The 72089-nt window shown below is 36.7% G+C and overlaps 4 protein-coding genes across 5 annotated transcripts; 1 reads left to right on the forward strand and 3 right to left on the reverse strand.

Moving 5' to 3' along the window:
• The first annotated feature begins 12520 nt into the window (after positions 1-12520).
• On the forward strand, positions 12521-16208 carry LOC111994588 (uncharacterized). Its single transcript, XM_024026477.2, has 5 exons — positions 12521-13010; positions 13682-13777; positions 13872-13920; positions 14853-14965; positions 15868-16208. The coding sequence occupies exons 1-4, from the start codon at positions 12675-12677 to the stop codon at positions 14939-14941; spliced, it is 570 nt and encodes a 189-aa protein (XP_023882245.1). The 5' UTR covers positions 12521-12674; the 3' UTR covers positions 14942-14965; positions 15868-16208.
• A 258-nt stretch (positions 16209-16466) lies between these two features.
• Positions 16467-25456, reverse strand: LOC111994519 (ASI1-immunoprecipitated protein 2). Its single transcript, XM_024026406.2, has 6 exons — positions 25096-25456; positions 19512-19597; positions 17769-19031; positions 17470-17688; positions 17270-17394; positions 16467-17153 (listed from the first exon to the last, which is right to left on the reverse strand). The coding sequence occupies exons 1-6, from the start codon at positions 25096-25098 to the stop codon at positions 16951-16953; spliced, it is 1899 nt and encodes a 632-aa protein (XP_023882174.2). The 5' UTR covers positions 25099-25456; the 3' UTR covers positions 16467-16950.
• A 21115-nt stretch (positions 25457-46571) lies between these two features.
• LOC111994576 (L-type lectin-domain containing receptor kinase S.6) lies at positions 46572-49105 on the reverse strand. The gene has a single exon (XM_024026469.2). It carries the CDS (start codon positions 48817-48819, stop codon positions 46759-46761), a length of 2061 nt encoding a protein of 686 aa, XP_023882237.1. The 5' UTR covers positions 48820-49105; the 3' UTR covers positions 46572-46758.
• Positions 49106-51676: 2571 nt separating this feature from the next.
• On the reverse strand, positions 51677-54342 carry LOC111994517 (protein MITOFERRINLIKE 1, chloroplastic). 2 transcript variants are annotated; one of them, XM_065776102.1, is made up of 2 exons: positions 53018-54342; positions 51677-52158 (listed from the first exon to the last, which is right to left on the reverse strand). In XM_065776102.1, exon 1 carries the CDS (start codon positions 54251-54253, stop codon positions 53150-53152), a length of 1104 nt encoding a protein of 367 aa, XP_065632174.1. In that variant the 5' UTR covers positions 54254-54342; the 3' UTR covers positions 51677-52158; positions 53018-53149. The 2 variants fall into 2 exon arrangements, with proteins under 2 accessions (XP_065632174.1, XP_023882173.1); XM_024026405.2 differs by having other exon boundaries at positions 51677-52166.
• Positions 54343-72089: the final 17747 nt, after the last annotated feature.

Consider the following 72089-nt stretch of genomic DNA (forward strand, 5'->3'; position numbering starts at 1 on the left):
TAAGTTAATTTGCTACAATATTGAAAGAGATTTAGGCTATTTTATGTTTCCCAACTTACATGAAGAGGCAAATAACAACATTCAAAATCAAGCTAAAAAGATAAAACGCAGTTGAAGTTAACCTTAAAAGAACTTAAGGCAGTTTAGCCGCAAGGGGCGAGGGCCAAAATAAACATACAAAAAAAATGCTAATTAAAATAAATAAATAAAATTGTTGAAATAACATCCATGTCATTGCAATAATTGATGCAAGCTGTTGTAATAAATTTTGAGGTAATAGTTTTCTGCAACAAAAATTTTTGTTGCAATAAACATCAAATATTTTAATGAAATTTTGATACAATAATATATATGTTGTTGCAATAAATTATTTACACCTTTAAATATCTTGTAATAATAACAATTACTCCACAAATCTTATTGCAGTAGATTGTAAATAATTGACAAAATATTTCAAAATGGTTAATCCCCTATAGTTCATGTAAGTGACGACTATAGTCAATGTTAACACGGCTAGGATTCTTGATAAATCACTACTTACGCCAAATTCAAATAATCAAGAAATAGAGCAAGGGTAGACGTGTTATCAATAACTCCATTTAGCCATTTCATCCAACCTTGTCGAAACCCCCAATAAGGACCCAATGCAGTTCAAACCCAAATCACATAACCACAATTCGCAGGAAATATAGTATTCATCTTAGCAATTATTAATGCTTCAAGAACACACTCCATATAAATTGGAAAACCAAGAAGTCAAGAAAGGCTAAAAGAGGACCAACAATTTTTTTGACCCAAATAAACACCCCCAAAACGTCATAGAATATGAGGAACACAAAAGATAAAACTAAAATTTTCTTAATACTGCTCCAACTGACACATATTCATAGGAAAATTGTTGCAATAACTTAAAATGAAGATATTGTAGTAATAAATGAATACCAATTATTTTTACATTTTCTTATAATGAAAATCTTAAAGTAATATCCTATTACAATAAAGATATCATTACATTAACTTAATAACAATTATTTTGCAAACTATTACTATGAAAAATAAGAAGCAATGAACAATTACAACAAAAATACCATTGCAATAATTTGACCCAAATTTTTTTTGTTACTTTTATGAAATATATTGCAATAAGTATCATGAAGCAATGACCTATTGTCATGAGCTTGCAATATAATTGATAAAAAATAGTTGCATTAGATTACAAAATAAGTAGGCTTTATTTTGAAATTATTTTTAAATTTAATTGCCTCATATACAAGTTTAGAACAACTGTAGGTTTCCACACCAACATCCAAATTCATGTTACACCACCTGAACTCATGCAATTTGCATGATTGAAGTTCGATGATCGAACTATTAAAAAAATAAAAAGTTTATTACAACGAATTTTTTTTTACAATAAATTCAAAATTATTGCAATAAAAACTTATTCCAATGAAAATATTCCATTGCAAACTATTGCAAGAAAGTTAATGGCAATAGATTATTGTAACAAAAAGCAACACTAGGAGAAAATTGCATGAGTTTGTAATAAATTTTTTTGTTGTTGCAATAAGTGTTTATTATAATAGTTTTAAATTTATTGCAAAAACTATTTATTGTGGAGGGAACATGATGATGCATGCAAATATTGAGGAGCACAACAAATAGGCAAACATCTGGTGCAATGGCAGACTCTACTGATGTGTCAGTTGATGAAGTACCTCTACCTAGGGTAGATAAATTTAAGAAAGTTTTATTTCTACCACTTTTCCTGATTATTTGAAGACGAAATTTCTAAATTTAGGTGATGGTTTACCAAGAAACTTAGCTCTATTAGATTTGACCGTTGTTCTTACTTTATCAATACACTTCAAATATTTTAATGAAATTTCGATACAATAATATATATATGTTGTTACAATTAATTATTTACTGCTTTAAATATCTTGTAATAATAAACTATTACTCCACAAATCTTATTGCAATAGATTATAAATAATTGACAAAATATTTCACAATGGTTAATTACTTATAGTTCATGTAAATGATGACTATAGTCAATGCTAATACGACTAGGATTCTCGATAAACCACTACTTATACCAAATTCAAATAATCAAGGAATAGAGCAAGGGTAGATGCGTTATCAATAACTCCATTTAGCCATTTCATTCAACCTTGTTGAAACCCCCAATAAGGACCCAATGCAGTTGAAACCCAAATCACATAACCACCATTCTCAGGGAATATAGTATTCATCTTAGTAATTATTAATGCTTCAAGAACACTTCATATGAATGGGAAGACTAAGAAGTTAAGAAGGGCTAAAAGAGGACCAACAATGTATTTGACCCAAATAAATACCCCCAAAACATCATAGAATATGAGAAACACAAAAGATAGAACTAAAATTTTCTTAATACTGCTCCAACTGACACACGTTCATAGGAAAATTGTTGCAATAACTTAAAATGAAGAAATTGCAGTAATAAATGAATACCAAATATTTTCAAATTTTATTATAATAAAAATCTTAAAGTAATATCCAATTGCAATGAAAATATCATTACAATAACTTAATAACAATTATTTTGCAAACTATTACCATGAAAAATAAGAAGCAATAAACAATTACAACAAAAATACCATTGCAATAATTTGACCCAAATTTTTTTTGTTAATTTTTTGAAATATTTTGAAATAAGTATCATGAAGCAATAACCTATTGTCATAAGATTGCAATATAATTGACAAAAAATAGTTGCATTATATTACAAAATAAGTAGGCTTTATTTTGAAATTATTTTTCAATTTAATTGCTTCATATACAAGTTTACAACAACTGTAGATCTCCACACTAACATCCAAATTCATGTTACACCACTTAAACTCATGCAATTTGCATGATTGAAGTTCGATCATCAAACTATTAAAAGAAAAAAAAAAGTTTACTACAACGAATTTTTTTATTACAATAAATTCAAAATTGTTGCAATAAAAACTTATTGCAATGAAAATATTCCGTTGCAAACTTTTGGCAATAGATTATTGTAACAAAAAGCAACACCAAGAGGAAATTGCATGAGTTTGTAATAAATTTTTTTGTTGTTGCAATAAGTGTTTTTATTATAATAGTTTTGAGTTTATTGCAAAAGCTATTTATTGTGGTGGGAACATGATGATACATGCAAATATTGAGGAGCACAACAAATAGGCAAACATCTGGTGTAATGGGAGACTCTGCTAGTGTGTCAGTTGATGAAGTACCTCTTCCTAGGGTAGATAAATTTAAGAAAGTTTCATTTCTACCACTTTTCTTTATTATTTGAAGTCGATATTCCTAACTTTAGGTGACGGTTTACCAAAAAACTTAGTCCTATTAGATTTGACTGTTGTTCTTACTTTATCAATACACTTCAAATATTTTAATGAAATTTTGATACAATAATATATAAATGTGGTAGCAATTAATTATTTACTGCTTTAAATATTTTGTAATAATAAGCTATTACTCCACAAATCTTATTGCAATAGATTATAAATAATTGACAAAACATTTCACAATGGTTAATTCCTTATAGTTCATGTAAATGATGACTATAGTCAATGCTAATACGACTAGGATTCTCGATAAACCACTACTTATGCCAAATTCAATTAATCAAGAAATAGAGCAAGGGTAGATGCGCTATCAGTAACTCCATTTAGCCATTTCATCCAACCTTGTTGAAACCCCCAATAAGGACCCAATGCAGTAGAAACCCAAACCACATAACCACCATTCTCAGGGAATATAGTATTCATCTTGGCAATTATTAATGCTTCAAGAACACTTCATATGAATGGGAAGACTAAGAAGTTAAGAAGGGCTAAAAGAGGACCAACAATGTATTTGACCCAAATAAACATCCCCAAAACGTCATAGAATATGACGAACACAAAAGATAGAACTAAAATTTTCTTAATACTGCTCCAACTGACACATGTTCATAGGAAAATCGTTGCAATAACTTAAAATGAAGAAATTGATTAAAATGAATACCAATTATTTTTAAATTTTATTATAATGAAAATCTTAAAGTAATATCCTATTGCAATGAAAATATCATTACAATAACTTAATAACAATTATTTTGCAAACTATTACCACAAAAAATAAGAAGCAATAAAAAATTATAACAAAAATACCATTGCAATAATTTGACCTAAATTTTTTTTGTTAATTTTTCTGAAATATTTTGCAATAAGTATCACGAAGCAATGACCTATTGTCATGAGATTGCAATATATTTGACAAAAAATAGTTGCATTTTATTATAAAATAAGTAGGCTTTATTTTGAAATTATTTTTCAATTTAATTGCTTCATATACAAGTTTAGAAAAACTGTAGATCTCCACGCTAACATCCAAATTCATGTTACACCACTTAAACTCATGCAATTTGCATGATTGAAGTTCGATCATCGAACTATTAAAAGAAAAAAAAACTTTATTACAACGAATTTTTTTATTATAATAAATTCAAAATTATTGCAACAAAAACTTATTGCAATGAAAATATTCCGTTGCAAATTATTGCAATAAAGTGAATGGCAATAGATTATTGTAACCAAAAGCAACACTAAGAGGAAATTGCATGGGTTTGTAATAAATTTTTTTGTTGTTGCAATAAGTGTTTTTATTATAATAGTTTTGACTTTATTGCAAAAGCTATTTATTGTGGTGGGAACATGATGATGCATGCAAATATTGAGGAGTACAACAAATGGGCAAACATCTGGTGCAATGGAAGACTCTGCTGGTGTGTCAGTTGATGAAGTACCTCTTCCTAGGGTAGATAAATTTAAGAAAGTTTCATTTCTACCACTTTTCTTTATTGTTTGAAGTCGATATTCCTAACTTTCGGTGACGGTTTACTAAGAAACTTAGTCCTATTAGATTTGACTGTTGTTCTTACTTTATCAATACACTTTAAATATTTTAATGAAATTTTGATACAATAATATATAAATGTTGTTGCAATTAATTATTTACTGCTTTAAATATCTTGTAATAATAAGCTATTACTCCACAAATCTTATTGCAATAGATTATAAATAATTGACAAAACATTTCACAATGGTTAATTCCTTATAGTTCATGTAAATGATGACTATAGTCAATGCTAATACGACTAGGATTCTCGATAAACCACTACTTATGCCAAATTCAAATAATCAAGGAATAGAGCAGGGTAGATGCGTTATCAATAACTCCATTTAGCCATTTCATCCAACCTTGTTGAAACCCCCAATAAGGACCCAATGCAGTAAACCCAAATCACATAACCACCATTCTCAGGGAATATAGTATTCATCTTAGCAATTATTAATGCTTCAAGAACACTTCATATGAATGGGAAGACTAAGAAGTTAAGAAGGGCTAAAAGAGGACCAACAATGTATTTGACCCAAATAAACACCCCCAAAACGTCATAAAATATGAAAACACAAAAGATAGAACTAAAATTTTCTTAATACTGCTCCAACTGACACATGTTCATAGGAAAATTGTTGCAATAACTTAAAATGAAGAAATTGCAGTAATAAATGAATACCAATTATTTTAAATTTTATTATAATAAAAATCTTAAAGTAATATCCTATTGCAATGAAAATATCATTACAATAACTTAATAACAATTATTTTGCAAACCATTACCATGAAAAATAAGAAGCAATAAACAATTACAACAAAAATACCATTGCAATAATTTGCCCAAATTTTTTTTGTAATTTTTTGAAATATTTTGAATAAGTATCATGAAGCAATGACCTATTGTCATGAGATTGCAATATAATTGACAAAAAATAGTTGCATTATATTACAAAATAAGTAGGCTTTATTTTGAAATTATTTTTCAATTTAATTGCTTCATATACAAGTTTAGAACAACTGTAGATCTCCACACTAACATCCAAATTCATGTTACACCACTTAAACTCATGCAATTTGCATGATTGAAGTTCGATCATCGAACTATTAAAAGAAAAAAAAAGTTTACTACAACGAATTTTTTTATTACAATAAATTCAAAATGTTGCAATAAAAACTTATTGCAATGAAAATATTCCGTTGCAAATTTGCAATAAAGTTAATGGCAATAGATTATTGTAACCAAAAGCAACACAAGAGGAAATTGCATGAGTTTGTAATAAATTTTTTTGTTGTTGCAATAAGTGTTTTTATTATAATAGTTTTGAGTTTATTGCAAAAGCTATTTATTGTGGTGGAACATGATGATGCATGAAATATTGAGAGCACAACAAATAGGCAAACATCTGGTGCAATGGGAGACTCTGCTGTGTGTCAGTTGATGAAGTTCCTCTTCCTAGGGTAGATAAATTTAAGAAAGTTTCATTTCTACCACTTTTCTTATTATTTGAAGTTATATTCCTAACTTTTGGTGGCGTTTACCAAGAAACTTAGTCTATTAAATTTGACTGTTGTTCTTACTTTATCAATACACTTCAAATATTTTAATGAAATTTTGATACAATAATATATAAATGTTGTTGCAATTAATTATTTACTCTTTAAATATTTTGTAATAATAAGCTATTACTCCACAAATCTTATTGCAATAGATTATAAATAATTGACAAAATATTTCACAATGGTTAATTCCTTATATTCATGTAAATGATGACTATAGTCAATGCTAATACGACTAGGATTCTCGATAAACACTACTTATGCCAAATTCAAATAATCAAGGAATAGAGCAAGGGTAGATGCGTTATCAATAACTCCATTTAGCCATTTCATCCAACCTTGTTGAAACCCCCAATAGGACCCAATGCAGTTGAAACCCAAATCACATAACCACCATTCTCAGGGAATATAGTATTCATCTTAGCAATTATTAATGCTTCAAGAACACTTCATATAATGGGAAGACTAAGAAGTTAAGAAGGCTAAAAGAGGACCAACAATGTATTTGACCCAAATAAACACCCCCAAAACGTCATAGATATGATGGAACACAAAAGATAGAACTAAATTTTCTTAATACTGCTCCAACTGACACATATTTCATGGAAAATTGTTGCAATAACTTAAATGAAGAAATTGCAGTAATAAATGAATACCAATTATTTTTAAATTTTATTATAATGAAAATCTTAAAGTAATATCCTATTGCAATGAAAATATCATTACAATATTAATACAATTATTTTGCAAACTATTACATGAAAAATAAGAAGCAATAAACATTACAACAAAAATACCATTGCAATAATTTGACCCAAATTTTTTTGTTATTTTTTGAAATATTTGCAATAAGTATCATGAAGAATGACCTATTGTCATGAGATTCAATATAATTGACAAAAAATAGTTGCATTATATTACAAAATAAGTAGGCTTTATTTTGAAATTATTTTTCATTTAATTCTTCATATACAAGTTTAGAACAACTGTAGATCTCCACATAACATCCAAATTCATGTTACACCACTTAAACTCATGCAATTTGCATGATTGAAGTTCGATCATCGAACTATTAAAAGAAAAAAAAAGTTTATTACAAGAATTTTTTTATTACAATAAATTCAAAATTATTGCAATAAAAACTTATTGCAATGAAAATATTCCGTTGCAAATATTGCAATAAAGTTAATGGCAATAGATTATTGTAACAAAAGCAACACTAAGAGGAAATTGCATGAGTTTGTAATAAATTTTTTTGTTGTTGCAATAAGTGTTTTTATTATAATAGTTTTGAGTTTATTTTAAAAGCTATTTATTGTGGTGGGAACATGATGATGCTGCAAATATTGAGGAGCACAACAAATAGGCAAACATCTGGTGCAATGGGAGACTCTGCTGGTGTGTCAGTTGATGAAGTACCTCTTCCTAGGTAGATAAATTTAAGAAAGTTTCATTTCTACCACTTTTCTTGATTATTTGAAGTCGATATTCCTAACTTTAGGTGAGGTTTACCAAGAAACTTAGTCCTATTAGATTTGACTGTTGTTCTTACTTTATCAATACACTTAAATATTTTAATGAAATTTTGATACAATAATATATAAATGTTGTTGCAATTAATTATTTACTGCTTTAAATATCTTTTAATAATAAGCTATTACTCCACAATCTTATTGCAATAGATTATAAATAATTGACAAAATATTTCACAATGGTTAATTCCTTATAGTTCATGTAAATGATGACTATAGTCAATGCTAATACACTAGGATTCTCGATAAACCACTACTTATGCCAAATTCAAATAATCAAGGAATAGAGCAAGGGTAGATGCGTTATCAATAACTCCATTTAGCCATTCATCCAACCTTGTTGAAACCCCCATAAGGACCCAATGCAGTTGAAACCCAAATCACATAACCACCATTTTCAGGGAATATAGTATTCATCTTAGCAATTATTAATGCTTCAAGAAACTTCATATGATGGGAAGACTAAGAAGTAAGAAGGGCTAAAAGAGGACCAAAATGTATTTGACCCAAATAAACACCCCCAAAACGTCATAGAATATGAGGAACACAAAAGATAGAACTAAAATTTTCTTAATACTGCTCCAACTGACATTATTCATAGGAAAATTGTTACAATAAATTAAAATGAAGAAATTGCAGTAATAAATGAATACCAATTATTTTTAAATTTTATTATAATGAAAATCTTAAAGTAATATCCTATTGCAATGAAAATATCATTAAATAACTTAATAACATTATTTTGCAAATATTACTATGAAAAATAAGAAGCATAAACAATTACAACAAAAATACCATTGCATAATTTGACCCAAATTTTTTTGTTACTTTTTTTAAAATATATTGCAATAAGTATCATGAAGCAATGACCTATTGTCATGAGATTGCAATATAATTGACAAAAAATAGTTGCATTAGATTTAAATATGTAGGCTTTATTTTGAAATTATTTTTCAATTTAATTGCTTCATATACAAGTTTAGAACAATTGTAGTCTCCACACCAACATCCAAATTCATGTTACACCACCTAAACTCATGCAATTTGCATGATTAAAGTTCGATCATCAACTATTAAAAGGAAAAAAAAGTTTATTACATCGAATTTTTTATTACCATAAATTCAAAATTATTGCAATAAAAACTTATTGCAATGAAAATATTCCGTTGCAAACTGTTTGCAACACTAAGAGGAAATTGCATGAGTTTGTAATAAATTTTTTTGTTGTTGCAATAAGTGTTTATTATAATAGTTTTGAGTTTATTGCAAAAGCTATTTATTGTGGTGAGAACATGATGGTGCATGCAAATATTGAGGAGCACAACAAATAGCAAACATCTGGTGCAGTGGGAGACTCTAGCTGGTGTGTCAGTTGATGAAGTACTCTTCCTAGGGTAGATAAATTTTAGAAAGTTTCATTTCTACCATTTTTCTTGATTATTTGAAGTTGATTTCTTACTTTAGGTGAGGTTTACCAAGAAACTTAGCCTATTAGATTTGACTGTTATTCTTTCTTTATCAATACACTCCAAATATTTTAATAAATTTTGATACAATATATATATATATAATGTTGTTGCAATTAATTATTACTGCTTTAAATATCTTGTAATAATAAGCTATTACTCCAAAATCTTATTCAATAGATTATAAATAATTGACAAAATATTTCACTATGGTTAATCCTTATAGTTCATGTAATGATGACTATAGTTAATGCTAAACGACTAGGATTCTCGATAAACCACTACATATGCCAATTCAAATAATCAAAAATAGAAAAGGGTAGATGCGTTATGAATAACTCTATTTAGCCATTTCATCCAACCTTGTTGAAACCCCAATAAGGACCCAATACAGTTGAAACCCAAATCACATAGCCACCATTCTCAGGGAATATAGTATTCATCTTAGCAATTATTAATGCTTCAAGAACACTCCATATGAATGGGAAGACCAAGAAGTTAAAAAGGGCTAAAAGAGAACCAGCAATGTACTCAACCCAAATGAGCACCCCAAAACATCATAGAATATAAGGAACACAAAAGACAGAGCTAAAATTTTCTTAATGCTACTCCAATTGACACATATTCATAGGAAAATTGTTGCCATAACTTAAAATGAAGAAATTGCAAAAATAAATGAATACCAATTATTTTTACATTTTATTACAATGAAAATATTAAAGTAATAGCCTATTACACTGAAGATATCATTACAATAACTTAATAACAATTATTTTGCAAACTATTACTATGAAAAATAAGAAGCAACAAACAATTTCAACAAAAATATCATTGCAATAATTTAACCCAAATTTTTTTGTTACTTTTTTTGAAATATATTGCAATAAGTATCATGAAGCAATGACCTATTGTCATGAGATTGCAATATAATTGAAAAAAATAGTTGCATTAGATATGTCTGTGTTTCTGGGTCATCATATCTTTATGTTCTTTATTTTCCGCACTTTACATTGATATGATATGTCTGTGTTAACCTAGAATTGCATAATTTGACTAAGTAATTACTAATTAATTAGGTTAATCTAATTGTGTTTTAAGGGGTCTAAAAATGTACAAAATTATTTTCAGTTTTTTTAGGCCCAAATAAAATGGATTAAATTTTGATAAATGGATGTGTTTTTAGCCAATTTCTCTTTCTTTAATCACATTCTTTTTATGTTAATACTTACAAATAATTTCTTTAATTTCATTAAGACAATGAGTTGGGTGTTTACGATTGAAGTCTCCATATTTGGTTGTGAGAATAAAGTGGTCGAAAAAGTGTTTGGGAGGTTGTGTAGATTTGCGCAATTTTAGAATATAAAAGTATTTTATGCTTTAAATTATTATTTATAGATTTCAAAATCATTTAATCAGTTTAAAAAATAAATCTAATTTTAATGGTAAATATTATAATATGTTATTGTCTTATAGTGTTATATAATTTTTTAAAATAAAATATGAATTAAGAAAATAAATTTTCAAAGTATTCAAAACTATTGTGGCCAAACATAAATATTATACAACAAAATAAGTATTATATGATGGTCTTAATATACATTAAAATGATTTCAAGTGAAATTGTAAAGTAGTTCACACATTGCGCGGGACATCATCTAGTTTGATACAATAAAGGATTTTTAATAAGCTATGGTCACACCTAGTCCATCAAGCACCATCACAAAGAAATTTTTGCAACAAGTTATTGCAAAGAAATTTTCATTACAATAAATTATGTTTATTATTATTTTTCCATTAATCTATTTAATAATATAAACACTATATTTAGGATTTTCATGTAGTCTTTGTTTGTTTTGACTTTAATGTTTGTTTTGATCACATGTCAGTGAGACAATGGTCTCATGAGATTAGTGTAGGAGATACTATCTCTCATTTTGCAACTATAATTTAATATTAGAAAGGGCAAAATGGTCACTTCTTACACAAAGGCACAAAGGTAATTTTAACTACTAATTCATTAATCACAAATTAGTGAACTGCTATCTTTAGCAAGTGGGGTTTTAAGGGTTAAGATTTGTGTGTTTTTAGGTCGGCTTCCTTAGTAAGGCCCATCTAGATATAATCCAATAATAAAAGTGAATGCCTACTACATGGTTGGGCAATGCTGGATTCCTAACACTTTTCCAATAACATACCTTAATTCTAGATTTAGAACAAACTAATTCCTTTGCAAAGGAGATTCAAGTGGTTTTGTAGATCTATAACCATGCAACAATTCCTTTCTTGGCCTTGGCCCGCAAGTTCATCTAAAAGGACTGATGACATACTATTAGGCTCATGTCTAGGATGGGTCCACACATAACAACCCGATCTCGCTTCATAACTATTCATTATTGGAAACCCTTATTAAAATCGATAGAGGTCAAGCCACTAACAATTTTTTGATGAATTTGCAAATTTTAAAATATAATTTAGTAATACGATGAGAATTGAAGAAAATTTTTTTTATTTGAGAGAGAGATACAGATAATAGAGAAAAAATAACTTAAATAATGTAAAAATTAAAAACCCAAATTGTTTTTACAAGGAATAAAATATTTTAAAGCCAATCCATGGACCCAAACCGACCTATGTGAAAAACCCACTGAATAATAGACTCTAGCTTAGAGCATTTGTATTCGCATTCGCATCCGCAACTTCCACCCTATTCTATTTTACTATCTCAAAAAACTATTTTATTAATTATACCATACCATTTTACAATACAACCAACATCCCAACTTTTATTTTCCTATTATACTCATTAAAATAATATATATTACTTACAAAAATAATATAATATATTCGAATACAACTCTCTCTCCTTTCTTCTCCCCTATCTCTCTTCCACTTTATCAATTAAAATATATTATAGTTTTTACTAAAATGCTACAGTGCCATCCTACCATTGTAAAAATATTTGCAATTGTAATATTTTACAAGTTCGCTACTGGGCTCTTTTTTTACTTTTATACTAAATTTTCTCTAGGTATACCATTTATACAATTGCCAATGCGAATGCACTTAGCATTTTTCCAATTTGAAAATAAAAATTACCCGCTCAAACTCACACTCACAGAGTCACACTCACTCTTCATTCACTGAATTCCAAACATACAAACTCTGCTCCAAAATTTTGAAGAGAGAGAGAGAGAGAGAGAGAGATATGAAGAAGAAAGTGAACCTCAAGTCCTCACTTCTGGAAACGCCAACAGAAATGGTGGATTTTCCTTCTTCTTCTCCAAACGAGTCTCCAAAATCGCCATTGTTCACCATCATCAACGACAACAAGAAGAAGAGTACGGTCTCCACCTCAAAGAACAAGAAAACTGACAAGCCGCAGCCTACTATTGCCGCTGTGAAAAACCTAGGCACCATCTCCGATCTCAAAGACCTCGTCTCTTCGCGCCTCGACCATCTCAAGCGCCACATCGAACACTCTCACTCTGAGATCATCAAGGATCTCCAGGCTTCCCACTCTCGCCTCCACAAGCGCTTCAAGGTCCGAATCAATTCTTTCTTCTCTTCTTTTCTTTCGCTTTCTCATCTGCCAAACAGATTCCTGTATATATATTAAAAAAAAAAAAATGAAGAAAAAAAGTATTGGATATTCGATGATTTTTTATTTTTATACTTACCTGTTTTTCTCACCTATTGATTGTCGATTTGTTCTGTTCAAAATAATCTCATACGAAACTTGACTTTGTTTGCCGAAATTCTATTTCAAATCCTCTAGTTATGCTAATCAAATCCCTAATTCCTTTGGCATGAGAGAGACAGAGAGAGATTTGAATTAGAAGATTCCATTAGAGTTTCTCAAAGATTCAACAACTACTTTAGAAGATAGTGCTAATAGCCTAGACAGGCTTCAGTAACTTCAATATTGTTCTTCAATTTTTGCTTATAGCAAACGAATCATCTCAAATTATGAGTGATTCAAAAAATTTTTTAGTGTAATTATGGTTTGACTAAGGTTTAGTCCTTTGAAATTTGTATTGTTCGATTCGTATCTTATGCTTTTACCGTTTCTCAAGCTTCCACAGGTTTTCATGAACCGCTTTCACTAATAGTTGAAAGAGTATTTCTATTCTCCTTTATGTAAACTGCTGTATTTGCAAGGTTTTTCTTGGTTAATTATTTAGCTCTGTTTTCTTCATTTTTCTAATTTGATAGATTCAGACTCAAGCATGCCAACAAGCGATGGATGAAGCAGAGAAGGAATACAAGAAAATGTCTGAACGGGTTAGTGAAAGTCGGGAAGCAATGCAGGTAAACGTTTCATTTGTCACAAACACAAGTTGAGTTTTTCTCGTGTGCTTTAGTAATTCCACTAAGTGTGTAAGCTAATGATAGTATTTTTCAGGCTTCATATGCAGAATTCAAGGCAGATGCACAAGCCAGCGCATCTCGTGGTATGTTTCTATATCTCGGTTTTACAACAATGCTACAAACATAAGAAATTTCACAACATGTGGGATGGTAGATTGTGATTAGTGTAATATCAACTTTCACATGAATCACATGGGATCGCCACTGGCATCACTCTTATTATATCACAACCTATCAACTCAGTAGTTGAGAAAAAAGTTATGTATCTAGATTTATTGCTACTTTGAAGGAAAAGAACTTGTGAATTGCATATGCCTTATTGTCGTTAATGACATCTGCATATTGCTTTGTGATGCTTTACGAGTTACAAATAATAGTGGTCATGGCTGATGCACTTGAGCAGAGAAACTGCAGAACAGTTTATGACCCATTTACATCCTATTTATGATTAGCGTATTCCAAACTTGGAGGTTGGATCTGACGATCATACATCCTTATGAGAATTAGGACCCTAGTGAAATGGAGATGAGTGTATTTCATGGATAGATTGTATTTCTTCTATATAACAATTATAGAGTGTAACATCAATTAGAATTTTAAATAACATGTCATTATATACACTTTTATATATGTAATATTTAATCCGGAACTATGCATGAGGATATGCAAGTTTGCACATGTTCGTGTACTTTGTGTTAACTGCAAATAGAACTCTTTTTTATAGACTCTAGATGGACTTTTGGATACATCATCCTATATCATTACCAATTACCATGTATTTTTGGATGAGATTGAAGACATGCATTATTCTTCTTGTTCAAACTGACAGTAATGAGAAAATTACTACAAGACAGCATTACTGTATGACTTTAGGTATGTTAAAAAGTCATAAATACGAAGCATAATGATAATGTGAATGCTAACTTGGGCTACCATTTGAATTTGTGTCAGCAGTTTATAAACCATTATCTGATTCCTTTTGGATGCATTCTTTGTTTTGATTTGAATTTTTCAGCATGCAAAACATCAATCACTGAGCTTTCAGAATCCTGTGAGAAAGCAATTAATAATCTTCAAAGTCGTTTTGGGATTTCATCAGCTTAGCCATCTGGTAACAAGACATTTCAGGTGAGTACTTTATGCTAGGCGTCTTTCATTATTGGTGTGTACCAGTCATGCAGTACAGTTATCCAAGAAATCAGGCCTTTTATTAACTCTTTCCCCTGTAGGTTATCTGTTTAAAAAAGTATTAACTACAGTAAACCTATGTTTAAGGTTTAACCAGATAATACATCTTGGTTGTTGAATATTAGCTCTGATACCATGTTGAATATTAGCTCTGATACCATGTTAAATGGAGAATATTATCAAACGCAATGTGTTATACCATGTTGTGTATGCTAGAGTGGATGCGGAAGAGGAAGCATAGAATAGGAACATCAAGAACACGAGGGTTACGTGGTTCAGCCTTTACGGCCTACATCCACGGAGGAATCCCTTAAGGGCTACATCTTTATTGTGTAGGAGTGTAGTACAATAACCTCGTGTTACAATGAACCCTAACATGAGTATATATAGGCGACTAAACCCTAGACTACTAGTACAAGTAGGACTGGGCTTGGGCCTATTACATTGGGCTAATATATGTCTAATATATATCTCTAACATTGGTGCTATTCTATCTTGGTTTAGAAGGTTTGGCTGACGGTACTATTCACTGGAAAAGAAGTTCCAAAAATGAACAATGAGATTCTTTGTCCCTCTTATGAATTTTGGACTGTTACAACAATAATGGAGAATTTCTGGGCCCAAAAAAGGGAGAGAATTATTCTCAGCAGATTCTGTTCATTTGTATTCACGACACTTTAATGAATTACTTTATTCAGGACATATTTTCCTCTTACTTTGTGTGGGAATTGAATTTTCCATTGGATATTAAAATTTAATGGAACTTTTGTTGCAAGCAACTCTCTTACCTGTCTATCAAGGAATCAAATTTTGATAATTTACTGTTGAATTCTGTTTTCCAGGAATTGATATTTGAGAGAATGAGTCTGGATTCTAGAGGATCTACAGTCTATTACAATTAGCGAACGAGGTGAAATGGAGACATCTGCTATAGAACTGCTGCTGATTTTTACTTCATAAGGACAAATGCGTTTCTTTCTTAGGACTAAAAATGCTATTTTTACCATTAAAAAAGACTTTCTGAACTGTATCTGATACATATTGAGCCCCATTGTCCATTGAATAGTGAATATCTTGGGCTCAGATTTCTAAAGAGAAAAAATTTCAGTTCAATCGTCTTTAGTTGACTGTAATAATACAACTAACTCTTGGGGGTGATAACACTAGTCCTTTTAAATGATCATATGTAATGACTTGTATATTCACAATTCATCATAGACATGAGTAGAGGGAGAGAGAGAAACTTAAAAGTTAACTGAAAGTTTATTCAAGGTTCCTACCTAATTTGGATTTTTTTATTAAAAAAAAAAATCTATTATTCTGAATTATTCACGAAAATTTATCTAAATTTCATCTCCCCAGTTAAATAGTTTTGGAGAATTAACCATTTAAAACAAGAAGATAATTATTGCTCCTTTCTTATTTATTGTAAAGCCAAGTCTAGAGTAAAATTATGAGTGTTACATTCATGAGTAACTTCCATACCAAGTTTGGCACATTTAATAATATTCGCTTAAGTATTAATTACACTACATTGACCATCAACTACAGATAATTTGCTACAGCAAACGCATATAGAGATGAAAGCCAATTCCCAATAACCTATTTTAGCTAACATGTAAAAACAAACAATTGTTGCTCTCTTGCCTTGAATGAATTGACCCTTGTGGATAGTTGCTAATTCGGAATTCTTCTATTTATATTTAGAGCTACTTCAACACCCCCCCCCCCCCCCCCCCCCCCCCCCCCACTCTCTCTCTCTCTCTCTCTCTCTCTCTCTCTTCGTGTCTGAAAGTTGCTGCCCAAAGAATTAGGACACTCCATGGATTTATCTCTAGTATGCAAGTTCAAATTTCTACACCATATCATGGCCCCGTTGCAGAGAGAGAGAGAAACAAAAACTATACAGATTCTAATGAACGAAATCAAAACACTGAAGCACAAAAAGAATACAGTGAATCAGAACCATGGCTATCACTGTTACTTAAAAGACTGGTAGAACTCGGCCGCCTATCCCAGGTTAAGGCATTTGTACGGCTTTTCTCCACTTCAGGGACAAATGTATTTGTTACATGTGACACTTGCTTTCTCCTAAACACCCCCCACAAATAAAACTTCGCCTGAAATGCTGCAAATAAAATAATTCAAGAAATAGTTTAACTTTCTGCAGAAAAAAAAGATAAATTGATGTTAAATAAAAGGATCGAGATAGCTTTTTAAGCATATAAAGACAAGTGGGCTCACTCCTATATTGCGCAGGAAGTACGGTGGAAGTGAAAACCAAAAGTTCTGCATTTTGCACCATGGATCTCATGGCAAGGTCTTGGCTAATCATGCTATCCACCAGGCTCCCAAAAGCTTTTCTATCACTGTAACAATGTAACATTAACATTTAGAAGAACCCAAAGTGAGAGGAAGTCAGGAAACATTATTGAAACCGTCACCTTTCATTCTTTGGAAAGAAATAAAGAGCAATACTCTGGTCGGATGGGCCCTGCTTCTCAAAACCTTTTGGCCACACATCTGACCTACGAAACAGTTCGGCATATAGCAACTCCGGCATTAGTTTTGCCTCCTCGCACACTTTATAGCATGCCAAGCAAGACAAATGGGCTACAAGTCCAACAGCTCCAGAACTTCTGTTGCGGATACATAAACTTCCCCTGTCAAAAGGATAAAGTAATGCACAAGTTTAAATGCTGCATCAGATGAGCAACTTTAAATTCATGGGGGGAAGGAGTACCTCCAGATAGGATCAATGATAGGCTGTGCAGTAACGTAACATTTTTGTTCTAAGGTATTGGAAGGTTCACTGGTAGCTATTTGAGAGGTTTTAACATATTCAACCTCTTTAACAAACTTGGTCTCATCTTTCAGATCCACAATGAATTTGTGTCCAGGCTTCTGACCTTCTTCACAGTTCTCAAGCATCTGATTGCAGCGAAGAGAAGGGTTAACAGATACAGCCTCTTCAACCAAGTTGGTCCCATCTTTCAGATGTAGTTGCAACTCTTGTCCAACCTTCTGACCTTCTTCACAATTCTCAAGCATCTCAGTGCATCGAAGAGAAGGGTTAACAGATACAACCTCTTCAACCAAGGTGGTCTCATCTTTCAGCTGAAGTCCCAACTCTTGTCCAACCTTCTGATCTTCACAACTCTCAAGCTTCTCGTTGCATCGAAGAGAAGGATTAACAGATATGGCCTCTTCGACCAAGATGCTCTCATCTTTCAGATGCAGTCCCAACTCTTGTCCAACCTTCTGACCTTCTTCACAATTCTCAAGCTTCTCACTGCATCGAAGAGAAGGGTTAACAGATACTACCTCTTCAAGCAAGTTGGTCCCATCTTTCAAATGCAGCCCCAACTCTTCTCCAACCTTCTGACCTTCTTCACAATTCTTAAGCATCTCATTGCATTGAAGAGAAGGGTGACAAGATAGGGCCTCTTCAACCAAGTTGGTCCCATCTTTCAGATGCAGTCCCAACTCTTGTCCAACCTTCTGACCTTCACAATTCTCAAGTGTATCATTGCATCGAAGAGCAACAGATACAGCCTCTTCAACCAAGTTGGGCCCATCTTTCAGATGCAGTCCCAGTTCGACTTCATAATTGTAATTGGCACCATCTGTCACTATCACTTGCAACTCCTGTCCAAGCTTCTTGTCTATTTCAAAGATATCACCAGAATGCATCTTATTGAGTTGAAGGGAAGAGCTTCTTTTACAAATTTGTTTACCCATTTTAGCCACAGAGCCAGTGATGTCCTTTCTCTTCTTCTTATTCTTTGTCTTTTTAACCTTTTTCTTCAATCTTTCGAGATTCTTCTGTAATCTTATTCTAGATTGGGTTGCTTGCACATTTTTCAAATTTACGGAATGACTTATTCCAGATGGGAGAGCATTGGTATTGATGACAGTAGACAGCTTTCGAATCTTTGGTTCACAATCCGCACAAAACCAAATAACATATTCATCAAAAGTTGCAGGCAGCACATCCAAGCAATAGCTGAGGAAAAAAAAAGAAGAGAGAGACAAGAGTCACAACAGCCCATTTTGAGTAGAAAAATTACAACCATAATATGAAATAATTTGTTCCTTTTAACATAAAAATTTCACGCAAATAAACTTTTCAAAGAATTTGAAACAAGTCAAACAAACAGCATCAGCCATTTTGTCTGATAGTCTAAGCGCTCATTTGGTAACACATTTCCAGACTAGACTTTTTAAAGTACAGTTTTTTTTTTTTTTTTGAGAAACGAGTACAGCTTTTTTAAACTTCACTTTTTTTGGGTACAACTTTTTCAAACAATCCCTTTTTCAAAACTGAAAAATAAGCTATACCAAACAGGCACTAAATATGCTAGTATACTGCCATACTCTTTTATTTTATTTTTTTGAACATTTGTATCTAGGCGTACTAATGAACACATACACATGGCCAAAAATGCAAACCAACACACACAGACACACTGCAAATAAATCATACCGATGTTGAGCATAAATCGAACATCTGTCACAGTAGATCAATGCCACAGAGAAGCCTCTGTCACCACACTTTTGACAAATAGTCACCTGCAACAACAAAAATACACAGCAATTGGAGCATGCTTATCATATATCTATGAAATAATCATTATACATCTATGGATAAGTAACAAATTTTAAATATGTACATATACATTCCAATGCCCCAACCCCACACCAATGACTGCATCATTACAACCTGAATTTATTCCCTTGTGAAATATAAGCAAACCTAAAATCAAGTTCCTTGCCAAAGGAACATCCTAATATTTAGATCAAGAGATAAGATCCCCTTCCATTTAAAAGTCCTTCAATTCCCCCCAATTTCTAGTCAGATATGAGAAATGTGGCATTTATTTGATTTTGTGTGATTACGAGGGGATTTTTTTAAGACCATTGGATTTTTAAATGCCATGTTTCATTGTCCGACCTAGATTACATCAAGGAGTCCTTGGCAACCCTCATGAGGGATCAAGGAGTACAAAGACCAGAGGTACTTGCTGCTTCCCAAGAGGAATATGCACTTGGTTTCCCAAAACCGATTTAGGTAGACTTTCCAAGATTCAAAGGCAAAGACCCCTCATGTTAGATCTACAGAGCAAATCAATTTTTCAAGTTTGACAACACTTCAAACCATCAATAGGTCCAAATAGCTTCCTTCCACATGGAAGAGATTCACTAAAATTGGTATCAAGATGGGGAGGAGTGCAGATTATTTGCAACTTGGGAAGCTTTCATTAGAGCCTCACACTTTTGTTTTGGAACAACAGCCTATGACGACCCAGTGGAGGCACTTGCACAATTAAAGCAAACCTTGACATTGCCACATTAGAAAGCTCAATTCAAAGCTCTCTCCAACAGCATCAAGGGTCTTTCAAGGAGACACAAGCTAAGTTACTTCTAACTAGCTTGCAAGATGAAATTTGACTTCTGGTAAGGATGTTGAACCCCCATTCATCTCAATGCCGCATTTGGTCTCAAAAAATTCAAGAGAAGTACATGTTGGGCATCAAGAAAAGATTTAGAGCCACACATGAAATCAGAAGGCCTTCCATTCTTGGAGAACCTACCAAGAATGGCATCAAGGTGGACCCGAAAACAAAGATGCCCTTGCAAAGAATCTCTCAAGTGCAAATGGAGGAGATACAATGGAAGGGGCTATGCTATAATTGTGACAACAAATGGCATGTCGAGCATGAAGGTAAAACACGCAAACTCTTCTTGATGGATGTTCAATCCACTTTAAAGAAGAAAGATGAGAGTTTTATGGAGGAAGTTACGAAGAGAGTGGTTGCCCCTCAAGAAGAGCAAAGTGAGAAATTATTGGAGATTTCTCTATACGCTTTAATCAGAAATTCAAGTCTACACCAGAAATTTTTGGAGTGAGTAGTCTAAACTCCAAGGAACCCAATTGGCCATGTCAAACACCTACAACCCGCATATGAATGGCCAAAGAAAAATCGTGAATAAAAGTCTTATGCATTAACTATGACCTTATGCTTGTGAAAGACCAAAAAAATGGTTGGAGTGGCTGCCCTTAGCCGCATATTGGTACAACACCTATTACCACACCACCACAAAGATGACACCATTCAAAGCATTGTATAAGGTTCCACCCCCAAGGCTCATGGACTATATTTTGGGCACTAAAAGGGTAAAAGCAGTGGAGGATCATTTGAAAACTCAAAATCAAATCTTCACTACCTTAAAGCATAATCTCACAGTAGCTCAAAAGAAGATGAAGTCCCAAGCCAACAAGGAGCGAACTGAGAATGAATTTGAATAAGGGGATTCAGACCTTTGAAGTTGCAATCGTACATCCGAAAATCTATGGGCCTTTGCAACCATTTGAAGTTATCTGCTTGGTTCTTTGGACCTTTCAAAATCATCCAAAGGATTGGGAAAGGGGCTTACATATTGGAACTGCCTCAAGATTCTCATATTCATCCTACACCAAAGTACGCAAGCGCAAGCTTGGGAAAAACATTGCCCCCTTACCCATCTTACCTCCTATTGATCAAGATGGTGAGTTTTCCCCGAAACCCAAGAGAGATTTGCAACAAAGGAGTAAGAAGTTGCGGAATCGATCTATCACCAAAGTATGTGTCAAGTGGCAAGGCCTCCAAAAAGAAGCTACTTGGGAAGTTCTCCACCAGATGCAGCAAAGGTTCCCACACCTCATGGGCATGGTGTTCTAAAGGAAAGGGAATTGTGCCAAAACAAGTTGGTGGGGACACCCTAGAGTGCAACTGCCGATTGACAATTCCCTTTGCATCATAAGTGTCAAAATCAGCAGTGGCTTGCTCAATGGGGCCCATTTTTCCAGGGAAACTTCATCCAGCCAGCATGCACATGTCAGCACCTTGAGTGGTCAAGTTAGAGCTCAGATTAAAGCTAATTCAAGTGTTAAATTTAATTGAGCACATTTGTAAAAGTTAATTAGAGAGTTAATTCTAGCACATACATGAATTAGCGGATAATCCTACTTTGTAAAACTCAGTTTGTGTGCTCTCTTTTTTATATAGGTAGTCTATGGGCTCATTTAACACATGTTAAAATATAATTACACATCTTTAGCACATGCTAGAAATGCCCAACCAATCGCAATTGAGTTTGGCAATGTATATAAGCTCCCATGTAAGATTTAGTGAAGCATTTTGTGCTCTCTTTTTCTCTCTCTCCCAAATTCAATGTTTTCTCTTTTCTTGGAGGTTGGACTCCCTCAAACAGTCCCTAATCAGCTCTCTCATTTCCCATCCATCCCAAGCACATAAAAATCTCCACCATTATCAGATCCACTTATACCTGAAACCCTAGATTGAAACCCTATCAACCCTAACTCACAAACTCATAACACTTATCCTAATTTAACCTAGACTTAAATAGACTTTTGATCCTTTCAATCTGATGGTGTCTGTTAAGGTGGGACAAAAAGGTTGTTAAAAATGTTGAAGAGGTAGTAGCTGAGTATTCTATTTCTTGCAAATTTTTAAACACAAAAGATGACTTTGAATGGCCTTACTGAGGAGTTAATAAATGCAACTAAAAGGTAGCTCTAGGAGGAGCAAACATGAATTTATAGTTGGTGGAGCATACCCTAGTGCAATAGGGAGAGTATTAACATTTTCCGTTTACCAAGTGAAAGGAAGGGGGGACCAAAAACAACATAAAGTTTAAGATTTTTCTGCATTTATATTAAAACAAGCTATGTTGGATTTGCTTTTGAAAGGAGGTGCTTTTACTTGATTGAATAATCACAATTCGCCTTCAATGTCCCAGTTAGATAAATTTTTGGTCTCACATGATTGTGGGGTACATGTCAAAGTGATTTTTGGTGGTTTTGAGTGTGGCTCTGAGTTTTTCATAAGACATGAGGGATTTGAGGACACTCAATTTGATGTGATCAGATATCTCTAGGGCAGAACAAGACAGTTTCTTTAAGGGTTACAATATGCTAGATTTGTTGGAGCTTGGCTGTAGTGTCCCAAGCTGCAGGTTAGGCCAGTTGAGGACCATTTCCCCTTGTATGCATGGGAAAAGTGGATGGAAGCAAATGAGAGATAATTCTGCTTAGAGTGGCCTGCCTATTACGGGCGAGTGGGAGGATGTTGGCATTTGGGCTTTGGACAAGCTCATGTGGGCAACCAATTAAGGAGAAACCCTAGTCCTAGGGTTTTAGGTTGCGGTATTCAAGAGTACTATTCTGGAAAAACACCAACACACTAACAACAAGACAGTGAGGCACACATCTATTCACTAAATGAGAAAACAAAAAAAAAAAAAAAAAAACCCTAGTCGTCATCCTCTCTCTCATCCTTAGGCTCTCTCTTGCCCTCAGGTTCTATCACCAAACCCTAGGACTTGGCATGGGACTATAGACAAACTGCATTATAGTTTCTGCATATCAACAAGCAAAGGCGGCACATGGAGATCATTGCAGGGTCTTGAAGCAGACTTGGGAAGCAGCTTGGTTATTGAATTCCACTGTACAAGGTCCTTTTAGGTTTTTTTTTTTTTTTTTTTTTGGTGAAACCGAAAGGTTTGCACTAAACCCATGTGTTTTTTTTTTTATCAATGAGAACATGAGTTTGATGTTTACTGTACAAGGTCCTTTTAGGTTTTTTTTTTTTTTTTTTTTTGGTGAAACCGAAAGGTTTGCACTAAACCCATGTGTTTTTTTTTTTATCAATGAGAACATGAGTTTGATGTTTTCCTTCAATGAAAAATTTCAAGCAAACAAAGACATAACAAGTGTCCGTATGGGAACATTTTATCTAGTTTTTTGCTGAAAGTGTGGTAAAGTATACTTAATACTTCAGAAAAATGAGAAAAAGTGAAGTTATAAAAAACTGTACATAAAAATTAAAAGTAAATAAATAAATAAAAAATTATAATCTCAAGCCAAATGGACACCAAGTCTGAAATTTAGAGAGAACAAAAAAATCAAAATCCATATTTTATAGATGCACCAGCAAAAGTTGCATTGATTGTAGGGGTTATTACACAAAGTAACGATGGAAGAACAATGTCTATACAAAAGACAAATAGAAAACAGATAACTTGGAGGCAAAATATCGTTTTTCTTAGACAATATTTGCCCCCACACTATTGTTACTAAAGGGTTATCGAAAACTTGTTCTTAGGATACAACCAAATTGTTGGGTTCTACCGATAGCAATTCTAATGACCACAAGATTTCTTGTGTTTCTTTGTAACTTACTATTTTGAGAAGATGATTTTTTTTTTAAAAAAATAAACATAAACATCTATTTATACCCATAGGGTTATATTTCACCAAAAGGCACGTATGAAAAGTTAAAATGTTTCATAAAACCATTTACAATACTTGAAACCTTTTCAAACAATCAGAATAGTTACCGAAAATTCTACGAAAAATTCAGTTTTAAGAGTATCAATCGATTGAGAGTTCCTTTTGATCGACTGAACAGGAATCTAGCATCGATACTCCAGAACAATTTTACTCATCAATTCGATCGATCGAGGAAAGACTTCGACTGATCAAAAATACTGAATTTTGAATTTCGCTCAAAAAATTCCAAAACTTGAATTTTCATTTTATAAACTTTATGAAACAATATTCTCCAAACTCAAATATCATTATTAGTTTATTACAACCTATATATACAACATTAATGAATTCATAGAGACTAGTGACAATAACGATGCAGCAAAAGTTCTCTAATTGACATGCCTATGTTGAAGCTCAGCCACAAAGCCCCAAATATAAAAACACAAAATAAAGAAGGTTTGCAGGTAAAGTAAGTTTCTTATGCAATACTGAGAACAAGTACAGAAAATGCTTAAGGAGAAAAAAAAAATATTTGCTTTGAGAATGGCACATGTTTTCTGCTGCACATACAACACATGTAAAGGCATAGAATTTGAAACTGCCAAACATAACAAACTATCAATGTTAATTATTTCTAATAAACCCATTACAAAACAAAAAGAAAGAAAGGGAAAAATCAAATCAGAAGTTAAAAAAAAAAATTAAAAAAAAAAAAAGCACTAACTAAGTAACTAACCATAGTGGAGAGAATGAGAAGGGACCACCATAAAACCCGGGAATATTCTCGCGAAAGTGACAAAAGCTAAGCAGCAGCGACAGAGCGATGGGAAGAGAGATTTTTAAGGTTGCGGAAATAGATGCTACACCATATGTCGAAATATCTCAGAGGACAGAGCAGAAACCCTAAGAGAGAGAAATAAAGAAAATTACTAGAGAGAGAGAGAGAGAGAGATATGGGAGTTGAGGCGCGTTGGGTGCCGAATCCATAGGGGCCGGGGATGGTTGAAAATGGATAGTGATGGATCTGAGTTGGACTACTGTTCGAGTATTTTACGGGAGCGTGGAGGCGCGTAAGGACTGAGCGTGGGATTTTATTCATGTCATTGCCGCCAAACTACAGGGTTTGATTAACTTCTTTTTATGGAGAGAATGAGAAGGGACCACCATAAAACCCGGGAATATTCTCGCGAAAGTGACAAAAGCTAAGCAGCAGCGACAGAGCGATGGGAAGAGAGATTTTTAAGGTTGCGGAAATAGATGCTACACCATATGTCGAAATATCTCAGAGGACAGAGCAGAAACCCTAAGAGAGAGAAATAAAGAAAATTACTAGAGAGAGAGAGAGAGAGAGATATGGGAGTTGAGGCGCGTTGGGTGCCGAATCCATAGGGGCCGGGGATGGTTGAAAATGGATAGTGATGGATCTGAGTTGGACTACTGTTCGAGTATTTTACGGGAGCGTGGAGGCGCGTAAGGACTGAGCGTGGGATTTTATTCATGTCATTGCCGCCAAACTACAGGGTTTGATTAACTTCTTTTTATTTTTTTTAAGTGAAGTATATATGTAAGTTTTTTGTTTTTGTTTTTTTCAAAACTTAAAAAACTTCCCAAGAGTTTGTTTGTTTGTTTATCTGGTTGGTTTCACAGAAAACATATTTTGTAAATTGACTTCTTCGTTTTTTTTTTTAAGAATTGCTTGAATAATTGGTGGCCTGTTTGATAAGGTAGTTCAAACAACAATTTTTTGTGTTTAAATACTAAAAACTATGAGTTCTAATAAAACAATGCGCTGGGTAAGTGATTAAATATTTGAATTACGTTTTTTATTTTAGGATATTTGACTATTGATTTTAGAGAACTCCTACCAGTTTTTAGTTTTAAAATAATATTACAAGAGCACGTTTGTAAATATTTAAAAAAGTGTAAGACCCACTTAATAAGACCTAACATAACTAGATCCCTCTCTCTAAAAAGTACACACCTCACCTTTTTCTTTCTTTTTCTCCCTTCTCTTTCATGTTCCTTCTCTCTTCATTTTCATATTTCTTCATCTCTCCTCACCTCCATTAATTGTACATATCAAAAAGTTACCACTATTAAAAAAAAAAAAAAAAACATACTATACCAAATGCACAATTATATTTTCTCACATTTTAAAATATGTAGCTTGAATCATAGTACCAAACAGATTTTTTGCATTATAAGTACTTTAAAGTTTAAAGTTAAATATTTATTGTCACAACAATTTTTAAATTACAATTTTTACATCATTTTGAAGAAACAATACTTGAAAGCTACTACCAAATGGGCCCTTGACATCACTAGTTGACATTTTGCTTAAAATTTTTTTATTTTTTTGAAAACATACTAAAGTATACTTTTATAATAAAAAAGTAAAATTTTAAAATAATTGTCCGTAAAAAATAAAAGTTGAACTTATAATGTCAAACTGACGCTAATGTTACTATTGACTTGCATGCATTGTCAAAAGGTAAGGAACAACCACCGACATACAAGCCAAAATTGGATTTCTCTTTGTAGCTGAAATGGATGATCCCATTGGCAATAAATGTTTGCCATTATCTTTGAGCAAGGAAGTTTCATGTGCTGAAACTATTTCCAATTCGATTGAACCTCTAGTTATAAATAGAGGTGGAAGAGAGATAGATGTGCGCAACTATCCAGTTTGATTTGGCTTTTAAGGAGAAAAAAACATAGGTGCATTTTCATAATTTTTTGCGTTTGGTAAGGATTTTGGATGCAGCTTTTTTTTACCCGAAAATGTGAAAAATCACAATTTCGCATTGGACTCTCAAAGGAACAATGCAAAAAACGCAGCAAAAACCCAATGGCTACCGTTAGAAATTTTATCTCATATACCCTTACATTTTTTTCCCAAAACCCAATTTTACCCTTCTTCCCTAATAACACAACACAACCCATTCTCAGAACACAACCCATTCTTAGAAAATTAGCGTTGCTAGTGACCAAACTCACCTTGCTGGATTCGCCACACCTCATGCTTTGTCAGAATTGTCTCAATCTCACTGCCTTTAGAGCATCTCCAGCAGATTAGCCAAATTTTTGTACTGTTTGGCTAATGAACAGTAACATTTAGCTTTTGCCTACTCACTTTTTCAAATACACTTCCAACAAATTCTCTATCACATTCTCTATCTCATTTAGATATTATTTTTTCATTCATTATTTATTATTTTTTTAACAATTACACATCTTCCAACATTTTTTTATACACCACATCATTATTATAATAGAAAATATATATTTGAAGAATGAACAGTAGCCCATCAGACTTGATGGGCTACTGTTCATTAGCCAAAAAAAAAAATTGCATTTGCCGAAGCTGTTGGAGCACGTTGGAGCATCTACAGTGTACGTTATTCTCCAAAATTTAGCTAACAGAGCCGGATGCCCAAGCCACTGGAGATGCTCTTAACCTAGTTGGACTGGTCTTGCACCTCAACCTCGTTGGATTCACCTTAATCTCGCCACCTCACGCCTCCCAAACTCATCAATCTCGCTACCTAGCACCTCGTTGGACACACCAATGGCATCTTTGCCTCTCTCGCACTTGAATGCTCTCCTTTGACGGAGAGAGAAATCTCAAAAGTTCTCACTTCTCACTCCAAATGGAGAAAGCTGATTATTTTTTGTTTACTAATTATAACACAAACACACACTAATTGCAGTGGGTCCAAATATGATTCAATTGTCTTTTCTACAATAAATTTGTTAATCGAAAGAAGCTTTGCTGAAGCTAGATACCGCAAGAGTTTAGGGTGAGCATCCTCGAGAGAAGATGCTCGAAAGGGTCAAAGAGTACTTGAAAGGGTTCCTCGGAAGAGTATATACATGAGATGGTTCCTTGGAAGAGTAATGGAACACCTGAGACAGTTCCTCGGGAGAGTAAAGGAGCACCCAGGATGGTTACTCGAGAGTGTCCATGAGAGGGTTCCTCGAAAGTGTCCCTAAGAGGGTTCCTTGGAAGAGCAGTGAAGTACCTGAGGTGGTTCCTCAGGAGAGTAGTGGAGTACTTGAGATGGTTCCTTAAGATTGTCCATGAGACAGTTCCTCGAAAAAGTAATGGAGCACCTGAGATGGTTCCTCAAGAGGGCTTATTGGAAGAGTGTGGAGCAACTGAAAGGGTTCCTCAAGAATGCTTATGAGGGTTCCTCGGGAAAGTAACAGAGCACCTGAAATGGTTTCTCAGGTAAGTGTGGAGGTGTCCTGAGAGGATTCCCCAAAAGTGTCCTTGAGATGGTAAGATCCTTTGGAGAATCAAAGAGAGAAAGAGAGGGAGAGAGAGTGATGGGTGAATAGAGAAAAGTGTGGTTGTAGATGCTCAAGAAAATATGTGGTGATGGGTGAATAGAGAATGTGTGGTTGCATTCATTTTTTGAAAAATAGGACCCCCCACACTAGTATTTATAAAATATACATGATAATCTTTTATAATAAGAAGAAAAAAAAAGGGGAACACAAATTATTTCATAACTTTTTGTTACAATTGTGATCAGGGGTGGAGGGAAGGGATCTTGGATTTTCAAAAATCTTCCCTCCCTCTTGTATTTTTGGTAAAAAAAAAAAAAAGTTGGGACATAAATTTCATTAATGGCCCCATAGATTTTTATCAAAAAAACATGTAATGCTTTTTTTTTTTTTTGAGAGAGAGTTTCAACTTATGGTGTCCACTCCTGATGACAGCTCTTTATCATTAGATCAAGACATCAATTAGTTTTTGGTGTAGGCGGGGATTGAACCCCAGATCTCTTATACAACTATTAGAGACTTTACCAGTTGAGCTAACTAGAACCCACACATGTAATGCTTTTATATTGTTGGCTAATGCATTTTTCATTCCCTCTAATTACTCTTATGTCATACATAGGTCATTAAATTAAAGTGTATATGTTAAATCAAAATTAAACATTTCATGTATAAGCAATAATATGTGTGTGTGTGTGTTATTCTTTGGATTTAATTATATATATAGCTTGGCACCCCTAAAAAAAAAAATTCTAGCTCCACCACTAACTGTGATGCAACAAAGTGTGAGAGACAAAAAAAAAAAAAAAAAATAGTGGGACTATGTGTGTTAAGGTCTAAAAGAAATCATAACACCAAACCTAAAAATAGCACAATGGGCCAACTCCATAGGAAGTAATATTAAAGTGGTTAAGCTTACCACAAGGGAAAAGGATGGTAAGCCCAAAAGATCTAAAGCCCTGAACTCATGAGAAGATAGGCCTTAGAAACAGGCGAAAGAAAGAAAGGAAATAGGCCTAGCCTGCCAAAACCAGAAAATCAAAAGAAATCCAGTAAAAGGAATTGGCCTGGGATACCCAAAGGCTGCTAGGGGCTCAGGATCCTCGGGGCGTGCAACACAGCTGGGAAGGAGATTGAGACAGTTCAAAAAGAGCACCTAGAAACACAAAAAAATGAAGGACAAATACATCCTTCTTAAGCACCCAGCGATGCAGCAAGGAATCAGAAGGCTTGGAGTAGCCATCATGAACAAGGGGTGGTACCTCGGGGAACCCAGAATGAAGAACTATAAAGGGAAATAGCTGAGAAAACCTTCAACCCAGCAGGAATGGATTCCGCTCACTTTGGAAAAATGACAAGAAGAAGGTAGCCAAAAAACTGAATCTGAAAAGGTAAGGTATAAAAGTCTTGAAGGAAGAGAGATTAAGAAGTCAGTCCTCTAAGAACACCTCGGAATAGAAAGTCAGCGAGAAGCTTTTAGGGAAACAGCGCAAAAAGAAGGAAGCTATGAGAAGCAAGGAAAGTACCAGCCATCAAAATGGCTGGCACAGCCTGGGGCCTGGGCTCTAGGGCCCAAGGAAATAGGGGAGGGGAATCAGCGGTACCCCGAAACCCTAGAGTAACACTATAAAATGGAAAAGCAGCCAACATTGAAGAGACGATCAGCAATAGTAAATCACAACAGAATCATTGAGAAAACTCTATAAAATAACTCAGAGAAAATAGGGAAATATCGCCCGATATCCCAAAAATTAGTCACTGTAGAACATATTTGGATTCAAAGGGATTCGAACTTTGCAAGTCTTATAAGCCTAGATAGCCATCTAAGTCTGTAATTTTTGAACTTATTTGGACATTGTAACACGTCTTAATGAGCATATTGTAACCCATAATTAAGAAAAATAATGAAATATTTTACACGGGTCTGAGGATCCTTAACAGTTATTTGCGTGTTTCTTATTTACGTTGTTTTCCTTTGCTGTTTTCCTTACTGTTCAATACATATATTCTTGCTTGCGAGTATGTACGTATTGTACGATTCTTGCTCTGTGCACCACTTGGTTTGTAAACAGCCCATTTAGCTGCGATGAACCAAGCCCAGTCCCTTCAAACTACAACAAAAGGCCCTCCCGGGGGCCCTCGCTTCAGCTTGGACCTAGACACTGTCAAAAAGGGACCTTCACAATGTGTAAGTGATAAATAACCGGTTAGAATCGTAGTAAAAAAGTTGTGAAATAATTTATGATCTTAGAACCACTCTTATAATAATGTATACTATTCATTAATAGTAATAAAAAAAAAAACCAATTATTGAAATAAGAATTATCATTATTAGTATAAAAAATGATTATCCTTATGATTAATTTTTTTAATAAAATTATTATTATTGATAAGAAGGTGAAACCATCTTATATATATGTTTTGTCCTTTATAGTAATTTACACCTCAATTTCATAAGTTTTAGCTAAACATTCAGTCTTTTCAAAAAACATTTTTTAACGGCTTTTATCAAATATTTAAATTTATAAAATAATAAATAAATAAATAAAAATCCAATTTTATATCATACTTTTTAAAATCACAACTTTTTCAAAATGAATAATATCAAAAAAAAAAAAAAAAAAAAAATTGAACCAAACTATTTTTTTTTTTTTTTTAATTGTAATATTATATTTTTGAAAATGAGAAATCATATTCAATAGTTTTCTATTTTATAACTGTGTGAAATCGTATACTGTATATATGTTAGTAATATGAAATAATTGTTATAATCCTTTAGTTAGGTAGTTAGCTAGCTGGTTAAAATTAGGATTAGGATGAGTTAGTTAGGGGTTGTTTGGATTTCTTGATTTCCATCCCCCATCACCCATAACCCAAAACCAGCGGACCCCACATGCCACTGCTTGTTTGGACGTCCTGACTCAATGATATACCCATCGCTCAATTCTTTGGATTTTGAGTGATGAGAGCGAATTTGGAAACAAGTTTTTGGAGTTTCTGAAAATAGAGACATGAGTAATGATGGCATTTTGTGTAATTTTTAGCAAGCATTGGGGCCCACGGTCAGACTATGTCACCTTAGTTTTCAGATTCCATGTGCCAACACTGTGCTACCAATGGCTCTAATGACCCAATTAAACAAAACACCTACCACAATTATCAGTGGTAGGTCAGACAGTGGGGCTCGCGTTTTGGGGTTTTTGTAATTGAAAACCATGATTGGGTTAAAGGTGCCAAACTAGGGTAGGTGATTTTTGGGATATTTTGAGTGATGAGAAATGAGTGATGGGGTGATGAGTGAGGAGTGATGATATTTGAGTTATGAGCGAGGAGTTATAGATTTTTGGGATCCAAACAACCCCTTAGGATTTGAGCACATCTAGCTCATTTAACACATATCTTAATTCATAGAGCACATGTTGAATTAACTAGTCAATTATCTTGAGCCATATGGGCCAATGACATTAGAGCTAGTCTCCTATAAATACATGATTGTAATTCAACATTAGATATCAATTGAAGAATAAACCAATTTCTTAGTGCATCAGTGCATCTCTCTCTCTCTCTCTCTCTCTCTCTCTCTCTCTATATATATGGAGGGTGACTACATCGAATTAAGTCAATTTCCTTACAATTCCATCAATCTCCCTACAATTCATACCCAACCCTATTAGGAACCTCTAGGTTCTTAACAATATATATTTAATTCATTAGAAAAAAAAATCTTTAATTCATTTGTTTTAACTTATCTTCAAACAAATTTCATTGAAGTACCAATATATTAATTATGAACAACATAATAATCTTATATATAATAAAATGCATAGAAAACCCCACAAAAAGAAAGGATATCTTAGAAAAATGTGACTAAAATATGATATTTTAGGATTCTATTCTAGTATCATCACCAAACACTATGAATAAGAATCAAGATTACATTACAACTTCTTACATTCATTGTAATATTGATTCCAATTACATTGTAATAACCATTATAGCATACCAAATGTGTTGATGCCATAGTTCTATTCACCACTACCACCAAACTTCAATTACCAGCAACCTAATAATCCAACACCACCACTTAACCCATATTCACCCCCATAGAACACAAACAAACTTAGATCCATTAACACCGCTCAAACCCAAATCTCAGTATTGTTTATACAGTAAGCTATAAAGGAATGCCCAAATATATAGATTGTACATTTGACCTATGGAGACCTTTGATTAGACTAGGGACGAAACTAGGTGAAGACTAAGGGTAAGTTTGGTTACAAACTTGGTTGTAGTAAATAGTTACAACTCCATTTAATATCTTTTTATTGGATATGAATTTTGTCAAATACACAATTGGATTAAATTTTCAATTATATCTTGCATAATTGCAAAATTTTTAAAAGATCAAAAATCAATAATTATATCATCAATAAAATGTTAAAATTTCAAGTATTTGTAGTCTAAAATTTTACATAAAAAATAAGTTTATGGATCGAATAGTAAATAACATTCGAATGGTATGAAATTTGACATGTGTTTTGAAATATAAAAAACGTGTAATTTAACGATTAGATTTTCAATATATGTAATTATGTTAATTTTTTTAGTGAGAGTTGTAACCAAACTTTGTCCTAATGAAAATATGTTTTGATTGTGCTTGGCCACTATTTATTTATACATAGAGCGATGTTAGGATATTTAGTAACTATTACAAATTGATGGGTCACCACTCATCAATTTCAAAAAAGTAATTAAAATATTTATTTATTATGTATTGAAATGGTGTTTGTAGGGACGGGGTTTGAACACTTCTTCTATTAGATGAGTGAACACAGGCCCACTAGCCCAATACGAAAAATTTATAGAGAACAGGTTTAAGAATTAGGCCTTAATGAGGGTTACAACAACTAGACATGGTTATGAGTGGATTGAATAACAAGGATGTGGACTAAAGTGTGAAATTATGTCCTCGGTCCTCATCTGAGGAGCTTGTTGTTCTTATTATTTTTTTAATGCTTGGTTACAAAGGTTTCAAAAATGATACAAATTGCTACAGTATTCTTTGTTTCTAATTCCCAATCCCTTTTTCCTGGAGGATTTGTTACATTATATATCCCTTTTCAGTTGATCTTGGCACTTCATTTGTTGATCATGTAGGTCACTACTCGAGTGCTTGTCCCATCAGCCGCCTTTCCAAACCTTCTGTGAGTTGCAGCAACTAAGGCAGTACTGTTCATGAGTCATTTCCTTATTAATGCGGCTAGAACGTTAGTTGTGGGCATTTAATGCGGAGGTGACAGTTTCTCCTTGAACTGCTCCTCCACTATGCTCCCATGGCTGACCCATTGTACTTGTCCTTTTTCTTGGGATGCTCTGGAGGCTGCCTTTGATGGCGTACCGCTTTTCCCTTCTGTGATCTTAGTTGGCCGAGAACAGGATTGTCCTCAGCGATGTTTCTTGGCAATTTGGACTTTCTTCGTTCGTCCACGGAAATTTTTTCCTCCTCGGCATAGGCCTTAGGCTTAATATAAAATGGACCGGGGTTGCCAAATTCGTTGACCCCACAATAGCCCCTTAAAGTCCTGCTGTCCAGCTCCTCGAACGGAGATGAGGATTTTGATGTCCTTAGGCCTTTGTCATGACTTGTCAAGTCTTGTCTTCCGTTAGTGCCAGAGTCTTTTCACCTGTCCAAGGCACGTTCCTAGTGCTTCGGTATACGGAGCGCGCTTTCATTAAATTTTAGCGGCTCTGTGCTCCCCATGTTCAACAGTGTGATGGTAATCTAACGGTGGAGATTTCTTTAACTTTATGGGCGGGAAAACCCGCACGGTTATTTTTAATTGGAGGTATAAATGCCCATTTGAACCGATTTTCGTCTTTACTTTTACACTCAAGAGTTTTTGTGCACATATCCTGAGTTCGGTCAAATCTCCAACTAAACTCACGTCCCTTTTCAGCATAAAAGCCTATCCGAGGAGTTTTTCCTCATTTCTGTAAGTTTTCTTCTCTCTCTAACTCATGTTTTCTCTCTTCTAGGTTTCTTTTCCTCTTATTCCTCTCTTTCTTTCGTCCTTCCTTGAGTCTTTTAGCCGTTCCTAGGGATGGGTAAGTTTAAAAAGCTAGTTGAGTCTGACTAGGCAATGGAGAAATTCATCGCCGATTATAGGATACCCAGTAATGTAGGTTTGAGATACTGTGAAGAAGGGGAGTGGCATTTTAAGAGGCAAGAGGGTAAAGTAGTGATTCCCATAATCGCCTTTATAGAAGGTGGTATGAGAATCCTTATGGAGCTGGTGATGAGGGACTACCTTAGGCATTTTTTATTAGCTCCCACCCAGTGCACCACCAACGTGTTTAAGATCCTAGGTTGTGTGGACACCTTAAACGAGAAAATGGGGTTGAGGTTAACCCATCACGATGTAAACTAGTGCTACAACCTCTAACACCTAAAGGGTAAACCTTATTATATGAAGACGAGGGATGATAAGGTTCGGCTTATTCAGTGCCTCCCCGAGTCCAGCAAGGGGTTAAATAAGGACTTTCTCATCGTGTCCGGGGAGTGGCATGACGGCCTTCATTGTCCGACAAAGGAGGGGTACCAGGTGGGGTATTTAGAATAGGAGAGGGTTGATCTTTTGTGTTATCACAATTTGCATTGTTTGGTTGCTAATATGAATATGCTTTCTTTTTTGCAGATCCACACGCCTTTGAACGACACCGTCACTTGGTCAACCGGGAAGATTTGGAAACCATCCTTAAGGTGAAGGTCTTTGTGAACGAAGCAGACAACCAAATCAGAGCCGCTCACAAGATCCTCGCGTACGATCCCATCCAGAAACCATTCTCAGCTCTGAAGTACGTGATCATAGCCAAAGATCCTCGGTTTCATAGAATCACTGTAGCAGAACACGGGTTCTTGCTTCGCGAAGGATCTCCTATCTCAGAAGGTGTTTCATTGGCAGGCCCTTCTTCATCCCATTAGGCTACAAAGGCCGAGGGAGGAAGAGTAGAAAGCGAAGAAGAGGTCATTGATTTGGGTTCGTTCGAGGATGAATTTGGTGTATTCGACCAAGTTAATCTATTTGAGGATCCCTCTAGTGATTTGGGCGACCTTAGTTTGATTGAAGCGGATCTCTCATCAGTAGGGACTTCTTTTTAGGCTGAGATAGGTTTTCAAAGAAAACCTCAAACCAACTTGTCAACCTAATTGAGGGCTAACCGGGGAAGGACGTGCCGGGGAAGCCACAATCCAAGCTTCCTCCTCCTCTACCCAAGCTTCAGCCTGTTCAGACCAGGTCATCTTCCACCCAATCAAGGCCACCATCTCCACAGTCCAAACTTCCTTCTCCTCCTCAGCCGACTCTACTTCCTCAGCCCTAGCCCGCTGATCCAAAAAGGAAGATGGCTTCCAAAGGCAAAGAGCCAATGGATGGGGAGAGATCTCGCTCCTCTCAGGAGGAAGATGAAGCCCGACGAGCTTCAAAGCAACTAAAAATGGGGCACCAGGGCCAAGAAAAAGAAGTCACCACACAGTCCGAGCCTCAGGCCTGGCTCTCTAGCCCAATGATCCATGGGGAACTTTTGATGGACAACACCTCCCTTAGGAACTTCTGAGGGGGTGAAGGCACTTATGTGGCCGATACGCTGGAGAGGTCCCTACTACTCCCCGCCGATATGGCCAAGTTGGGGGATTTAAGGAGGTAGGAGATCTTCCTTAACCTCAAAAGGTACTTGGGCATGGTAAGACTTCTAACACTTGTGACTCCATTGATTTTTGTTCTTTGGTTTCCAACTTATCGTGTGCTTGTTTCAATTGGCAGGCTATACAAGCCACTTATAGGTTGGAAGAGGCAGCCAACAACTAGAGCAGGGCCTTGAAGCTCGAGTGTGACAAGCGCCTGAATGCTGTGTGGACCCTTAAAAACTCTGAGGGTGATCTCTTGAAAGCAAGGGAGGATCTGAAGAGATGACAAGGGCCAGAGATAGCCCTGAATCAGGCCTAGCTAGCGCTTAAAAACAAGCCGAGGACCAGATAAGGCGCCTACTCAAATTAAGGGTCAGCTAAAGATTACTAAGAAGCAAATCACTGATCTACAGAAGAAGTTGGCCAAGGTAGACGGGGCCAAGAATGTCATGGAGTGGGCTAGGGATGAAGCCTTAAGGGCTAAGGAAGAGGCAGAGTTCGCTAAGACAGAGGCTAAGAGCTCTAAAGAGAAAGCTGAGGAGGAGGCTTTTGCCTTGGGAATGGCTGAGACCCAGGCCACTCTCAAGGCTCAAGTACCTGGGGTATACAGGCTTTATTGTTCCCAGGTTTGGAATGAAGCCCTTAAACAAGCTGGAGTTGGGGCGTCGTTAGATCTGTGGAAGGTGAAGAATGTATACTACTCTCCTGCCATCCAGGAAACTGCCATCTCTAGCTCCGAGATTGAGGTTGCTCCTGAGGAGGCTGAGACTGCTTGACCTAAATCTGCTCTGGTTATAACCGCTCCTGATGAGCTAGCCAAGGAGAGAGAGCTTTCTAGGGCGACAAAAACAAATGAAGGCCTGAACCCTGAAGCACCCTGAGAGACTGTAGAGTCTATAGCTGATGCTCAGGCCTTTCATGCTGAGGAGTCATCTCTCCCAGTTGAGCCCTTTCAGACTGTTCCCCCAAGTTAGGGCTCCAAGGATCCTGAGCCCGTTTCTACTCAGCTCTCCAAGGAAGGAATCAAGATAAAGCTGAAGAAATAGGCCATCTTGGCTAGCTTCTGTTTTAGGTTTGCCCCTTCCTTTTTTTTTTTCTTTTTCTTTTTTTGGAACATTGGAATTATTGTAATGAGACTGTTAGATTGAATGTATGAAATTCCTTTTTTACATTATGTGTTTATTGTTATTATTATTATTTTTATTACTTTTTTTTTAATAATGATTTCTCTTACTTATATCGCTCATGCCTTGATTGTTAACCAAACAGTATCAACAGCTTGAGCTGCATTCCATTTTGAATCAACAGCGAAAAGTACTAAGTCTAGAATATTAATTTCCACTTAAGTTACAAATGGTGGATGAGCAATCTCTTCACTGCAACTTACCCTTATCAAATGGTCTATATAAAAAATGCCAAGTTCGTAGTGTGAATCTTTTGTCTCATGATTTGGTTATCCTAATGGGTAAAAATGGTTATGTACATACCATATCTAAAATTAGACCTTTAAATTCTAACTCACTGGCATTAAGGGGACACTTAGTTTGTGTTTGCTTACATCTTTAGGGGGTGGGGGCCGAGTAAATGATCCAAGGTACCGAGTGTATACTTAGGCTGTATTTGCAACTTGCACGAATGCTTGATCTTGCTAATTTCTTCAAAGATTGTGGTCCGAGGATCTGCCCAACATTTGGATTCTACTTGTTACTTAAGCTCTTGCTGGAAGTAGTTAGTTTCCCCATAGGTTTGAGTCTGAGGACCATGCAAGACCTTGGTTTCGTCTAACACTTGAATTCTTCTTGAAGTAATTAGTTTTCCCATAGGTTTGAGTCCGAGGACCATGCAAGACCTTGATTTTGTCTAGTACTTAGATTCTTTTTGAAGTAACTAGTTTCCCCATAGGTTTTAGTCTGAGGACCATGCAAGATCTTGGTTCCGTCTAGCACTTGGATTCTTCTTGAAGTAACTAATTTCCCCATAAGTTTGAGTCCGAGGCCCATGCAAGACCTTGGTTCTATCTAGTACTTAGTTGGTTGCCAAAATACAAGACATATAATCATAATAGACTTAAAATTTGAATGAGAGAAATGCTTTTATTAATAATAATACATTCTCAGGTTATTTACATTCCATGGACGAGGTACAGTTTTTTCATCTGAGTCTTCTAAATAGTATGCACCTATCCCTGCTACTGAAATAATTCGGTATGGTCCTTTCCAATTAGGTCCCAACTTTTCAAAGGATGGGTTCTTGGTAGCACCCATTTTCTGCACCATGGCCATTCCTTTTAACAATGCCTCATACTTGATTTTGTTATTTGTGGCCGAGAACCCAAGTTTTAGGGACTTCTCTATGATGGTCTTCTCAAGAGATACTAGGACTAGCCCCCACTTCGGACTCTTTTTGATTTGCTGTGCCATCAACATACACCTTCGAACATGGGGATCTTGGCATAGAGATTACCCCAACGGATTTTCCCTCCATGTTCGCTCCTCTGCTACTATTTCTACTGGTAGTTCAGCAAATTCGACCGTCAAGTCAGCCAGGACCTGGCCTTTTATAAAGGTCCAAGGCATATACTTGATGTCAAAAGCTCCCAGAATTGTGCTTCATATGGCAATCCTTCCAGTGTAATCAGCAGTCCGAAGTACAGACTTCAAGGGTAGTTGGGTTAGAATAACCACTGTGTAGGTTTGGAAGTAATGGGGAAGCTTTCGCGTAGCATGGACCAAAGCTAATATGGCTTTCTCTAAGGGTAAGTCTCTGACCTCAGCTTCATGTAGTGACTTGCTCACATAATAGACTGGTTTTTGAAGCCATTGTCATCCCGTATTAGCACCAAGCTTACAGCGTGAGGGACCACAGTAATATATGCGAATAGGACTTCATCGGCCTCAGGATTGGACATGATAGGTAGCCGGGATAGGTACTCCTTGAATTACTGGAAGGCCACAATACAGTCCTCAGACCACTTAAATCCTTTCCACTTGTTGATCAAGAGATAGAATGGTATGCATCTATCTGCCGACCTGGAAATGAATTGATTCAAGGTTGCGATCATTTTAGTAAGCTTTTGGACTTCCTTGGCGTTTTGTGGTGGTTTTAAATAATTAATAGCCTTGATCTGGTCAGGCTTAACCTCAATTCCCTTATGAGTAACCATGTAGCCTAAAAACTTGTCTGATCCCACGCCAAATGAGCATTTGGAAGCATTCAGGCACAGCTTGTGCTTCCTTAAGACATCAAAGGTGCTGCAGAGGTCTCCTAAATGCTCAGACATCACTTTACTCTTCACTAGCATATCATCAGCATAGATTTCAACGTACTTGCCTAATTGCAGCTCAAACATCCTCGTCATTATCCTTTGATAAGTGGACCCTGCATTCTTCAGATCGAATGACATTACCTTGTAGTGGTAGTTCCCAATAGGTGTCACGAAGGCTGTCTTCTCCTGATCCTCTGGGGCTAGTCGTATTTGATGATAGCCTTGAAAGGCATCTAAGAAGCTCATCCAAGGTTGGCCCGCAGTTGCATCCACCAGCTGGTCTATCTGAGGCACGGGGAACGAGTCTTTTGGGCATGCCTTATTTAGGTCCGTGAAGCCTACACAAACCCCCTATTTTTCACTTGTCTTCTTGATCAACACGGTGTTGGCTAACCATTCAGGGTAAAAAAAACCTCTTTGATAGCCCCCGCACGCTTAAACTTCTTCACTTTGTCCCTAATCGCATCAGCATGCTCTCTTGATAGGTGCCGAGGTGGCTGCTTCTTAGGAGTGATGGACGGGTTGGTATTGAGATGGTGATAGATGAAGGCTGGATCAATCCCTGGAGCATCACAGGCATCCTATGCAAATACGTCAATATTTCTTTTGAGAAACTCAATCAACTCCTGCTTCTCCTGAAGAGGCAACTTAGCCCTGACCTGAAAGAACTTCTCTGGATCACCACCAATGACCACCTTCTTTAGATCTTCACATTTTGCCTCCTCGGTAGCTGTATCAGGAGGCGACACCGGGGCCTTTGATTACTATAAGTTCTTTTTAGCAGAGGTCGAGGACTCTGCGTCGAGCTGATGTGAAATGGCAACCACTATACACTGCCTTGCTGTGGATTGGCAACCACGAATTTTGAGAACTTGGTCCCTGATGGGAATTTTGCCTTTTGGTCCAAGGAGAAGGTAACAACCCCCAAGGTATGGAGCTAGGGCCTACCGACGATGGCTGTATATGGAGAGTAGGTGTCCACAACGATAAAGTTCACCTCTATTATCTCTAAGCCGGTCTGGATGTGTAGCCTAATCATGCCATTCGGAATAACAAGCTTCCCATTGAAGCTCATCAAAGGAGAGTTATAGGGCATCAAATCTTCCGGTTTTAACCTCAACCCCTTGTAGAGGTCGAGGTACATACCTCGGCCCCACTGCCATCATCCACCATCACTCTTTTCACATCGTAGCCCCCGATTCTGAGAGTGATCAACAGTGCATCATCATAGGATTGGGTGGTTCCAATCTTGTCTTCTTCTGAAAAACTCAAGATTAGGTGAAAATTCATTCTGGCCCTCTTTGATTCTGGCTAGGATTCCTCGGCAGGCACTTGAGCCATAGATAACACTTATGAAGGGCGCACGCCTGTTCTGCCTGGCGCGGTCAAGATTACATTGATCGTCCCTACGGGTGGCCTCAGGGCAGTATCTCTTTAGGGCTCCTGATGGGTCTGGCCTTGATGACCACTGGAATAATGCAGAATGTGCTTCAGCTTTCTTTCTCAGACTAGCTGGTCCAGATAGTTCCAGAGGTTCCTTCAGTTCTCCGTGGTATGTCCGTGGTCCTAGTGGTATTGGCAATAAAAGTTCTGATTGCGCCTCGTGGACTCTCCCGCCATCTTATTCGGCTACTTAAAGTATGACTCATTCTTAATTTTCTCCAACACCCAATGTACTGTTTCTCGGAATACAGCATTGACAATCTGTGTGTTAGTTGCTCCAGATTGCCTTACGAAATCTCTCCTTGAGTGGTTGCTATTATATCGATCCGACCTGAAATCCTTCCTCTCTTGAGGGATAACCTTTTCTTTTCCCTTGCCTTGCAGCTAGTCTTCTTCTACTCGTTTATACTTATTAATCCGATCTATCAGTTGGCGCACACTGGTGGCAGGCTTGCCAGTTAGAGACTTCCTTAAGCCGTGCTCGGTTGGGAGACTATTTTTGAAGGTGCTGATGGCAACATCATCAAAATTGTCGTCCATTTCATTATACATCTCCCAATATCTATCCAAGTAGGCCTTTAGAGTTTCTCCATCATGCATGGATAAAGTCAATAACGCACTCAAGGGTCGAGGAGCTCTACTGTTTGTAACGAGATGGGAGCCAAAGGCTTGGTTAGCTGCCTATACGAATCTATGGAATTCGTCTTTAAGCCATTGAATCACCTCATCGCCATTGGTCCCAAGCTAGATGGGAAAACCTTGCACATCAGCGTTTCATTTTTAGAATGGACAGCCATCCTTTGGTTAAACTGGCTCACATGCTCCACGGGGTCTGTTTTGTCGTTATAAATGGTGAAGGTTGGCTACTGGAATCGTCAAGGAAGTGTAGCCCTTTCTATGTGGCGTGTGAAAGGTGACTTAGAGAGTTGATCCAGTGCCCTGCTCATGGCATCGTTTCTTAAGCCCCTAGGAGATGGGTTTTTACATTTACGCCTCCGGTAATGCTCTTCTTTGTGAGAGAAGGTCTCACTTAAAGGAGTTCTCGATCTTTGCTTATAGTCATCATCTCTTTCATCATCGGAGGGCATGTCAGGGCTAGAATGAGACTGCTTTCATTATGCATGGCGCAACTTTCTCTTCAAGTCGTCTATTTCTCACTGCATGGCCTGTTTATCATTTTGTCTCTGGGATATGTGACTCCTAACTTCTTCTGGTTGCATGGCCCGGTTGTTATTTTGTCTTTGGAGCACGTGACTGCCCACACAAGAGTGGCTTCTGCTGGTTTGAGTGGTGTGCACACTTTCTTCTCGAAACCTTCCATACTCTTCATTTCGATCACGCTCAGGGTTGGAAAAGTTACCATGTTGTTGGGATCTAGCCGATTCAGGCTGATGGGAGCCTGCTTGATGAGGGCCTGATCCTTTGATGCTTGATTGTTATCCTTACTAACACACAAGTTATTCCCACAGACAGCGCCAATTGTAGGGACGGGGTTTGAGTACTTCATCTATTGGATAAGTGAACTTAGGCCCAACTAGCCCAATACAATAAATTTATAAAGAATGAGTTTAAGAACTAGGCATTAGTGAGGGTTACAACAACTAGACATAGTTATGAGTGGATTGAATAACAAGGATGTGGACTAAAGTGTGAAATTCTATCCTCGGCCCTCATCTGAGGAGCTTGTTGTTCTTATTATTTCTTTAGTGCTTGGTTACAAAGGTTTCAAAGATGATACAAATTGCTACAGTATTCTCTATTTCTAATTCCCGATCCCTTTTTCCTGGAGGATTTCTTACATTATATATCCCCTTTCAGTTGATCTTGGCCCTTCATTTGTTGATCATGTAGGATACTACTTGAGTGCTTGTCCCATCAGCCGCCTTCCCAAACCTTTTGTGAGTTGTAGCAACCAAGGCAGCACTGTTCAGGGGTCATTTCCTCATTAATACAGCCAGAACCTTTTTTCTTGTTTTTGTTTGCTCTCCCTCACACTCACCTATATATTCTTCGTAATTTTTGGCTCAATAGAATTTTAAGATAAGAAAATGTTGAAACATTTGAGTATGTATATAATACTATATATGTGTGTGTATTCGAATTGTAATTGAATCAACATAATTACTCAATTAGGATCAAATCCTATATCTGATTAATTTGGAGATTTTTATTTTTGATTCGGCCATTAAAATGGATATAGATACAAACTTTAGTACATAATAAATCATAGATTGTGGGTTCTAGTTAATTCAACTGATAAAGTCTCTGATGGTTGTATAAAAGATCTAGGTTTCAATCCTCGCCTATACCAGAAACTGATTGGTGTCTTGGTCTGATAATAAAAAGCTATCATCAGGAACGGACGTCATAAGTTGAAACTCTCTAAAAAAAATCATAGATCATTTTGTGATTTAAAATAACGTGGATTTCCCTTTTTTAAGAATAAGTTGTAATTTACTACGAAACAATTTTTTGTACTTCTCTTTTGTCAATAATTTGTTAACATTAAAAAAATATGCTAGTTTGAATTTCATGAAAAACAAAATGGGGTAAATTACGTAACTGTGTTGTTGAAGAGATGTAGCAACATAAAGGTCCATTACTATCCAGATAATATGTCACATTCCAATTCAATTCTTCACCAGCGAAAAGATAGGTTCAGCGCATATTACTTTCCATGTATGCTTCGTTTGTTTCAATGGAAAACTTTGTGTAAAGATAATTTTTTGTGTTTTCTAGTGTTTGATAGTATAAAAAAAAGATAAGTCTAAGGAAAACTATCTTTAGTCAATATAAAAAGTACGGCTTATTTTTAGAGATTGTTTTCCATTAATTTTTTTTTTGAAAAACAACTCTATCTCACATCAAACTAAATAAGGGAAGTTAGGAGGTTGTTTTTCAGCTCATTTAAAATTGCTATCAAATATTGAAAAATGAGATAGTTTTATAGAAAATGCTTCTTGGAAAATGACTCATTTTCTAGAAAACATCATTGCTGAAACAAATAGAGCGGTAGTAAAGTAACAGGTTTAAAAAGTTATATACAAGGGAGAGTTCCTATATGCACAAAGTTATGATTAATGTTGCTTGTCAAATAGTCTGAAATATCGAAGATGGAATATAGAAGGAGTCTGGACGAAAACGTAGTGCCTCACCTTTTCTCTCTAGAGAACCAAAACGTGAAGCAATCATAAGTTAGGGATTTTTTTTTATAGACATGAGTTAGGGATTTTGATCACAAAATTTACTCACTTTCACCTCTCTGATGTTTATTTATTTTTTAAAATTTAAGATTATGCTAATATGTTAGTCCAAGTGACAGTTGATGTGACAATAAATTAATTTTTTATTTAAACCGTTTGACATGTCAAATTTTTCCATCCAAAAGATAACGGTTGGGACTAAATTAACACATGACTGAAAAGTTAGAGACCAAATTGATACAACTGAAAGGTTAGGGATTAAAGTGAAATATGGGGGTCCATTTGAATACAGCTTATTTTGCTAAAAACTAAAAACTGAAAACACTATAGCAAAATAATTTTTAAATATGTGAATAGTGCTGTGAGACCCATTTTTAATGAAAAAGTTACTGAAAAATGAAGTTTATGAGTCCTGTGAATAGTGCACAAGACCCATTAATGTGCACTGTAGACTGAAGAAAAGTTAACAACTACTACTAAAAATAAAAAATAAAAAAAACACGCAAACTGAAAACGCAGACGTTAATAAGCTGAATCCAAACCGGGCTATGATATAAATTATATGAACCAAATACGTAATTTACCCAACAAAATGTTTATTCTACAAAATGTTTATACTTTGACCCCCGTGGTTTAAATCCTGGCTTTATCTGTTGTTGAGAAAAAAATCAAGAACACATTAATTACCCATGATCTTAGCTCAATCAAGGATTTTACATGTGCTAAATATGCTATATTGTATATAATAACATAATCAATGCAATTAGGGAACAGGCCTGAGTCAGGCCCGGCTTCAAAATCATCTACTAAACAGCGACCAAAGAAACGAAATCCAGAAACGCCATGGCTATATTTGAGGGCAGCACATACTGCAAGGTGTCACAGACAGCTAGAGATAACCCACGAACTAGGAGTCAATGCAGCCATAATCTTACAACTTATAAGACTCAGAAGTCAGAACTAAGGTATCCTATTACATATTCATGCTGTTTATGCTGAAAATTAATGAGAATACTTTATATGTGCGCATAAGTCAATATGAAAAGAGAGTGCAAGTACAAATCTCTAGAAAGAAAAAGGGACACCTTGTGTGTATGATCAGCATATACATGGGACTAACATTGTTCCTACTGCCTATTATTTTTTCTAGGACAGAACTGTCATAATAAGAAATCAATTGTGGGAAGCCTATCAAAATGGAGCATAAATGATTTTGATAATGTAAAAGCCTCCGCCTAACTGAATTGCATTTATTTCTCCCAATTGATAGAATGTCAAAGGAAACACCACACCTTGAGTCTTGACTGAGGTTTATTGAATAGTTGAGATTTACCCAAGTTAAAAAAATTGATTCTACAGCATTGGTTTCTGCTGCAAGATACTGCACGTGCTTGCTTCAAGGTGCAAGAGCTCCTAAGGGAGTAAGAGAGCTCTATCAAGAAAGTTGAGTCTGAGGCAATCGTATACAGTAGCATATCGATAGTGGGGAGGTTGAATAACACTCAGATTAGCACAAAGGAAATATTTTATGCTGCAGAAGCTCATTGATGCTGCTGTAGAAGGTGAATAGCTGCTCAAGACTTCAAGTAATAGCATACTTTGAAAACTCGACTGGAATTTTGAAACGCAACTGCGCAAGCAATCAAAATCTTATTGATCAAATAAGTGAATAACATGCCAATAGTGTATAATCTGTTTAACGCAGTCTGCTTATCAAATTGATATGCAAGTTTGTGCAGACCAATTGTTCTCAAAATCCAAGATGATCACAAAAGTACCATTAATGAATTATATTACCAAAGACATTCAGCTTTTAGGTTTTGTGACAACAATTTAACTTCAATTCTGATGTTTTTATGAAGTGTAACCTTCACCTACTTCAAACTTTTTAAAAGTATGTAATCTGCATAAGGCAGTCTGCTCTACAATTTATATAAATTATATGCAATCATGTGCAGACCAATTGTTCTAAAAATCTGAGGCGATCACAAACATACCACGAATGTATCAGATCACCTGAGACATTCAGCTTTTAGGTCTTGTGACAACAAATTTAACTCCAGCCTACAATTGCTAAATCCCTTAGGCTACTTGGATGCTACATGTAAATAGGACCTCATCCCATCTTCTCCAAAGCATCTGAAATCACAAAGTCACCACCTACGATGGCCTAGTTGCTGAAAACAGAGAAATCAACAAAGAATATGGAAGGAAGTTTTACAAATGCGAAGTAAGCTAAACCTATCACAATAACCACAAAGAAAATAAAGGAAATGGGGTCATAAAAAATCATAATAAGAACACAATAGAGATAGTTTTCAGTTCTCTTTGATATCCAAGCATACACAATAATCCAAATGGGTTTTCCAAAAAATATCTAATGAGCCTTTGACTCCAATCTGGAATGTACTGACTAAAGAATTCCTCAGGATTAAAACAAGCTCCAAGCTTGTATGATACTAACAACAAAATCATACGCTTAAATTTTTAGTCACATGGCATTTTTATAAGCTAGTCCTAGCTAAAATGGCTCCTAGGGGTCATCCATGGTAGATCATCAAGGCTGGGACGATCTCCAGCTGAAGCATCCTCAGGAAAAACAGGTCTAATCCTAATTCTTGGTTTACACGCTGGTAACAATGGAAGTGGTGCTTCACCTCTTAGAATCCTTGCAACTTCCTTCACTGGTGGCCTCTTCTCATGGTCTGGGTGCACACAGGAAAGTCCCACCATTAGCATTCTCTCCATCTCCACCACATTAAACTTCTTCATCAACCTCGGATCAGCAGCCTCAATTAGTTTCCCTTTTTCCCACATGTTCCAAACCCAATCAACAACCAGTGCTCCATCATCATCAACAGGTTTTCTTCCTGTTGCCACCTCTAACACCACAACACCAAAGCTGTAAACATCAATTTTCTTAGTCGGGACCCCAGAATAGACATACTCAGGAGCGAGATATCCCATAGTACCAGCAGGTATAGTTGCATCCCTTGCATTAGAACTATGCTCATAGACTTCTGCTAAACCAAAATCTCCAAGTTTGGCATTGAAATCTGCATCAAGCATTATGTTGCAAGACTTGACATCTCTATGAATAATTTGCCTCTCACATTCCTCATGAAGATAAGTCAGAGCAGATGCAACACCCAGAACTATATTAAGTCTTTGCTGCCAAGAAAGGATAATCATTGAACTAGAATGATTGTGCAAAACTTTGTTGAGGCTTCCATGGGGTAAGTACTCATAAACGAGGAGAAGCTCACTTCCCTCACAGCACCATCCTTGAAGCTGAACCAAATTCTTGTGCCTTAAGCAACCCACCATTGTTGCAAATTCATTGGTGAAAGGATTGCGTACAGATTCAATCCCATTGGCCCTCTCAAACCTTTTAACAGCCACCTCTCCCCCGGATGGAAGGGATCCTTTATAAACCTTAGCCGATGCGCCTTCCCCAACAATTCTGTTTCGATTAAACCCCATTGTAGCTGCTTTTATCTCAGCAAGTGACAACTTTGCTGGTAATCTATTCGTTTGGACTCTACAAGTTAGACCTTCTTTGCTTCTGATATTATTTCTCCTCCTCTTTATAGAGAAGAAACAGATGACAGCGACAATTGCAACTAGGGAGACAACAGATGCAGCTAATCCTCCCAATCCTAAGGCTAGCTCTTCTAGCTTCTTTCTTCTTGCATGATCATCAATAAGGCTGCTTTCACTTACCATGCTTGGTTCCTCTGGAAAGCACGTGAAACAGTCCCCCTCTTCAACTGCATCCATTGGAATCACTGAATGAAGAAACCCGAAAGTTTTGAATTGCCAATGATCAACAACATGAATTGAAGAGCCCTGGCCATTAGAAGCAGAGAATCCAACATGCATGAACTCCTTGAATTGGTTGGAGAGGTCAATCTGTTTAACAAGAATAGGGCTTGGAGGCCTAATCTGTGAGTAGTCGAGCCACACCCGGATCATTTTCATGTCATCTCTGTACTCAATCCAAGCTGTAATCTGCCTCCCACTTTTCAAATCAATCCCCCTCGAAATCACATCAACCGAGCTGAGAGAGATAATGGTGTTGACATCGATACCAACATGATTTCCATTCATGTCACCAAGTGAAGGATCATAACTTGTATCGAACTCCACTGCAAAAAAAGAGTCTTGCTCATCTGGGTCCTGCTGTGTCTCTGGAAGACCCATATAGCCGCGAGAGGGACTGAAAGATTCGGCATTGTCTGTTATCAGAAAGGCAATCCCATCTCCAGAGGGACAAAATGGAGAAGGCATGATGGAGAAGGAGAAGTTGCATGAGAAAGAAGCGGTTGCGTTGGTTTCTGAATCAAGAAAGCGAATTGGGTACACATAGAAAGCTCTTCCAACACCAATATGAGTATCAGAAGAAGAAGAGAGACAACTGATTTCTTGGGTGAGACTAATGGCATTGTTTCTGAAGTAGGCATCGCCCAAGAGAGTGACATTCTTGGTAGGCAAGAAAGGGGTAGAAAGTGAGAGAAAATTGAAGTTAAAGAAGAGAAAAAAATGGACCCAGAAGAGTAAAAGAGAAGAAGAACTCATTCTGGTGTGGTAAACAAGAAGGTGTTGTTGAATTCTGGGTAGAGATTACTAACGAGAGAAACAGAGAATAAAGCAGAGAAATATTGAGGGAGTTAGATTTTCTTGCCTGTTTGATAACTTGATATTGCATATTTGATTGAGAGACAGTCAGTCAGTCAGTCAGTGTTGCAACTCTTGGAAGTTCAACAAGTTGTTTACATTTCTGAGGCAGAACGAGAGAATTGGGAGGGAAAACGTACCGAATAGGGAAATCAAGAAAGAAAGAAAAAGTGATCGGGGAGGTCATAGGCATAGAAAATACCCTATGATTGGTATAGACAGTTAAGTCAATCATAGTTTTTAAATGGTCCTGATCAAGTTAAGAGAGATATTTTGACAGTTATTCACTTATTCTAATGTGGGAAGTCAGTTTATTTGGTTCTAAGTTCTAGCTGGTAGCTAAGTAAATGAAGTCTAATTGCACATAATTTCATAACCTTTTTTTTTCATCGCTTTTATATGGGATTACCAGATTATGGCTAAACAATCTATCCACTGCAGTAACATACTTAAAAATAAAATAATAATTTACCATCTTAATAAGTTATGAAAATAGTGTACATAGAGGTATTTGGAGCACAAGGGATACATTAGAAGGGATGAAACCCAACTAAATGACCGATGATAATATTGGGTGTGTAAGAGGGATATAAGAGACATTTTCAAAGAAAAAATAACAAAAATGAGGTACTACCTACCTTAGAGAAATTGGCAGCCTTTATAGACAAGGATGTGTGCCCCCTTTTATTTATTTTTTTTTTTTAATCAGGCTAAAGTTTTATAATAGACTTATATTGACTTTTTATAGAGAGTCGAGCCACTTTTCAATTTAAAGTACATATTTTTATTATTTTTTGTTATTTATTAATACAGACGGTACATTTTTCAAAACTCTTAGAAAGTACATAATGGCACTCATTAACAAAAGCCTTTTGTTAATGCCCATTGACCAATGAGTCCTCCATCACTTAAGCATCGTGTCATGTAGTGGGCAATAGGCATTAGCTTTCACTTAAAAAAAGGGGGGGTTTTGGTTGGTTTTTTTTTTTTGAGGGGGGGGGGGTGGGTTGTAGCAATCGGTGCCCTTATTTTTTTAATAGTTCAATAGTTACAAATAAGGGTGGAGGAATTTTACTAAAAATCACCAAGATGTGCCAGTTGAGTAAGACTTGTGTGGGAATTAACATTATTGATATCATATTTTGTCAGTACCTAATTTTTGAAGAAAATTCAGTATTTTATTTTGGTCCAAGAAAACCTATAAAATCATGTTTTAATAAAGCGTTGCACTTGGAGGCCCAAAACTTCAGTGTTCTATGCTCATCCACGTTGAATGAGCATCCATCCAATCCAATTTGAAGAATTTCGTGAATTGACAGTCAAATATTGAATTTTTATTGATATCTGTTAACTCTAACCGAGTTTAACCGAGCCCTATAGTCCCCCAAATCTGTCACTCGGAACCCTTTTATTGCTTTCGTATTGTACGTGCCACCTTCTAGATTGACATTCCTTTTCGTAAGAAATTTGGCCACTTGCAGAAATCTACCATTGGTTGTATATGATCTCCATTGTTATATCTTTCTAGCAGTCTTAAAAGCAGCAGAATGATTTTTCACCAGAAGAAATTGAATCTTGTACTCGTACTATGGATCTTTTCAGAATAATTCTTTAATTTTGTTTGATTTGATAAAAAAATGAAAACTATTTCTTCTTGACCTCATAAAGCCTGATAATATCTGGAAAAAATTACATACAATTTGAATTTTTTTTTTGGTAAACCAATTTGAACTTTTCGTGCACGATATATCAGACCAAGTCATGCGAGTATGAAGTCCCAGTCCTTAACATTTCCCGAGCCATACAAATAATGTTTACCGAACAAATATCACATACACAAGTCATTCATATTGCTCACACAAAGAATGCCTAAACCATTACTCCAGAAATTAACATATTTTTGGGCCTAAGAAACAAGTAATACATGATGAACAATATAGCATGATATTATAGAAAACGTTATCATAGAGATTAAAAATAAATACGGAACAAGTATTAGGTAGTTGTGTGCTTTGCACAGTCTGGATTGACATCACCTCATATTTAAACTCCATACCGAATAAATGTGCAGTAATTTCAGATCTTCTGTCAAAAACATTATAGTGTCAATTATTTACTACAGAGCTGTACACATGCCTAACACCATCCCCTTCCCTCAAAAGTGAAAAATATGATGATTATAGGAATAAGAAATAAACAAAACTACATATGCAGTTTTGTACCAACTGGTTAATACAGACTTCAATTCCCAAACCAATCCTGTAACAGATATAGATAAATCTTCTTCTCATCTCTTCGACTCAAGATAGAACTCAATCTCATATTAAGGATTAGGATAAAAAATCACCTATCAGAAAGAAATCTTGAATGTATTTCAAATATTCTTCTATACTCTTTCTGTTATACAGATCAAATGTAATGACTATATATACAATACAGAGCTCTCAAACGATTGTTAAGAGAGAAAGATTTAATTCCCAAAATAACTCTATTCTGTTCTCATACTAAGAAATTCTTTCTATTTAAACAATATTATTATTTATTACCAATATAAGTAGAGCACCTGGCCTTAATTTCCACAGGAAAAGAACCCATAGTGCTCATTCTCTAGGTTGTATGCTTTCTTACACAAATAAGCAGAATGCTTGCAATACACAAAGAAGGTACAAATCACAATGAGTTTTCTTGTTTCTGGAGAGTAGAGAGGTACATATTGTCCCTCTCTTGAACGAGTAGAATCTTCTACAAGACAAGCACGTATAAACCATACACCTTTACTGTATATGAACCATGGAACTCCTAGAACTTACACATTTTCAAGGGCCAGAAACAAATTCAATGACTATTCTACTCTTTAAATGTAAATTTGCATCAAACTAGAGTGTGTAGTGAGTACAGCTTCTCAATTCAATCATCACATATATTCTATTAGAACAAAGGATAAAAAAGAATCTCTAGTTCAACATATATCCAACTCCTAAAGACATTACCAGCACAAGATATCATTACGTAGAGCACATATCATCCCCAAATAGTTTTAAGGGAAGATTTTAATGGGGTAAAGGAACATACACAATCCAATCTCCAAGCTACACAAAATCATTTTCCAGTAGTGAATACCAAACCACATATAACCTAAAGATCTCCAATCATGTAGGTGCAAAATATCTTCAAAGAAAAAGCTGTTACTCCTCTATACTACATAGAAATAGAAGTCCCTTTGCCAAGATCCCCCCACCTCTGGAATCCTAGTCATTATAGCAAATACAATTACAGATAAAGGAAACAATCAGTTGTAGCTTCCACTAAAATTAGCTGTTAGAGGAGAATAAAAGAACCAACCACAGGAGATGGATCAAATAAGAATTAGGTAACATCGGGTTTACCATATATTATGTAAACAAAAATCAATTTTTTTCTGTCATTCCTTTGACATGTTAAATTTGTTTTAATTAGTCAAACTAATATCCCTCCAACACTAGGAATCATAGTTTATTGAAATACATTATAGGATCTATGGTGATAGAAATTCAATGTGTATAACCACTTATTTTCCATGCTTCCGCTGCATAGAAATTTCTTTGTATTTCATCATGAGACCCTTGCTGTCTAGTGTCTACTAGCAACTAATAGCATTAAAATAAAATAACGGCCAAAATGTCCTGTTAGTTCCTAAAGTTTAGCTCATGAGTGATTTTAGTCATTGAAGTTTGAGGTGATCACTTTTAGTCCCTAACAAACTTAAATTGATCACTTTTTGTCCCTGAAAACAAACACAAAATTATTGGCTGTTAGCCCTTATGAAGTAATGGCATGTCATTTTTTCAGTCAAGCCATGTCATCTTAAGGGAATAAAAGAGATTGCTTTAAACTTTAATAGGGACTATAATCACTCATGCTAATCATTAGGGACCAACAGTGTATCTAAGCCTAAAATAAGAGTACAAAAAATTGAGACAACAAGAAGGAATCAGAAAACTTTTGAAGTGCCATTTTATGTGAAATGAATACAAAATGCACAAGTAAAGATCAGCTGTTAATAAACTTTCTAAGACAAAATTTTGTAAAAAAATGAATTCAAAGGTAAAGAAGACATCACCATAAACTTATTAGGAGGCAATTGACACATCGATACAGGATAGTAGGGGCCAATGCTATGTTAATCTTGTCTGTGTGGTTCCAATTTTATGAGACGTCACTTGACAATGAACATTGACAGAACCCAATAAAATTAAGCAACAGAGAATTCCTTCTCCTTCCTTTTGAGATACTGCTGCAACACTGCAAGCCTAGCAGTCTCGAAGGCAAAGTATCCCAATGCCGAAAAACACGCACTGTGAACAACCCTTGGCCCCATTCCTCTAGTGAACCCAACCAACCCTTCCTCCTTCAATATCTGCTTCACAGTGGCAACCACCCCACTATACGCAACTGCTGCAACTTTATTCACAGCCTCCCCATGAACCTGAGTCATCAATCTAGTCTTCACCACATCAAGCGGCGTAGTGATCGAAGCAGATATAGCACCAGCCAATGCACCACAACACACACTCTGAATAGGCTCCAAATAAGGCTTATTGGTGGTACTCAACACCGCGGCTTTCAAGTACTCGAAAGACGAATAACTCAAAACCCCAGCAGGCAAATTCCTCAACAATGTAGCAGAGTAACCTGCGTACAAACCCAACACACCATCCTTCTCCAAAATACTCAACAAAACTTGCCACGACCGCCCTTTCACTGCGCCAGCTTGCATTCGCTGCGTGATCAACTCTTTAGGGACCATAATCGCCGAAGACAAGATATTCCCCATTGCCCCAGCAGTTGGGGGAATGAGAACCGTAGGGAAGTTGTCGAATTTCGACAACAACGACTTCCCAAACTCACAAGTACCGAAATAAACCGCCGAGGAAGCGGTTGAACCAACAATTACAGCGGAAACGCCGCTGTAGAAACCCAAAATGCCTTTGGATTGGAAGGTTTTGATGATTGCATCGAAGGCGTTTGCGTAAATGTCAGAAGCGCCTTTGGTTTGGAGTTTGGTTTTGATTGTGTCGAGTGGGTGAAGACATACGTAGGTGAAGGCGCCAGCAATACCTCCACCGGCTGCGCCTATGAAGGCGCGTTCGAGGACGGAGAGGGTTTTGAGGATTTGGGTTTGGGGTTTTGGGGGTTTTGCTGTGGGTTTTAAGGAAATGGAAGCGAAAGAGAGATGGTGGGTTTTGGGTTTAGGGTGAGAGATGAGTGTGGTGGTGAGATTGGTGAAGAGAGAAGTGAAATCAGGGTGTGGGTTTGGATAGTCATTGGAGGTGGTCGTGGATATTCTGGTATCCATTATCAAATTTTGAATCTGTGAATTGTTCTGCTTCTTTTTTACACCTGAGGCTGAGGGATTTCGTTGAATCAATGAAATGGAGGTTGGGTTGTTGTGGATAATAACTACTAGGACGATGTCGTTTTGAGGGAAGCATGTGACATTGATTTTTTTTCCCTTTTTTTTTTTTTTTATATCATCAAAACTAATTGGATAAGAGTTAGGTATAACACTTTTTGTTTATACAACAATAATTAGGGTGAGAAGATTTACAATAACAAAGTCACATGACTTGTTGTCACAGGGTCAATTTTTTACTCAAATTTTCTGTATGTGATGGCCCTAAGTCCTTGATTTAGTCTCAACCAACACCACACACATTGCAATAATACTTAGAACAGATTATCTAGGGACATTTAAGCACACAGTACACACAATATTTACAAGGAACCCACCCCTAATCTTTATTATTTAATCTCAAGTACAAAGGAAACCATTTTACAAGCCTAGAAAATTACACAGAACTTTCCCAAAGCCAAACACACTCTACTGTTGACATCCCCAACAGTCTTAGGGTTAAATACATAGAATTAACTGGTATCGCAATTATTGCCTAGTAATTGTTTGGGTCTTGGACAATTTGCCACTTGTGATTTGACTTAGGACACTTTCAACTGATGTTGTCTTGGCTTGCTGTCCACGTTTCCAGCCCCTACACAACAAGTTTGATCATCAGGAAAGTCAGGAACTGCTTATTAACCGCCACTGCTCATGCTGCACATACATAACCCATGTTTCAATAGACCATGGAGCCTTTGCCCATCCTCCAATAGCCTACACACCATGTTCCCACATGTTTTGAAGAGGCTTGGCCCATGCTCAAAGTCTCTCATCAACACTACAGCCCACACAACATGCCCACATTAGCACACAAAGTAACTGCCATCAGCCCACTAATACTTGTCCATGCATTCAGCTAGCCCACACTAGCCCAATGCCTTGCACATGGCATTTAATCATCACAACAGCCTAGCCCTACCTTGCACTCAAGCCATCAAGCCCACACACAAGGAACCAACAACTAAGCCACCAATGCCATGCACTACCACATAAGGTCAGCATCACCTGCTGCTACCCATCATCAAAACCATCTCTGCCCACCATAGCCCTTCTTTACCATGGCCTTAGGGCATCATGTGAAGCAAGGTGTCTCCATATGCTACCCCTCATCATTGCTCATTGATCAAACTCAAATAGGGAGACTGGGTTGGTCCCCCTCAAAGAGCCCTTAGGAGCATCACTAGCCAAGCATGAGGAGTCATGAGTGTGTTGAGAAAACATAAAATCAAGTAATTGGCCCAATGTTACCCAAGCACCCTCATTCCTCATGCCATCATCAGTAACACATAATACTCCTAACACTTGTGGCCATTGCTTCAGAAGTTATTTTGAAAAACTTTTATTTGTTGCTCTAATTTAGATTTATTTATATGCAATTCTTAAGAAAAATCAGAATTTGGCCCTTCACAATTTTTTTCAATGCCTTTATCTATAGACAATATCCATATTCCTATCAAATGAGAGAGAGAGAGTTTGAAGTAATAATACTTCTCCAAACTATATTCATTTCTTTTTTCTTTTTTTCTTTTATGAAATGATATTCATTTCTTCTTATGACAATTGGTTTTCAATTTGTTGATAATACCTCTATGATTTTGGATTGATTTAACCGCGACTTTTATTGTTTGCAAATTGTTAAATAAAATGTTTTATAAAATATTTCACATAGTTTATAAACTATTGAACACAGGATATGTGATTTGCATAAAAACAATTGACTTATATAATTTTTTTTTAAAGAGTTTCAACTTATGGCGTTCGCTTCTGATGATAGCTCTTTATTATCAGACTAAGACACCAATTAATTTTTGGTGTAGGCAGAAGTTGAAACTTAAATCTTTTATACAACTATTAGAGACTTTACCAGTTGAGTTAATTGTAACCCACACTTATATAAATTTCTTGTATGTTAAAAAAATCTCAAAATAAGAATATAGAATATATCAGGAATTCTTTAAATTGTTTTAAATATAAAAGATAATTGATTTTAACCTTTTTCTTTTTTTAAGGCTTACAACACAGACTTTGGTTTATAGTGAATTCTAATAATAATATTCTAAGAACAATAAATGAATGTGATGTGATTATAGTGACCCTAAATCAAATGAAACTAAAAATAGTCAAGTTGGAATACGAATATTTGATTTTTTATTAATTTATTATAACTATATAAATATTATTCACAGAGATTTGTTGAAGAATAAAATTATACATTGTTTATATATATATATATAAAAAAAAAATTATACATTGTAAATGTTTTAACAAAGCAATATATCATAGTTCTATATGATTAATTTTAAAAAATGAACTCTACTTTTAGAGTAGTTATCTTATAATTTATTCTTTTTAGAAGTCAACATTTAACCTCAGCATCATCGTAATGCCTCCTTAACCCCTCATCTCCAATTTTTAATTAACAATATTATTTTTTAAACTACTAAATTAATTATCTAAAAAAATACATAATTATACAATAGAAATATACTACGCATGTTGAGGTGCATTTCTTAGCATACGCAACCAGTGAGATTACCGCATGTAATTAATTATTTGGAGAATCAATCATAACTAATCACTCATAATAACATTTATTTTAACTCTAATGGCAAGAATAGGTATTACTAGTTAAAATATTGACGTGGCTTGATCTTGAGATCCAATTATCTAATTTAAGCACTTGAGGTGTTGTTTTAATTGTTAAAACTTATGATTTCATTTTAAATTAATCACTTACTCATCCATTGGTTAAAATTGTCATTTTTCTTTTGTCATAAATTGACAAATTTTCCCTTGCATTAGTTTTGATGATTGCAAAATTGGATACCTACAATGGCACAAAAATTACAATATATATTTTTTTCTTTTTATAACTAAGAGAGGTGGAATGTGCTGTGATGATGCCAAAAATCGTCAGTGAGTTGTGCAGTCTTCACATGCTTTGGACAAAACCTGCGAAATAGAGACAAAGAAGACCCACAAAGAGCACTGGTGTGGTACCGGCTAAATACCCTCTGAAGGTTAAGTTAGAGAACTTCTACAACTTAAAAGTGCCAGAGTTTGGATAAATTATGCATATCTTGATTTGTGAGGGCTTTAGGGTTTTTATAGTAGTGTCGAGCTGACCTTCATTTCTTGGTGGAGAAGATCTTTCCTTATAGGGAAGATCCTTATTAATACACGTACTTTGTGGGGTCCTTTCCTTGTAGGGATTCCTTTTATTAGGGTTGATCGTGAGATACAAGATATTTCCTTACAAAAATATCTGTGGGGGTCAAGTTAAGCCAGGCTGGACCCGTTGGCCTCTTTAACTCTTTTGGCCTTTTCACATCCGTCTATCACTTGCTCTATTCGAGAATTCCTGTCGGCCTATGGAGACGCCTGTCAGGTATTGTGGTAAGGTCATCGCTTTATGATGTTGTCACTTTTTCCATTCTGTATATGCACACGATGCTGATGGGCCCGCATGAACTGTTGGCTTCCTTGTGTGACAAATTTATTTTGCAACACCCTTATCAGCTGCCCCCTACTCCATGGTTCCGTCGGTTTAGGCTGACGGGCCGCAGAGTACATGAGCATTTATGATTATTAATAGGTCTTTATTGGAGCCTGTGTCATTAAATGGCATAGGGCTCTTGGTTAATATGCAAGGTGACACGTGGCACATGCTGGTTGGCCTCGTTTCCAATCATAAGCGTCACTTCGTATACCATGCCTTCTCTCTCTATAAATAGTTCTTCCTTATTTCATTATTTCCTTTACTTTGCTCTTCACTCTTTGAGATTCATACGTGCCGACCTGTCTTTCATAAGCATCTGTTGCCTGCACTTCCGTCGGTCTTACAAATCTCGTCACCTTTACAAAGCCGTCCCCTAATCCCATAAGTCTTCTCTTTTTTATTTCTTTTTTACTTCCATTTTTCTAGCTAGTTGTCACTTCTATAGAGAGACCCGTCAAATTGGTTCTTAGAATACCTCTGTCACTTATAGGTAAATAGATGTCAGGTGATAAAGAAGTGACGAGTGAACAGTCGTCGTCAATTTGTGAGGGAGCGGGCTATGACAAAGTCCACGCATCAGGTCATGGGCTCGAGAAGGGCTTAACCTAGTCCTCAGAGAGGGAACCGTTTGCTCATTCACTTGATGACGAAGAGGAAGATTATGACGCAGATAGGGGAGATGACGGAGAGGAAATAGGAGAGGGAGGAAAGGAGAGGGAAGATAAGGAGGAAGAAAGCGATGAAGAAAGTCATTAAGAAAGTGACGAGTCAATTGACCAGACAGATAGAAGAGGTAGTAGGCCCTTTATTCTTCCAAAAATATGGACGGTGAATGATTTTTATCCAACCATGTCCTAAAAGGTCTTTAACACCCTTTGTGACCGTCATTAAATCCCCGACAACATCCTCATCTGTCTGCCAGGTAAATTTGAGAGATGTTATTTGGGTAAAACAGTAGATGTAGGGATGTATGACGAGATGTTTACTGCGGGGTTGAGGTTGCCTTTAACGGAACTACATCGTCAACTTGCTAACTACCTAGGTTTATCTGTTAGCCAGATCACCCCAAACGCATTGAGGATTTTCATCTATGCTGAAACGATATAGGGTCAACTGAGTGGATGGAACTGTTGACTTATGCTCGATGACACAAAGGGTATCTACCACTTTTTGGCAAAAAAGCCGTCGCTTAGGCTTGTGTCAGACATGCCAGATTCTAATAGGAACTGGAAAAATAGGTACTTTTTTATCCAAGGGATGGAGTGGGTATGCGGACCTAAAGAATGGGCAAGTATGCCCGACAAGTTTAACAATACTTGGGGAATCATTAAGGAGTCTGGTGAGTCGTCAGCTTTTGTACCCTAAACAGTTTTGGCTCCATGTCTAACATCTGTTTTTCTTGCTTTTCAGCCTCTGTCCTTCCCGATATAACTGACGAGTAGCAAAGTTTTCTTAGGAAGGTCTAGACCGTCCCTTTTGAAGAAAGGAAGTGAAAGGACCTGGAGATACTTGATACCTTTCACGCCTTCTATGGTGGTCCTGAGCCAACACCAATAGCCCGTCACTTTTCTAACCCGTCACTTTATCAAATTTTTCTTTACATTTCATTCGTCTATTATTAATTTGCCTCATCTTTTTTAGAAATGGATGTAGGTAGGCAAAGGGCATTGGTGAGGCAATCTACTGCGGCACGCAAGCAGAAGCAGCAAAAGAAAGGGTCCTTAGTGTCAGCCTCTAAAGTCGTCACTAAAGGGACGTTGAAATGTAAGAACGACGGCAAAGAGGACCGTCCACTGAACAAAGGGACGAGCACACTCGTAGGTGAAAATCAATTGAAGTAGCCATCGCCTCTTAAACCCAACCTTGGGGTTGGCAAAGGGCTAATGATGGGGAAAGGTCCCGTCGCTCAAGGAGCCATCCATCGTCTGCTTACGCACAAGGAACATACCATCAAGATAGTTGACTCAATCATTAAGAAGACGGATCTGGACCCTTATGCTGATCAGATGACTGAGGACTTAGGGGCGTCGGGTCTCTTTAATCTGTCTAGGGTATGTTCTTTTTCTCAGACTATGTTCTTACATTCTATTTGTCCATTCTTTTGTTGACGGTTGTCTTGATCCTAGGCGTTGATGCGTATGAAAGCACTACAAGACAGGTGCATCACCCAAGAGGGGGTGATCCATCGGTATCGAAAGCATTATGAAATTGAAAACAAGGAATGGGACCAGTATAAAGAGGCCCTCCGTACCCTCAATGAGGAGTTCACATCCATTATTGAAAAGCTGAAGGAGGAATCCTATCTCTAAAAGGAAGCAGAGAAGGCAAAGGCAGGTTTGGCGACAGAGTTGTCGACCTTCCGTGAACAGATGGAGAAGGCCAAGGCCGACGCCGTGGTGGAGTTTAGGGCTTCCCAACCCTTTATTAATGCATGCAGTGTCTATTATGGTGTCGGGTTCGAGGACTGCTTAAAGTAAGTTGGATTTGTCTACCCAGACCTTAACCTATCCAAGGTCACTCTTGACGATCTTGTGCCAACGACTCCTGGGGGTGGTGACACCGTCAACAAAGAGTCTAATGATTCCACTCATACAGAGGAGCAGGATCCGAAAGACGATGGTGTGGTTCTTACTCAACTGGTTCTTGATGGCCCTGTTGCTCCTTTGGTCCTGTCTACTGAAGACCCTTCTACCCAGAATGCTGAGAACCCGTCTACCTTGGATGCTTCTCCTACGTAGCCTTTTTCAATTTTTAACTTTTATGTACCCCGTCTTATTTTCAGACAATAGCAAGTGCCCTTTTGATCTTTGGGCTTCACTGTAAACACTTTGCCTTTTATGGGCTTTTATTTATTCTCTCTTTATTGTATCCGTTGCTTTGTGTTTAGTCTCATTGTTTTAATATGTTTTTGTCATGCATTGGTTTCTAATTTATTCGTCCGCCCTGGTACCCCTTGATACATGTGGTACCTGTCCACCTTGGGGATTAGACCTGGTAAAAATCTTGAAACCAAACACCTGTCAGTGTCCTTGGTCATCTACCACTTAGTTAGGCTAGGACTTGGTGTAGACTTTATAGACCAAGGACTTTGTCGGTATCCACGGTTGTTTGTTTTACCCCATAAGTACTACTTAGGCTATTTCTTAAGACCAGATTCCCATTGGTATTTTTGGCCGTCTGTCTATCATGTTGGTAAGGATATTTTGGCATGGGCTGTCCACCTAAGGAATTTCACAACTCACTTATATGTAATTTAAGCTATCTCTTGGGGGTTTCTTGCATCCGTCGACTTCAAGGACTCACACCCGTCCTCCTAGGGACTTGTATACATGTCGAGGTATCTTTTGGGATGAGTCTGTCCACTTAGGGATGTGTCCTTCCACTTTAAGGACTTGTATATTTCTAGGTGTCCCTTGAGATGTGTCCGTCCACTTAAGGATGTGACGGTCCACTTAAGGGTGTGTCTATCCACTTTTTGGGCTTAATAAATTTCAAGGCATCCACTTGGGATGTATCCGTCCACTTAAGGACTTGGCAAATTTCAGGGCATCCCTTGGGATGCATCCATCCACTTAAGGACTTAATAATAGATGCGTTTTGTAGAGATGTATACATACACATGACACATCTGAATAACTCCTCTTATTATGATAAATACGCGCATAAACCAAAAATTATTCTTGAAACAATGAAAAGCTACCCTTCATGCTTAAAAAGTATGTAGATAATTATTATAAAAAAAAAAAAAAAAAACTAGAAAGAAATGAACTAGAAATGAGGAGTGGTGGTTTGTATGTCATTGTCTACTAGTAGTATTTCTTTAGGTGCTTGGTGTTCCACAGATGATGCAACTTCTATTCGTCAAGTTTCTTCAAGTGATAGGTGCATTTCCTTTGCCATAAGGTGATTCTGTAGGGTCCTTCTCAATTGGGTCCTAGCTTTCCTTGGAAAGGATCTCTTGTGGCGCTCGTTACCTTCCTTAGGACAAGGTCTCCAACTTGAAAATTGCTATTTCTGACTTTGGAGTTATAGTGCTTGACCATGAGGTCCTGGTATTATGTTAACCTTTGTTTTGCTGTTGTTCTGACCTCATCCACTAGGTCAAGCTGTAGGCGCATGGCTTCATCGTTCCTACTCTCATCATGGTTCTCCACTCTGTAGCTTGTGAGTCCGACCTTAGCAAGGATAATGGCTTCGCTCTCATATGCTAGTCGAAATGGTGTCTTTCCGGTAAGTGTTTTGGTCATCATCCTGTACGCCCATAATACACTCGATAGCTCGTCTGGCCATATACCCTTTGTCCCCTCGAGTCGAGTCTTGTTGATTTTTAATAAGGATCGGTTCGGTACCTCAACTTGCCCATTGGCCTAAGGGTGGGCGGGTAAGGAGTAGTGATTCTTGATCCCCAACTGTGAGCAAAAATCTCTGAACAACTCGTCGAACTGTTTCCCATTGTCTGAAACCAAGACTCTAGGGATCCCGTACCTGCAGATGATGTTTCTCCAGATGAAGCTTCGTATATTTCTTTCAGTGATGGTGGCTAGTGCTTCAGCTTCTACCTATGTGGTAAAGTAATCTATACTGACCACTAGGAACTTTAGCTATCTTGCCACTGTCAGGAATGAGCCCATAATGTCTAACCCCCACTAAGCAAAAAGCCATAGAGCTGTCATCAGGGTGAGCTCTTCTGTTGGTTGTTTGATGATGTTGCTGAACCTTTGACACTTGTCGTAAGCTTTGACATAGGCTTGGGCATCTTTCTGCATGGTAAGTCAGTAGTATCCTGCTTGAATCAACTTGTGCACTAGTGATCGTGACCTCAAATGGTTCCCGCAAGTCCCTTCCTCAGGGTTTAGGCATTTAAGATATGGTTAGGAAAAACCTCTTTTGTACAAGACATCCTTTATTAGGATAAATCATGTCGCCTGAACCTTCAACTTTCATGTGGCCTCCTTACTGTCAGGTAGTGCGCCGTCTTTCAAGTACGAAACTATCGGTGTTGTCTAGTTGCTTTCCGAGCCTATTTCCTGCACGTCGACACCATCTATTAAAGGCGAAATCTGAACAAAAGAAAGTACCTTATTGGGGATGAGCATGTGTTCTATTGATGCAGCTTTCGCAAGACGGTCGGCTTGCTCATTCTCTTCCTTTGGGATTTGAACAGCAGGTCCCTTCCTCGGGGCTTAGGCATTTAAGGTATGGTTGGAAAAAACCTCTTTTGTACAAGACATCCTTTATTAGGACGAATCATGCCGCCTAAACCTTCAGCTTCCATGTGGCCCCCTTATTGTCAGGTAGTGCGCCGTCTTTCAAGTACGAAACTATCGGTGTTGTCTAGTTGCTTTCCGAGCCTATTTCCTGCACGCCGACACCATCTATTAAAGGCGAAATCTGAACAAAAGAAAGTACCTTATTAGGGATGAGCATGTGTTCTACTGATGCAGCTTTCGCAAGACGGTCCGCTTGCTTATTCTCTTCCCTTGGGATTTGAACAAACTTGGCCTGAAGGTTGCCCACCTGTTTCCTTACTTGCTCCAAGTATTTCTTCATCTGTTTGCCTTTGCATTTGTAGTCATCGTTCATCTGACTTGTGACCACCTGAGAATCGTAATAAACAACCATACCTGTGGCCCCTGCTGCTTGGGTAAGATCTAGTCCTGCCACTAATGCCTCGTACTTTACCTCATTGTTGGTCGTAGGGAAGTCGAGATGAACCATGCACTCGATCTTGTCCCCTTCTTCTAAAGAGCGGAGTACTATACCTGCTCCACCAACCTGCCCGTTGGATGATCCGTCTGTGTGGATACTCCATTGAGTATGCTCTCCTGTCCCCTAGCCTTCCATTTTGGTAAATTCCGCAATGATATCAGTAATCACTTGCCCCTTCATGGTGGTGCGTGGGCGGTATTGTACGTTGAATTCACTTAACTTAATTGCCCATAGTGCCATCTGGAGGCTTTAGGATTACTCATCGCTCTCCGTAGAGGCTTATCCGTTAGAACGACCACAATTGGGCCTGGAAATATGGTTTGAGCTTGCGAGCTGTAGTCACTAAGGTGAAGGCTAGCTTCTCCATCGGGGGGTACTTCTCTTTTGCTCCTCAAAGTGCTCGATTAGTGTAGCACACGGGCTTTTGCACCCTATCTTTTTCTCTGACCAAGGCTGCACTAATAGCAACAGGGGAGACGACCAGGTAAAGAAATAGCTCCTCCCCTGGTTTGGAAGGACTTAGCAATGGCAGGGAAGAGAGGTATGTTTTTAGGTCGTCGAATGCTTGTTGACACTCAGCCATCCATTCGAAAGACTACTTTAATGTGCGAAAGAAAGACATGCATTTGTCCGTTGTCCTTGAGACGAACTTGTTCAATGCTTGTACCTTGCCGTTGAGGTTTTGCACTTCTTTTATGTTCCTAGGTGGTGCCATCTCTATTATGGCCCAGATCTTGTCTGGGTTAACTTCAATGCCCTTCTAAGACACCATAAACCCTAAGAATTTTCCAGTCGTTACCCTAAATGCTCTTTTTCTTGGATTGAGCTTCATGTTATAAGAATGGAAGGTATCGAAGGTCTCCTTGAGGTCATCTTCCCGTTGACTTTTCACTAACATGTCATCCATGTAGACTTGGACATTCCTCCCAATCTGATGTGCAAACATTTTGTTCATGAGCCTCTGATACGTTGCACCTGCATTCTTGAGACCGAATGACAACACTTTGTAGCAAAAAAGGCCTTGGCTGGTGACGAATGAAGTTTTCTCTTGATCAGCCTCGTCTAGCTTGATTTGGTTGTAACCAGAAAAAGCATCCATGAAGCTCAGCAACTAGTGTCGTGCTATTGAGTCTACCAAGACGTCAATCCACGAGAATGGGTAGCTATATTTGGGGCATGCCTTATTTAAATCTGTGAAGTCTATACACATTCTCCACTTTCTGTTGGCTTTCTTGACCATTACTACATTGGCCAGCCAGTCGGGATAGTATAATTCTCTTATGAATTCTATCTCTTGCAACTTGCGAACTTCTTTCGTTATAGCCTTGTCTCACTCCTGGGCAAACACTTTCTTCTTATAAGATAGGGGGGAACGAGGGTGATATGTTCAACCTGTGAACCATGATTGAACGGTTGATCTCGGGCATGTCTTCGTGGCTCCAGGCAAAGACATCCTGGTTATCTCTTAAGAATGTCGTGAGCGCTAGACGAATTGACAGACTGGTGAGGGTGTCGATCCTAGTCGTTTACTCAGGTTTGAAGTTATCAAGAAGTATCTCTTCCAACCCTTCAACAGGTTCTTTAACCGTCTATTGCTCTTCTATGCTCATGGTCTGTAAGTAGTTGTCCATCTCCAACATTGTTATATAGCACTCACGTGCCACCATTTGGTCTCCACGTACTTCTCCTACTTCGTATTTAGTAGGGAACTTGATCATCAGGTGATAGGTCAAAGTCATGGCCTTCCATGAATTGAGGGTAGGTCGGCCCACTATGGCATTGTAAGTAGACAAACAGTCAACAACAAGGAATTTAACATCCTTAGTAATTTGTTAAGGGTAATCACTAACCGTCACAGGTAATGTAACTACACCGAGGGAGTATACTTTCGTTCCTCCAAACCCGACAAGTGGTGCATTGGTCGGTACGAGCTGTTCTCTCTTGATTCTCGTATGCTGGAACGTCGGGTAATAGAGGATATCAGCAGAGCTTTCATTATCAACTAGAACCCAGTGAGTGTTGTAGTCCCCTACCCATATACTAACAACGAGTGTATCGTCGTGGGGGTGGTGGAGACGTCGAGCATCTTCCTTCGAGAACCCAATTATGGGATTGTCAACCTATGCCATCTTTGGAACAAAACCCGTCAGCTGGATGTTCTGAATCATCCTAAGATAAGTTTTATGTGCCTTCATGGACGAACCAGATGTTGTGGTGCCCCCTACAATCATCCTTATGTCCCCTAAAGGTGGCTTGGGGCGCTCACCATCCCTTTTGGCAACCTGTTCCTACGGTGGGTCTGCCCTTTCTTCACTAATGAATCGTTGTAGTTTCCCCTGTCTGATAAAGGCTTCAATTTGTTGCTTCAAGTCATAGCATTCAGATGTGTAGTAATCGTGATCCCAATGAAAACGACAATATTTATCTCTAGACCTCTTGCTGGGATCTCCCTTTAACTTGCCAGGCCACGTCAAAGTCGTATCATCCTTGATCTGCATCAATACTTGATCTATTGGAGTCGTTAGCAGGGTAGAGTTGGTGAACCTTCCAGTGGGGGATGTGGAGCACCTATCCTCTCGTTGGTCTTCGGTTCTAGTCATCTTCCTTCCCTTGTCCTACCGTGCATCTTCTTGCCTTTCCTTTTTCTTGGGTTTCTCCTTCTGAGCCAATAGCGGGTCCTCTTTTTTCATGTACTTAGTGGCTCGATAAAGCACATTTGACATGGTCTTTGGGTTGTTTTTGTATAAAGAGAACAATGACTTCCCCTTCCGCAACCCATTGGTGAATGCAGCAACAAGTATCTAGTCATCAGCTTCATTTATCGAAAGGGCTTTCTTGTTAAAGCATGTTATGTAAGATCTCAGCGTCTCGTCTTCCCGTTGCTTGATACTCGTCAGGCATGCAGTGGACTTCTTATACCTGTGCCCCCCAATAAAATGCAACGCAAACTGTGCACTTAGCTCCTTGAAGGTACTGATGGAGTTGGGCGTCAACTTGCTGAACCATACCCTTACGGGACCCTTCAGCGTAGTTGGGAAAGCTCAGCACATGATCTCATCCGTAACACCTTGTAAGTGCATGAAGGTTTTGAATGACTCTAGGTGATCCAAGGGATCCTTAGACCCATTGTAGGTTTCTATCTACGACATATGGAACTTTGGAGGAAGGGGTAATGAAGTGAAGGGCGCAGTAAAAGGCGAGTCTGTCCAGTGTACCAACTCGTCAAGGTCGTTTGACACTAGTCCCTTGAGAGCGTTCATCATAAAGTCCATCATCTCCTTCATCATCTGCATCTTTGCAACCATGTACGGTGGTGCCGTATCTGCGATGGATGGACGACTGGTGTCCTGTCTCTCTTATCTGCTAGGGGCGTTGTTGCCTTATGGTCCTTCTTAGTCCCTCCTTTTGGCCCGGTACACTTTTGCTCCTCTCCATGATTGTTGGGTCCTGCGTTCCTTGGTGCAACTGTTCCTCCAAGTCGTGGTTTTGCTTAGCAAGGCATTCTACAGCTGCGGCAAGAGTCTGTATCTGCCTTTCAAAGGTAGTAGTGTGTGGTTCATCTCCTTGGTTGTTATTGGTTATGATTGAGCGAGTGAGTACCATACAACTCTTTGTCTGGAAAGTGGTAGTATGGTTTCTACTACAATAGTCTCTTTCCCACAGATGGCACCAATTGATGATATCAAAAATCGTCAGTGAGTTGCACAGTCCTCACGTGCTCTAGACAAAACCTGCGAAACAAAAACAAAGTAGACCCTACAAAGAGCACCAGTGTGGTACCGGCCAAATACCCTCAGAAGGTTAAGTTAGAGAACTTCTACAACTCTGGTGTGCTAGAGCTAGGGTAAATTATGCGTACCTTGATTTGTGAGGGTTTTAGGGTTTTTATAATAGTGTAGAGCTGACCTTCGTTTCTTGGTGGAGAAGATCTTTCCTTGTAGGGAAGATCCTCATTAATACATGTACTTTGCGGGATCCTTTCCTTGTAGGGATTCCTTTGATTAGGGTTGATCGTGAGATACAAGATATTTCCTTACATAGATATCCGTGGGAGTCAAGTTAAGCCAGGTTGGATCCGTCGGCCTTTTTAACCCCATCGGCCTCTTCACATCCGTCGGTCACCTACTCTGTTCAAGAATTCCCGTCAGCCTATGGAGACGCCTGTTAGGTATTGTGGTGAGGTCGTTGGTTTATGATGCCGTCACTTTCTCCATTCCATATACGCGCATGAAGCTGACGGGCCTGTAGGAATCGTCGCCTTTCTTGTGTGACAAATTTATTTTGCAACACCCTTATCATACTCAATGTTAAGTATATATTAAGATCTAAAAAGTATAGAAATAATATATTAATTATATTTTACCATACCACAAGTCAGGTGTGGGGTTAGCCAATACTCAACCCTTTATGAGAACTGAGACTCAAGGGGACTGAGAATTTCATTAAGTAAAAGTAATCAGTCGTTAGCAAATTTCAAACTAATTTATAGTATTGCTAATTTTATTGCAAAAACTATAACTAATTTTATTGAGAAAAACTTACAAATTGAAGTAACAATAAGTTTGTAACCCCCCCCCCCCTTCCCTCGATTGCTCCTCTTTTGCTTTCTGATTTTGTGGGGCTGTATTGTAACAGGGCTTGCCCTCGTGGACCTGGTGTTTATTCCTCATAGTTTTTAATATTATCATCCATTTCACCAAAAAAAAAAAGGTTTGATTAGTATCACATTAACAATATAAAAAATATTATTTTAACTATTTCTTATATGCCTAGATAATAAAATCAATTTGTAAAAAAAGCTTAGATAACAGAATGTATGACGTGCGTCACGTGCCAAATTTTAACGCCTATGTAACATTCTCATTCAGCTAATTAGAATGTACTTTTTTTTTTCCTTTTCTAGAAGATTTAGAATGTAATTGGCAAAGAAGCTTTACTTATCCAAATATCATAATGTGATAAAGAAGTCCTAAAATCTTCCATGATGATAAAAATCTATGACCAAAACCAAGTAGAAGTAGTATTGCTCTTTGAGTTTGTGAAGTGCATGAAAATCACACGCTCCAGTCCAATGACCAAACCCAACGAAAAGGGGGAACACATCGTAAGCAATGATGCAGACACAGAAAACTTGGGGTCCCCCAAAGTTCACGTTGATGTAACATCCTTCTAGAAATTCGGGAAACGAATATTGTTTTGCCCATGTTGAAGTACTGAAGATGATGGAATAGATTTGTAAAAGGAACTGTAATTAAGAGTAGTTTTAGTTTGGGTTCACTAATTAGCATGAGTTTCAATAAGTTGATTCCTTTTTTTGTTCTCTTCTTTTCGCTTTTGAAAATTGAAAGCTCCTGTTTACAACAGGGAAGAAGCTGTAGTTGTTTCAGCCTTTCAGGTTTATCTCATACCAATTTGGGCCCTCACCACTCTCTCTCTCTCTCTCTCTCTCTTTTTATAAAGTGTCACTGCTGGTTCATAATTAGTTAGAATATATGGGAAATGGGAATGAGTTCTTCAGGAGTTGGCAATGTTCTAAATTCGTAATTGTTCATATATATGTGAATGTGAGGGTGCTTTTAGCAGAAAAGAAAAGCTGAAAAGAAAAAGTAAAGAGAGGAAAAGGAAAAAAATAGCTCTGGACACAAGATTTTAGTAGAATACTTTCTAACTAATAATGCCCCCTTATTTTTCATTCATTTCCACTTATATTTCTGCATTCATCCCCAGCATTTTCGTGTGTTTATATCTTTCTCACACAGGTTCGAAAATGGAAACTTGTAGAGTGCATCACCTTTTAGTACCACCTTCCTGCATCCCATTTCTCGCGCTAATGTTATTACTTCTTCAGTAAAAAATTTATAAATTTTCAGCTTGTTGATGTTTGTACTTAGTACTCAATTGTGAATATGCTCTCACACTAATGCGCTTCGTCTCAATCTTAACTTGTTTTGAATTGTCTTGTGGTCCAAAATATGTTTGTTACTCTATACTATCATAAAGCCCGTTTCCTCCTCAACCAAGTTGGATTAAAATAAAATTTGATGTTACTATTAGACCTCATGCCACCATTATTGCCGCTGTTGGGAAAAATGAATTTGAAGATGTCTTATTTGCTCATTTAAACCTCTTTCCTCCTCCTGATTCAACTCTTGGAGAAACACAAGCTGATTTTCAAACCATCGAACTTGCAATCTACCACAAGCACTCATATGTTCTCTTTGAAGGTGATTCTAAAGGAGTTATCGCGGCCTTTCAGAACATCAACTCGACTCTTCCTTGGTTCCTTACATCTTTTCTCTCAGATGTCAAAGCTTCTCTCTGTTCTCTCTTTTGTTGGGATTTTTCTTTTGTTTCTAGAGATGTAAATTTCATTTCCCACAACTTGGCCCGTTGAGCTACACTTTGTAATTGGGATGGTTCCATTTTTATCTCTTCTCTTCCCCCTTAGGTTTTTCACCCAGAAGATTGAGATGGGTTGGGTGATTCCTTTGCTCTCTTTTCTATTTATTTATCCTTATATTTGAAAAACTCACACCTTCTCATTACATTCCAAACTAGGTAAAGGAAGGAGTGTAAGGCTAATGTGGAGCAAAGTAATTCCTAGCTAGTGGATCTTTTGGTGTTCATAGACTATCATCTTGGTATGGAACCATCTTAAGCTATTTCGTATCTTTAAAGGTATCTTTTGGTGTAATAGCCTCATATGAAAATTTGTACCTTGATGTATTAAAATGGACCAAAATGTATGTATATATGTATGTATATTTGAGAAAGTATCATATTTTGATGGTCACTATAAATTTTTTAAGTGTTTTGTATGCTTTGATGAATAATAATAATAACTCTAGGATCAAAATTAATTACTAAGAGATTCGTCACAACTTGAACTTAGGGGGCATGTTTGGTAAGCTATAATAGATTTTATAATGGAGTAGTTATTCTTTTGTAATAACTATTCAGTTGTTTAATTGCATTTTTATTATATTAGAAATAGTTATTCCTTAATTTTAGGATTAACTATTCATTTTTAAAATGGTTGTAATATATAATCCTTAATACATATAACAATTTCTAAAATTAATATATTTTTAAAAAATACAAACTCTCCATATGCTATTATGCATCATCTTTTTACAAACTTTCCATACCTAACTACGAATTTATGAATAAGAATAATTATTTCATTGCAACATCTTTTATTCTTAATAATAAAAATTACCATGTCTAATGGTATCTCTATTTTGTATATCATACATGTCCTTATTGTATTAGAAGTCCTAACTCATGGCTATTGTGCTATCTTAGTCGTAGAGGGTTGGGTTTTTTGAGCATTGCTCTTGTAATCTTCAAAATAATCGATAGCTTGTTGACAAATAATAAATGGATCTCACTTTTGAATTTAAATAAATGATAATTTCTTATTATCTTTTTTTTTTTAATCATAAAAAAGGATGGGTAGGAGTGACCAGAAATAAGTTCTTATTACCTGGGCATTACTATAGTAGTATCTTATTTGCTGAGTCCAGATCTACAAAAAGTTAATAATTTTGTAAGTATTTATAAATTATAATTTACTATAATATTAGAAAATTAAGCTTGTATGTTTCTCACACACTCATATTTGCATACGTGTGGACCTTGTCTAGACTGTACATTAATGCAGCGGCCCCCCATATAAAAATTTCTAACCCGCCCTAGGGACCTAAAATGAAAATGGCCCCCCATGTCTAGAGCAAGAGGCCGACCAAGCTGTATTGGTTGTGTAATTATGTCGAATCACGGGGCCCTCGCCTTAAAATTTTGGCTTCTTGTACGCAAAGTTAGCCTTTGGAACCCTCCACTAGTCTGTCTCTCTCTTCCTCATCATTTTATTTTGGTACCATCTTTCTCATCATTTGATGCTTCATTTCTCTTCCGTAAAGTTTTTTTTTTTTTTTTTTTGGGCCATAATCTTCCATCAAGATTTTCTATACTTTTCCACATACCAACTTGGCGGCTTTCAAGGTGGTTATCAGGTTGTTGTTGTAATAATTGTTTTATTATTTAGTACCACCAATTATTAACTACCGAGTCCCATATGCATTTCAATGAATATTCTTTCACCTTGTACCTTTTGGGATCAACAACCAAAATACCCTTACAAACACTCTTACATTAATACTTTGTCCTTTTTTGTTTATAACCTCACCTGTTCCTCTTTATTTGTGGGAGATACATAATTTACATGAATCAACTTATTAAAGTTAGCTATACCTGTACAGAAAGTTAGAATTTAGAACCCATGAAAAGTAGGAATTTTTATTTTGTTTCATGGGGATCCCACTGACATTCACATACCCTGCTCACACCTATGTGAGTGGCGTGTTGACGTGTTGTTTATGATACAAAATACCACTTTGAAAAATTAAGAAAGTTTTGGGTACGTTGATTCATCATTTTTAAAATATATTTTCAAAATGGTTAAAAATTGGTTTTAAAAATAAGGTGAAAATACTCTTTTTGGTCCTTGTATTTTGGGGCCACTTCAAT

This window comes from Quercus suber, unplaced genomic scaffold (assembly GCF_002906115.3).
Source record: "Quercus suber isolate HL8 unplaced genomic scaffold, Cork oak 2.0 scaffold_128, whole genome shotgun sequence".
Taxonomy (NCBI): domain Eukaryota; kingdom Viridiplantae; phylum Streptophyta; class Magnoliopsida; order Fagales; family Fagaceae; genus Quercus; species Quercus suber.

What these genes read in the sequence shown, in the direction of transcription:
- LOC111994588 (XM_024026477.2), top strand. Translation starts at nt 12,675, where the DNA reads ATGAAGAAGAAAGTGAACCTCAAGTCCTCACTTCTGGAAACGCCAACA. An exon ending in GCCTCCACAAGCGCTTCAAG is followed by an intron (nt 13,011 to 13,681) that starts GTCCGAATCAAT and finishes CTAATTTGATAG; the next exon opens with ATTCAGACTCAAGCATGCCA. An exon ending in ACAAGCCAGCGCATCTCGTG is followed by an intron (nt 13,921 to 14,852) that starts GTATGTTTCTAT and finishes TGAATTTTTCAG; the next exon opens with CATGCAAAACATCAATCACT.
- LOC111994519 (XM_024026406.2), bottom strand. An exon ending in TCGATTTATGCTCAACATCG is followed by an intron (nt 19,032 to 19,511) that starts GTATGATTTATT and finishes TTTTTTCCTCAG; the next exon opens with CTATTGCTTGGATGTGCTGC. An exon ending in TTCTTTCCAAAGAATGAAAG is followed by an intron (nt 17,395 to 17,469) that starts GTGACGGTTTCA and finishes ACATTGTTACAG; the next exon opens with TGATAGAAAAGCTTTTGGGA.
- LOC111994576 (XM_024026469.2), bottom strand. Translation starts at nt 48,819, where the DNA reads ATGAGTTCTTCTTCTCTTTTACTCTTCTGGGTCCATTTTTTTCTCTTC.
- LOC111994517 (XM_065776102.1), bottom strand. Translation starts at nt 54,253, where the DNA reads ATGGATACCAGAATATCCACGACCACCTCCAATGACTATCCAAACCCA.